We start from the raw sequence: 72,089 nt of genomic DNA, 5'->3' as shown, positions 1-72,089 counted from the left end.
ATTTAAAAAGATAAATGTGTGGGAATTCTGAGTAAAGATGATGGATTTAACACCCACATTTGCTTTTACTTCTTCCTGAAACTCCACTAAAACAACAATAAAAAGATTTTTAAAAGGTACAAACTGACAAGGAGAAAAATAATGGGAGAAGAGAAAACAGCAACACAACTCTGAAAGCTAGAAAGCATTTGAGTGGTGACAGGGAACCAAGAAAGCCAAATCCTGAACTAATAGTAAGGAATGCTGAGAAATAACCCAGTTTACAATGCAGAGCCCCTGCCCCTGATGATGACTTACTTAGTGGAAGCCGGTACCCCTGGAAGGATGAAGGAAAAGGTCACTTGAAAGTTTCCTTAGGATGTAGTTGGAACTCCAGATCCCTTCCCTAAGACAGCTGGATCTGAAGGTTTATTTTCTGGAGAGGGTGAAACAGACGGTCTCTAGACAAGAGGGCATCAGACACAGTGGTGGGCTGAGGGTACTATAACTGAAAGAAGACAGATTGAGTTAATGCTGAAATCTCTGGATCTCTTCCCCTACTCAGTTCTCAGAACTGTGGTGGCCAGGTTTATACCTTCCATGCACAAGTTTGGAAGAAATCTGATTATCACAAGAAGAGAGACCTAAAGGTACTTGTTATGGGCTGAATTGTGTCCTCCCAAAATTCGTATGTTCACGTCTTACATACGAATGCGGGTGTAGCTCACGACAGGGTCTTAAAGAGGTAAATAAGTTAAAATGAGGTCATTAGGGTGGGCCCTAAACCAATATGATTGACATTCTTATAAGAAGAGTAAATTTGGAAACAGACACATACAGAGGGAAGATTATGTGAAGACACAGGGAGAAAATGGCAATCTATAAGCCAAGGAGAGAAGCCTCAGAAGAAACCCACCCTGCTGACAGTTTGTCTTGAACTTCTAGTCTTTGGAATTTGAGGACAATAAATTTCTGGTGTTTAAGGCACCCAGTCTGTGGTACCTTGTTACAGCAGTCCTAGCAAACAAGTACAGTACTATACCAGAATTCCCCCTAAAATGGCCCCGCTATATCACCCCGCAGTGAAACTACACTGACAAGGTCTACTCGCACCCTCCAAATGACTGCTTCCAAATGACTTTTGGTCCCCCACTCTTAAGCATTTTAGCATACATCCAAGGATTATCAGACATCCGTGGAACGCTTCCAACATGAAAGGTAGAATCGAAAGCAAACAAATAGGAAATTTAAAAAAAAAAGATTCAGAGAAAGCAGGGACTATTCATGAAGGAAAAAGAAAATGCTTCTGAAGTACTGATCCATGCTACAACATGGATGAACTTTGAAAATATTATGCCAAGTGAAAGGAGCCAGACACAAAGGCCACATGGTACAGGGATACAGTTATATGAAATGTCCAGAATGGGCAAATTCATAGAGACAGAAAGTAGATTAGTGGTTGCCAGGGGACAGAAGGGGGAGGGAACAGGGAGAAGCTGCTAATGGGTACAGGGTTTTAGCAGGGAGGGATGAAGATGCTCTGAAATTAGATGATAACAATAATGGCTACACAACTCTGTGAATATACTAAAAAACACGGAATTTTAGACTTTGAAAGGGTAAATTGTATGTGAATTATGTCTCAGTAATCTGCTATCAAAACTATGTAATAACATCCTCAGAGATATATGAAAAGATAGTATATATATACATATATATTAAATACAAATAGAATGCTATAAATAAGGAAATTTTTTTTAAAAAAGAGCTCCTAGAAATTAAATTATATTATGGTAAAAAGGATTTAATTCAATAGAAGGATTGGAATATAAAATTGAGAAAATCTTCCAGAAAGTAGAACAAAAAGATGACGAAACAAAATAATAAGAAAAAAAAAGGTAAGAAAATCAGAGGACCAGTCTAAGAGATACAGCCTGCAAATAATGGCGGTGCAATAGAGAGAACAGAGAAGAAACAGGGAAGTGTATCAGTTATCTATTTCTGCATAACAGGTTCCTCAAACATTTAGTGGCTTAAACAACAATAATCACTTACTATCTCCTGTGGTTTCTGTGGGACAGGAATTCAGACAGGGCACAGTGGGGACTGTTTATCTGTGTTCCACAATGTCTGGGCCTCCGCCGGAAGGCTCCAAGGCTAGAGACTGGAACCATCTGAAGGCTCATTCATATGTCTAGTGGTTGGTGCTGTCTGTCAACTGGTATACCCATGTGGCCTAGGCTTTCTCACAATGTAGTAGCTGGATCCCAATAATAAGTGTTGAGAGAAATAGAGGGAAAGAGAGATCCAGGCACAAATCATATTTCCTTTTATAACCTATCCTTGGAAGATGAACAGTGTTACTTCTCCCATATTCTATTGGTTGAGGCAGTTACAAAGGTCCACCCATGTTCAAAAGTAGAGAATACAGACCTACCACTCCTTGGAGGAATGTCAAGGTCACATTGTAAGAAGAGTATATGGGATGGGAGATATATTGGCATAGTCATCTTTGGATAATGCAATCTTCCATAGAAGAAAAACTTAAAAGAAATATCAAAATATAAGAAAATTTTCCAGAACTGAAGGATATGAGTTTCCAACTTAAAAGGGACCATTACATGCCCAATCTAATGAATGAAAATAGAACCATGCTAAGTCATCTCACAGAGAAATTTCAAAACATTGAGGTCAAAGAGAAGATCCTACAAGCTTCTGTTAGTTTTCTGACTGTATCTTTTCTTTTTGGAACCTTCCACTGCCACTCTGGGGAGACAATCCATCATCACTCAACACTGCTTCCCCTACCTCAGGAGAGTGTGCTTGCCCCACGTCAATCAATGCACCTGGCTGTTTCAGGGATGGACACATTTAACAAATAAAGCCAAGCCTAGCTCTTTTTCAGGGACTGATATAGAAGTTGGTTATGAAAGGGCCTCTTCTGAGATTGTAAGCACCAGGGACAGTGTAAGCCTGGAGTTGCCAAGAGCTGTCTTTGCAGCCAAGTGTGAGAGGCCCACTCAAGAATGAAGCCAACAGTAAGGGAAGTAAAGCCAAGAGATGGAAAGAGAAGGAGAGAATTGAAATGATATTGTCTGAATGCCTGGAACTAGCTCTACCCTTGACTATCCAAGGTTATGTAAGGCAACCAATCCCCTTTTTTGCTTAAGCTCATTTGAGATAAGTTTCTGTCACTTAAAACCAAAAGAGTATTGACCCATTCAACAATTCTTTGCATTGGTATTTCAGAGAAGAATAACCATATGAGACAGTAATCACCAGAATATGCTAACTTTGTCAGTTTCCCAAGGGTAGATTGCAACAGTAGCAAGCATTCCTAGGACACTCAAAAAATTCAAGTAACAACTATAAAAGTTTTTGCAGGATTTACTTACATTTCAATGAGATATTTTAAGGAAATAGAGAGAGAGATCCTATTTGTCTATCAAGTAATTTTGTACCTGTAATTCATCATTAGTGATGTATGTGTAAAAACTTAATTTTAAAAAGGCAGTGTTATTTTCAGAAATGACATATATCTCAAATGTGAGCTCTAAGATATATGGTACAGCTGAAGACATGACAAACGTTTATAATTCTGTTCTGCTAAGTTTCACAAATCCTTTGGAATCTCTTAAATTTTCCAAACATTATTTTATAATTGTTATAATTTCCTATTCATAGTCTGTATATATGTATGCTCCTCAAGGTATATTTTCAGAATTTAGAGAGAAAAATGTATTTAAACACTGTTGTAAACAATGAGCTTATGTGGGACTCAGATTAGTGTGAGGTTCTAATTTGGTGTTTTTCTTTTGGAAATTGAATGTATGCATTTTCCTTTCCAGAAAGGGGGAAGGAAAAAGGAAGGGAGGGAGGGAGAGAGAGAAAGGAAAAGCAAAGAAAAAGGAAAGAATAGGTAGGAATTGAATTATTTGTTAATTATAAGTGTAATTTCTAATTTTCAGGTACAAAAATACAAGATAGAAGATTTTTGCATAATTATCAGTCTATCATGCCAGGTTCCCAAACTGATGTGTTCTAAGCTTGGTATAAACAAATAGTAACTCAGGAGTATGTATTTCCCCACCACAGTACTTCAGAAGGAAAGAAAGTTTTCAAAATCAGTTAACTTTAACTTTGCAGTTTAATATCATACTGTTTCCAGAATGAAGAATCAAATAAACCATCTATTACTAGACATTATCTCTGGTTAGTTTAAATGGATTTGGAGCCATCAAAACACTTGATCCAGATTTTTGACTTTGTTTATCTATGTTACTCACCATGGAGGATACAGAGTCAACTAGGATTTTTAGGGGAGTTGAAAACTAAACAATATTCTAATCACTTTGAAATTGATTCTTTGGAATTGACTTTCAAAAAAGTTAAAATACACGAAATTATTGGCTTCTGCACCATTTCTTAGATAAAAAGAAAGGTATTTTAAAGCACACTTTTCCTATGGCTCTTATAGGAACTGGACAGTTGTTTTGTCTCAAACACTGCTTAAGTACTTTACATATTTTATCACACTTAATTGTCACAAAATCCTGTGTGGTGAGTACTATTATTGTTTGCATTTTAGAAAGGAGGAAACAGAGGCATAGAGTTATTAAGTAACTTTCCAGAGGCGTGACAGCTAGTAAGTAGAAGAATCAGGATCTGAACCTCCAGCACTACAGTCCCACAATCTTAACCACCTCTCTCTAGTACCTACAACTAGAACTAGTTTTAAAATGCCCCCTGGAAGTAGCTAATCAGTCTGAAAAAAAAATCTTAGTTCGTCCTGTCTGACAGAAAACCACACAATATAAAAGTTGGAAATGCCAGCCGCCTAATAAAATCTCTTTCTATTCGGTAAACATCTATTCAGATTAAAACATTATTAAGAGTATAAAACACAAAGAAATTTCATTGTTATAAATATCCAATTCATGAGAATAAGAAAACATCTGAGTCTAATTAATCATTATAAACGTTGTATTTTCATATTCAAAAAGCAATCAAATTTACTCTGTCCAAAATCAGCTAAGAGTGAATTATGGTAATTCATGCATATTAGCTTATCACAACACATAACAAAAAGCATCTTTCCCTGTCTTTATTTTTATTTTATAAAAGCAATGAATGCAAATGGTAACAAGCCAACAAAAATTCCGCAGACAAAAGGCTGCAGACTCTCTCCCATCTCACCCTTCCCCAACAGTAAACCCACTTCTCAAAAGCAATCAGTTTTTGCTGTTTCTCTCTTTAGCTCTCTGGAAGTATGAATGCTATGCTTAGACACCTATTTCTTGATTTGTACCTGTTGACGCCCTGATAGCCCTGATATGAAAGAAGCACTTAATTTACAACATCCTTCTGGCCCTCTCTCATCTTCCTGACTGTTGATCTTTGTTATTTTTAGTTCTCTCTGGTTACCTTGGTAACTTTAAATATTGTACTTAAAGCTCTATTTGTAGTTCCATCAACTTTTGATAGTATCTCTTGGACAGAACGCAAATATAAGCAATATTGACAATATGGGAGGTGGAATGTGGACAGGGCCAGCCTCCTTGGCATGCGACCTATGCAATCACACAGAGCCTCACACCAAGAAGCGCTAAGTACATGGTTTACTACTCTGCTGTCATTGTCTTGAAATTCTTAAGTTATTAACGAAAATCTTAAAAATGGAAAAAGATGCCTTGTTCATGGTCAAGTGATACATAATTCCATGTAATTCCAACTAAAATCCCAACAGATCTTTTCTCTTCTTAATTTTATTTATTTTTGGCTGTGTTGGGTCTTCGTTTCTGTGCGTGGGCCTTCTCTAGTTGCGGCGAGCGGGGGCCACCCCTCATCGCGGTGCGCGGGCCTCTCACTGTCGCAGCCTCTCTTGTCGCAGAGCACAAGCTCCAGACACGCAGGCTCAGTAGTTGTGGCTCACGGGCCCAGTTGCTCCGCGGCATGTGGGACCTTCCCAAACCAGGGCTCGAACCCATGTCCCCTGCATTGGCAGGCAGACCCTCAACAACTGTGCCACCAGGGAAGCCCCCAACAGATCTTTTTAGAGGAGCTCAATGGGTGCATTCTAAAATGTATATGCTTAAGAATATCCAAGGTTTGCCTTTGCTATATCAGATATCAAACGTTATTATAAAGCAACATTAATGTGATATTTGTATAGGGCTAAAGAACTGAAAATGAAACAGAATAGGGTGTGGAGAAATAGGCCCATGAATATATAAAAATGATATATGCCAGGAATGGTATTACAGAGATAAGATATATTATTCAACAAATGGTGCTGCAACAGTTGGATATCCTACCATATGCCACACTCGAAAATCAGTTGCTGGTGGATTAAAAATTTAATATGAAAAAACAAAACTTTAAAAAATTTAATACACTATAGGAGGATGTTTTTATAAACTCAAAGTAAGGAAGCATTTCTTAAATAAGACACATAAAACAATGACAATTAAAGAAAATACTGATGAATTTGACTCCATGAAAATTATTAATTTTTGTTCATCAAAAAAGAAAGTGAAAAAGTGATAAACTGGGAGAATATATTTGCAACAAATATGCCTAACAAAATGTTAATATCTAGAATACATAAAGAATTCTTACAAATCAATAAGAAAGGACAGGGACTTCCCTGCTGGCACAGTGGTTAAGAATCCTCCTGCCAATGCAGGGGACATGGGTTCGAGCCCTGGTCCAGGAAGATCCCACGTGCGGCGGAGCAACTAAGCCCGTGCACCACAACTACTGGACCCACATGCCACAACTACTGAAGCCCGTGTGCCTAGAGCCCGTGCTCCACAACAAGAGAAGCCACTGCAATGAGAAGCCCGCGCACCGCGACGAAGAGTAGCTCCCGCTTGCCACAACTAGAGAAAGCCCACACACAGCAATGAAGACCCAACACAGCCATAAATTAATTAATTAATTAATTAAAAAAAGAAAGGACAAATGACCAAATAGAAAACTGGGCAGGGACTTCCCTGGTGGTGCAGTGGTTGAGAATCCGCCTGCCAGTGCAGGGGACATGGGTTCAATCCCTGGTCCGGGAAGATCCCACATGCCGCAGAGCAACTAAGCCCATGCACCACAACTACTGACCCTGTGCTCTAGAGCCCATGGGCCACAACTACCAAAGCTTGCACGCCTAGAGCCCATGCTCCGCAACAAGAGAAGCCACTGCAATGAGAAGCCCGTGCACTGCAATGAAGAGTAGCCCCCACCCTCCACAACTAGAGAAAGCCCGTGAGCAGCAACAAAGACCCAACACAGCCATAAATTAATTAATTACTTTGAAAAAAAGAAGAAAGAAAACTGGGCAAAGGACTTGAACTGACATTTTATAGAAAAGAAAAATGAATGGCACATAGCCATGTAAAAAGATGTTCAACCTCATTAATAATCTGAGAAGTACAAATTATGCCATAATTAGATATTTAATATCCACTAGGTTGCCAAAAATTAAGAAGTCTGGTAACACCAAATATTTGTCAGGATGCAGATCACTAGGAACATCTGGTGGAAGTACAGACAGGTATAAACATTTTGAAAAACAATTTGCATTATGTTATAAAGTTTAACATTCACATATTCTTTAAAGCAACAATTCTACTCCTAGGAATATAGCCTACATATATATATGCATGTAGCTTCTTGCATATGTGCACCCTGACTATATCTACACAGTTCATAACAGCAAAAAATAAAAATGGAAAAACAAAAAACATCCAGCAACAGGTGAATAAAGACAAATGGTAGTAAATCTAGACAATGAAATATTATGTAGCAGAGAAAATAAATTCACTATAACTACATGCAACATGAATAAATCTTATAAATACAATGTTGCATTTTAAAAAGTCACAAGACTACTTCAGTATTTCATTTTCATAAAGCTCAAAAACAAGCAGGTATTTGTGTAAACACAAAATTCAGAATAATAGCTACGGAAAGCTTGAGGATGGGAGAGGGAAGGAGCACACAGGTGGAAGGACCACGCAGAGCCCTGGCTAAAGCAGACAACTTTCCTTGTTCTCCCCATTTACTGGAAGATGAAATGTTTCCGGTTCATTTTCCAGTTAGAGTGCCTCAGCTTTATTTGAGGATCTCAGTTCTACTCTCCATGTTATGCAGTCCCATGGGCTTATCTCCTGTCCTGCCACAGTCAATCTTTCTAAACCCTTTGTTACTGAGATGACAATATAGGTTCAACTTCAGCTCCAGCTTACCCCTCTGGTTTTCAGCTCCACTTGGTTTATTCGCTGGGAATTGCCCTTACTTTCTTTTGAGCTCAGATATGCTTTGGATAGGATGTTTGTGAGAGGTTATCCAACATTCTCTGGTGGATTTTGCCATGGTACATGTTAAGTCACTTTTCCAATCTCTTCTCTGAAATTGATCTTCTGCAGTTTTCCATTTCTACTTTGCTCAATTTTGGTCATCATATACTAAAAAGAAATCAGCGATCCCTCTTTGTTTTCAGATCTGCTGCCAAACACATGTATGTATTGACTTATAATTTTTTCACTATATGTTACACACAAGTTTGTCTCATTTCTGCTTATGAATTTTACCAATTTTTGTTGTTTTCTACTTTTTTTCCTTTAGTCTAGTAAAGGGTTTATCTAATTTATAATTATTTTCAAAGAATAAGCTTTTGGATTTTTACCCTATCTACCACCGTTTTTGTTTCCCAATTTATTAATGTTAGCTTTTATTTTTCTTAATTGCTTTTTCCTAGTTCTTCTGCTTTCTTCCATTGTCTTTTTATAATATTTTTAGATAAGTACTTAGTTTCTTTATTTTTCATGGTCCTTTTTAAAATGAAGACATTTAAGGCCATGAATTTTCCTCTGAGAATATATATTTTTGTATGAACTACACCTTGCTTTCTAAGTTTTCAATTTTCTTTTTTTCTTTGATCCAAAGATTACTTAGAAATGTGGGGTTTATTTGATATCAAAGTAGATGAGTCACCTTTATATTATTTATTTCAAATTTTATTTAAGTTTTATCAATGAGTATAATCAATAAAGGAACTACTTATAAAATTCTGCTTCGAATTTCTTTGTGGACCAACTCATGACTGACAGTGTAAATGTTTCCTTACTCCCCTGTCTTTACCCTCACGAAATAGTATACTTACCAATACACATATAGCTATTAACTTGTTTATTTATTATGTTATTCAAGTCCTCTATGTATCAGACAGAAATAATGTTCAGCTGCTAGAAAGAGAATCAATACAACAGTAGCTTCAACAAGATAATGGTTTATCTTCTCTCTCTCTCCCTCTCTGTCTCTCTGTCTGTCTCTGTCTCCCTCTCTCTCTCTCTCTCTCTCTCTCTCTGTCTCTGTCTCCCTCTCTCTCTCTCTCACACACTCACACACACACCACACACACACACACACACACACACACACACACACACACACACACACACACACACACAGAGCAAATTTGACAAGAGATAGCCCAGGACTGATATGGCATCTCTATGAATTTATTAATGCTCTGGGTTCCTTTTATCTTTCTGCTTTGCAATTTTTAGTGCCACCATCCATCCTCAAAGTTGCTTCATGGCCAAAACGTGGCTGTTACAGTTTCAACCATAACGTCCAATATTCCAGGCAGAAGAAGGAGGGAGGGAAGGGGCAAAAAAGATCTTAGAGTTAAGTCAGCCTTCTTTAAAGAGCTTTCCTAGAACCCCCACCCAATGATTTCTGTTTATAGGTCAGTGACCACCCCTACTTTATGTATTTAGCTGCTATACTGTTTACTGCATATAGGTTTGTGTTTACATTTATTATAGCCTTGCCCCCTATAATTACATAATGTCCTTCTTTGTCCTCTTTGGTTCTTTTAATTTTAAATTCCTCTTGTATTCTTTGTATTTGCATGATATTTTTGCTCATATCCTTAATTTCAATCTTTATCATTTTAAGTGTATTTTTAATCTACTGGACAGTCTCTCTATTTTAATGGGATAAGTCAGTCCTTTCAAATATAACATTAAGTCTGATGTGCTTGATTCTGTGTTTTGCATGTAGCTTTATATTTACTATTTATTTTGTATTGCTGCTTGGTATTTTTCCTTTCTTCTAATACACATATTTCCTTACTATCTATTTAAAATAAGACATCAAATGTTGTCTCCATCAAAATGCTCCATTTCCTCCCCCATTTTTCCCCATCCCAGTAAGATGAAACAGTGAGAATACTTTCACTCTACTCTACCCTCTTCTGCCTATCCTCTGAAAGGCCTTCATTTCGTCTCACCTCATATCTTTCAACCTAACCCCTACATTTTATGCTGGAACAATTCAATATACATTTTTTAAAAATTGAAGCTCAACCCATATCTCCCACCTTATACAACAGTTAAATTGAAGTGGATGCTAGAGGTAAACCTAAAAGCTAAAAATATAAAAATTCTAGAAGATAACACAGGAAAAAAGGTTTCGCCACCTTGGTGTAAGTAAAGATTTTTTAGGGAGGAAACACAAAGCACAATCTATAAAGTATAAATAAATAAATAAATTGGACTTCATCAAAATTAAAAACCACTGCTCTTCAAAAGACATATTAAAATAGTGAAAAGATAAGCTACAGACTGGGAGAAAATATTTCCAAAACACATATCTAGCAAAGAACATGTATCCAGAATAATAAGAGAAATAAGCAACATATTTTTAAGATGGGGAAAAGATTTTGGAGCATTTTACCAAAAAGATACACAAGTGGATAATAAACACGTGAACTCAATGTAACTGCTTATCAGAGAAATACAAATTAAAACCCAAATGTGATATCACTACACACCTATTAGAATGGCTATTTTTTAAAATAACAATACCAAGTGCTGGCAAAAATGCTGAGCAACAGGCATTGCTGATAGAAATGCAAAATAGTACAACAGCCATTTTTGAAAATAGGTTGGCAATTTCTTATAAAGTTAAGTACATACTTACCATATGACCCAGCAATCCCACTCCTGAGTATTTACTGGAGAGAAATAAAAAACTATATTCATATTAATATCTCCATGCAAATGTTTATACCATGTTTACTCATAATCTCCCCAAACAGGAAACAATGTAAATGGAAATCTAAATGGCCTCCAAATAGCGAATGGGTAAACAAACTGTGGTACACGTGCTTATGCACATAATGTAATACTTCATCAATACAAAGTAAGGAACTGGTACTAATACATGCAATATCAAATGCATTTTGCTAAGTGCAAACATTCAGACTCAAAAGGCTGCATACATATTGTATGATTCCATTAATATGACATTCTGGAAAGGGTAAAACTATAGGGGAAGAAAACATGTCAGAGTGCTTGCCAGAGGCTGGGTGTGAGAGGCAGAGATTATAGTTACAGGACTGTAACCGTTTGTCAAAACTCATAGAAAGAACCATACATTAAAAAGAGTAAATTGGGGCTTCCCTGGTGGCGCAGTGGTTGAGGGTCCGCCTACCGATGCAGGAGACACGGGTTCGTGGCCCAGTCCGGGAGGATCCCACGTGCTGCGGAGCGGCTGGGCCCGTGAGCCATGGCCGCTGAGCCTGCGCGTCCGGAGCCTGTGCTCCGCAATGGGAGAGACCACAACAGTGAGAGGCCCGCGTACCGCAAAAAAAAAAAAAAGGGGGGAAATTGTATTTTATGTAAAGTAAATTCAGTAATAAAAACCCAAAGAAACAAAATAACCCAATTTTGCACTCTGTGGTTAATTCATAATCAACACAGTGATAAAGCACAAAGTTCATTCCATCCAAGTAATCTAACGAATACAACCCATAAGAGACTCAAGTGTGGGATGTGGTTCTGCCAGAACCATAACAAGCCAACTAGGGATTGAAATTCCTACTCAAACTTGGGTGGGACCAGGGCCAGTAATGCATTCTTCAGGAATTTAACTGCTTGGGATTAACCCTTTTCTAGTGGCCGGTAATACCAGCAGTTCTCATTTTGCATGTCCAATCAGCACCTGCTGTCAGCAGCAATCTAACTTGGGGGCAGGGCTCAGTCAAGCTTGTCTCCCCAGAGTTCAGTTTTCAGAACAGTTTTGTTTTTCCTAATTCTACATCTTCCCTGGGCCCATGCTCAGACTCTTCTCCCAGCTCTGGAGCTCAGGAGCAGCTTCCCTTCCATCGGGTCTTATCTGACTTCCTTTGCCCTTCTGACTCATGACACCTTTCACCTCATGGCAGGATGGGAAGGTGGGGGGTCTCAGATGTCTTGCTGGATTTCCTCCCCCTCCTCTCCTCTCCCGTGTGCCCAGTGCTAGAACTACTATTGCACCACGAACACAACAGATTCCCATCCCACCCAATACTGTCCACTTAATACCCCTCCGATCTTTTCCAAGCTTCACTTCCCCACCTTCTATTAAAGGGATAGTCCAAATTCTCTACTCACCAGCTCAGATACCTCAGCCTCAAGCCAAGATTTTAAAACATTTCTAAGAGGAAGAAAGCGAAAGAAAAGCAAACAAACTACTCCTTTCCCAAGACACCCCAGTCTCGGTTGCATCCCACTAAAGCAGGATCATCTTCTCCCTTAAATAAAGTCATGTCTGAAGTAAAATAAAGTGCTTCATTTAAAAAAGTTATACTTATTTTAATCCTTTAGGTAAATTGTCTCAAGGCCATTTCTGTTCAGTACACTTGGACAGCACAATCATGGAAATGCTGAAACAGAGATCAATTGCTTACACCTATTAAAAGCCCAAACATTGTCTGATCTTCCTGCCCAAGACTAAGACATACACTCATTTGTTTTTGAAGGAAAATGTCACAAATTGTCTTTTGTACTATTAACCAATGAAAGTTTTATGTCTTATTTACATGTACGTTTTTTGGGGTGGAGGGTCACATTCCATGAAGAAAATCATTTCTGAATTCTTGTCCTCTGACCATCACTTAAAAACAAAAGAATTCACTTACATAAATCACAGAGCTCAAAGATTCCAACTGCCTTTAAAGCATTCTTTAAAAGAATTACTTCTAACAAAAAAATTTTTAACTTGAAGTCCATTTCCTCCTTAGCCACTTTTGCAGGGAAAGTTAATAAAAACAAAAATTTTAAAACTCTATTCAGTGTCCAACTAGAGGGGTGGGATAGGGAGGGTGGGAGGGAGACACAAGAGGGAGGAGATACGGGGATGTACGTATATGTATAGCTGATTCACTTTGTTATACAGCAGAAACTAACACACCATTGTAAAGCAATTATACTCCAATGTTAAAAAAAAAGATGTTAAACAAAAAACTCTATTGATATTACTATTATCCCCTCCTGCACTTAAAATTCAGATATTGATTGAAATCCCCTTGTTTTGTAATCTCTGTATTTCACAGCATTTCTACAAGGAGAGTTAGCTCCATGAAAGTTAAAGCTTTTTCTTTTCTGCTGTCACCACTTCCCACTTCTAAAAGCCCTGGTTGCTATCAAATCCCTGCCTGAAAAGTCAGCAACTGTTCATTTGTTAGGGTCTCAAGGTGGTCCTCAAGACATCCCTAGTTCCCTATCAGAACTTGGGGTATCCAGTTGAGACACCTATTCAGGCCTCTGCCTGAGTGTCAAGGCTTTCCTTTCCTTCAGGGTTCCAACTCTCTTTTGCTGTTAAAAAAGAGAAATAAGAAAGAAAATCGACTAAAACAAAAAAAAAGAGGGCAGAAGCGTTGTTTACTGCTATGTTCCCAGAACAGGAAAGAACTAGAAATATATGGTAAACAGCACTATGGCTACTGCAGCATGGGAGCAGATGCAGCCTAAATTGCCATGGCTCTTCCCTTGCTTCTAAGTTCCAGCTGCTGGCGGCACTTTCCCTGCAGGTAGGGTCCCCAGATCAGGGAAAGCAGCTGTATAGCTGCTACACCACTGCCCTTCTATTCTCAAGCTCACATCGCCTTCTGGACAATTTGTATAATCTGGTGCTTTCCTTTAAGGCAATGTTTACAAACGATGAGCTCTCGTGGTTCTTGACTGGAACTTGGCACCTTTCAGGAGCACAGTCAGTGCCCCGGTGTCCCTGGGCAATACTTCATCCCCCAGCTTTCTGGTGTCCTGGAAAGACAATCTCCCCTTGGTGACTCTTCCAATCACCCAGCTGGAAGCTTGGTGACCTCCTTCAATCTATGGATCCTGGTCACTCTCTCATTTCTTTACTGTGGACTCTCCTCCACCTGTTCCTTTTTCTCCTCCTAGAACTTCTAATAATTTGTACATTATATCTCCTGTTTCGGGCTTCCCTGGTGGCACAGTGGTTAAGAATCCACCTGCCAACGCAGGGGACATGGGTTCGAGCCCTGGTCCGGGAAGATCCCACATGCCACGGAGCAACTAAGCCCGTGCGCCACAACTACTGAGCCTGCGCTCTAGAGGCCGTGCTCTGCAACAAGAGAAGCCACCGCAATGAGAAGCCCCCACTCACCGCAACTAGAGAAAGTCCTTGCGCAGCAACGAAGACCCAACACAGCCAAAAATTAATTAATTAATTAATTTAATTAAACTCCTATATCTGTCCTCCAAATGTGTCTTTCTTTTCTCTCATGATTTCCATCTCTCTCTATTTTTGTGTGTTTTGAGTTGATGTTCCAGGCCACAAATTTGGATCTCAACAGGGACTGTTCTCTCCTTTAATTCATTGACTGTACTGTTTAGTTGGGAAATCAACTTGTATAGCTTCAGACTTCTCCTATGTTCTGCTCTTGAATCTCCTCAAATGCTCTTGCTATTTTCTATTCAAGTTGTCCTGTTTCCTCCAGCAGGTCTTTTACTGGGATGTGTCCTGATGGATCTTCCTCTCTGGCTGCTACGCCCCTGGGCTGGTAGTTATTTTATTGTTGTTGTTCCCTCTCCGGGGCTCAGTTCTAGATTCTAGAGAGCCTTAAATTGAAGCAGTCCTCTGGGTGGAGGCAGGTGAGAAAGACGCAGCCTCCCAGGTCAAGAATTCGGAAGCAGATAGATTGCCAGTGCCCTGCAAGCAGCCACTGGAGATTTCTGCCTTTGGCTCTGACCACCAAGCTTCTCCCAGGATGCACAGTGTCCTCCCCCTCAGCCCATGGCTCCTGGACACTGGTCTCTAGGCATTTCTGCAGCCCATGGAGGAGAAAGTCCTATACCAGTTCTGTCCTCTGCAGCTCCCACAGAGCCCAAATCTTCACTTGCACCCAAGAGCTGGTGGTCTCAGCATATGTTTACCTCAAGAGAAGTAGAGAGACATATGATCCAGCAATCTCACTCCTGGGCATATATCTGGAGAAAACCATAATTCAAAAAGATGCATGCACCCCAATGTTCACTGCAGCACTATTTACAATAGCCAAGACATGGAAGCAACCTAAATGTCCATGGAAGAGGAATGGATAAAGAAGATGGGGTACATATATACAATGGAATATTACTCAGCCATTAAGAAGAATGAAATAATGCCATTTGCAGCAACATGAGTGGACCTAGGGATTATCATTTTAAGTGAAGTAAGTCAGACAAAGACAAATATCGTATGATATCACTTATATGTGGAGTCTAAAAAAATGATACAAATAAACTTATTTACAAAACAGAAACAGACTCACAGACTTAGAAGACAAACTTATGATTACCAAAGGGGAAAGGTAGGGGGAGGGATAAATTAGGAGTTTGGGATTAGCAGATACACACTACTATATATAAAATAGATAATCAACAAGGACCTACTACATAGCACAGGGAACTCTAAAAACACTCTGTAATAACCTACATGGGGAAAGAAACTGAAAAAGAATGGATATATGTATATGTATAACTGATTCACTTTGCTGTACACCTGAAACTAACACAACATTGTAAATCAACTATACTCCAATATAAAATAAAAATTAAATTAAAAGAAAAAAGAGAGAAGTAAAGAGATTGGAATTCGGACCTATATTCCAAAGTCTCCCTCTCCACTCCCAGGACTTTGTAACTCCACTAATATTAGGGAATTGTTATTTCAAGCTATAAATTGACTTTCAATTTGAAAACTCTGCCCCATTTTCTGCTAGGTTTAGTGCAAGCATTTTCAGAAATTCATTATGGTAAAGAAGCCTCTGATTTTAAAAACTACAAGATTTGTAACATTTTTGGTGCTCTTCACATAGTCTTATCACAAGTCCTGTCAGTGATCAGATTTACACCAGCCCCAAACCCTAGTGCTGAAGAATTAATTTCTCCTGAATAATTAATTGGTCAGTTTCCACAAATAATAACAGTGTGCTTAAAATGTAGCTTGTTATTTTCTTTCTTACAAGACAAGATCACCATTTACTTGGAGAAAGTAGCATTTTCAAATACACACCTTTCAAGCCAAACTGATTTTCATTTCCTTTTTTATCATATTGTATTTTGGTCAGCATCCATAAATCAGATTTCACGTACTAAAAGAACCCAGCAAATAGCAATCGGTTCTGCAGGAAGGCCTTACAAAATGCATTCTCATATAAACTGTGATTCTCAGGTCACACCAACCTAGGTGTAAAAAGAGAATCACAATGGCAGTTGCATATTAGCGTTTCTCTTACCACGCTCCTGTACAATTATGAGAAAATGGTGGCCTCTTCAGCTTCTCAAAAATACTTCTGGTGAGTACCCTGGCTGTGCCTCCTGTGTTCTCTTAGAACTAGCCTTCTTGGATCCTGAGGCATTTTATATTTCCTTCTCCTGTACTTATATATCCTATCACTAAAACTATGCACTGCTAAAACAGCCAGTGTTATGTCCATTCCTTGAAAAGATCTTGGGCTCAATGCAGTTGACAGCTTTCATCCTCAGTAGTCCAGCTTTATGAGCTCTTTTACTGCTTCTCTTATATCTAGAATTCTGGCATGATGCCCAGGGTGCTAGAGCCAGGAAACAATCTGAATTACTAATACCGCACTAAGAATCAGTCCTGTCCCATGGTGGCCTCAGTCCTCGGACCACATTTGCTTGATCTCTCTACTCCATCTCTTAAGTTTTTCCTAATAGGCTTCGCATCTCTCATGAAAAACAGATTAACGGTGGGCCTTCCTCCCATCAGTTTTCTGGACGTGACTCAATTCCAGCTGTGAAAATACCTTAGACTCATACCAGTGCATCTGGATCCCACTCATTGAATAATTACTGCTGCAACTAATGAAATGTAAATACTTTGTTTGTCATGTAACAATTTTTTCCTCCAACATTCCCTTAATTTTTCAATGAGTTTTTAACGTTGGCGTAATTTTCAAATCACAGAAAAGTTACCAAGCTAATACAGAGTTCTCATATACCCTAGGGTGCCAAGTTCCCCTAGGGTGTCACAGTACCTTGTTACATTTGCCACAAGTAACAAACAAACTTCTGCACGTTACTATTAACTAAACTACAAACTTTATTCAGATTCCACTAGTTTTCCCACTCTACCTCTCTTTTTCTCTCCCAGGAGCCAATCCAGAATACCACATGGCATTTTGTCATCATGTCTGTTAACATCCCTCAGTCTTTCCTTGTCCCTTTAATTTTTAAATGGTTGAAATATTTTCATGTCAGTTCTACAAAGAGTCTGAGCCCCGCCCTGCCTAGATACTAAAGGTTATGGAAAATATTTCTTCCCATTAATTCTGAAAAGGCAGGTTTGTCAAAAAGAAAGGAACAAGAAAGCTCTAGAGTGTTGCTTTATAATATAACAATCACAGATTATATTTCTGAGGTTGGGCTTTCCTCTACTCCTTCAAAACAGGCAACCTTTTCATGGAGGCCAGGAACAAAAATCTCTACACTTTACACACACCCTCTGCTTGGTTGACTAGTTTGCAACTGTGAGCCAGGGTTTCCCCAGCTATTACTGTTCCACCGTCAACACTGTGGACGCCAAGTGCGGCACTCACTGCTAGCTACATACCCAACACCACTCACATCTTCCTCTTCCAAAAGAAACCCAGTTTTGTTTACCGCAGCAATGTGTCTGGCTAAAAAATGGCAAGCTTCAGGCTTCCTTGCAGCTCTGTGTGGCCAAGCAACATCATGCTGGCCAATGAGATGTAAGCAGAAGTGTACTAGATGGGGCTTCTGAGAAAGCTATTCTTTTTCTTATTTAAAAAAAAAGGAAAAAAACGAGCAGCTGGCATATGCCTCGTGCCCTCTATTTTTCTCTCTTTTCCCTGCATAAAATGTGATCTCAAGGCCTGGAGGAGGCGCAGTCAACTTGCAAGCATGGGGACATCAAGGACGGTAAGGGGGAAGCATAAAGAGCTCCTGTATCAGTTCCACACAGCCTGTCTCCAGACTTTTTATTACATGTGATAATAAATAAAATAAAAATAAAACCCTTTAATTAGGTCAATATTTGTCAGGTTTAAGTGATATGTAATCTAATGTAATCATACTGATAAAAAAAAGCCACGCTTGCAACACGCACTGACCCAGTACTGCAGTAGACAGTGACCCTCAGTCACCACTTTAAATCATCTCTGAGAAATCAAGAGAATGAGAAAAATGCCAGGAGATTTGAGATAGACAATATTCCACATTTCAGAAAGGACATATGAACCTCCAAACTTAGTTCCCGGCAGGACTCTAAACACGACTCTTACTAAACAAATTCACACTTCTGAAGGACTTTGCTTACTGCCTTTCAGGTGAAAGTTCACTTGACTTTGGCAGCTCGTTGAGCCCAAATGAATGATCAAACCAAGGTCCACTGTAGCTTAGAAACATTTCTCTGCCCTGGTATTAAAAGCCCTTCTCGGAGTGCTCTGTTGATGTCAGGAGGATAAGCCAGTCGCGTATGCTGCCCTGCAGAGCGAGGCGGAGTTTGTGAGTCTGTGGCTGGCGATGGCAAAAGCAAGCAGAGACCAACAATCCAGTCTTAACATCGTTGATACAACACATTGTCTGGTTAAGCTCTTTACACAGATTATCTCGTTTGATGCTCACAATGCCCCAATGAGCTGCATTCTATTTATTATCCCCATTTTACAAAAGGAAACTGAACAGAGATCAAGTAACTTGCCCAAGAAGACTGGCTAACAAAGAGCCTCTTCTTTGGAATTCAGAAAACTTGAGCAATCTGTCCTTTGATTGTTTCCCTGTGTGCAGCACTGGGACACTGCTACAACCCCCCCCCCCAACTCCGCCATGAAGATTGCCTTCTTCTGCTACTGGTCACTGGCACTGAACTCACACAGAATCAACCTTCCCCCCACATCTCGTGTAACCTATGTATATGACAAATGGCAATCAGCAAAGCTCTAGTCCTCAGTATTTCAACATTAAGACTAATCCTTCCTTTCATTCTTTGAACAGTGTAGGTGTCAGCATCACTCTTTCACTGGAGCCAAACTTATTCCTGCTTTTCCTAGCGGTTACCTATTAGACTGATTTCCTGGTTTTGTACCTCGGATTCCATATAGGTTAGGTGGTCCATCAGTTAGAAGTGCATATGGTTGCACGTTATAGAAAACCCACCTTAGGAAAGCTTAATCAAATAGAGGTTTCTTTTTCCCACACAAGAAGTCTGGTGGTAGGTGGCTGCCGGCAGTGGTTCACTGATACCACTGTGATTCTCTTGGCTAGCCCCTCATGGTTTCCCTAGGTTTCCCTAGGCATCACATCCACAATCAAGGCAGGCATCACAGAGGAGGAGGCAGCATCAGCCAACTTTGTCCCCCTTTCTCAAAAAAGCAAAAGCTTCCCCAGGAACTTCCCAAAGAACTTACGTTTACATCTTATTTGCAAAGAAATATGTCACGTGGCCACTCTAGCTGCAGGGGGGCTGCAAACGTGCATATTTCGGTTTTCCAGCCTCTAGGGTAAAGGCAGGCAGGGGAGAATGAGGCTGGGAATGGAAGTAGAGTTAACCAACCCAGAGTCTGCCACAGATCGCATGCTTATTGTTCTTAAAGGATAAAGAGAAAATAATGTGATTATCTCCTAATGAAGTAGATACTTGAACTGACCTTGAGCATTAGTACTTCCACTTGTGCAGGCTTATTGGTGATGTTTCAGCTATGAACACGAGTCCTGACACTGAACCCCAAGCTACAAGAGAAATTCCAACCCAAACGTTTAACATCAAGCTCTGAAGTGTAGAGAGCTTAGAAGTTATCACTCCCAACCTTACAACCAGAAAAACATTGAGCCAACAGAAAAGCAATGACTTTTCTTAGACCCAGAGAATGGAGGTCACAGGGCAAACTGTCAGCCCCAAATGTGGAGAGAGGTGAACATAGATAATCACAACAGAGATCTAATTACCTGAGGCAGAAGCCACTGGAGCCAATTATTGGTAGGAATACTTAAATGCTGGTTTTGATGAATTGCTTGAGGCTGAGTGTGGACTAGCTGAAGAGTTGAAAACTCCTGGGGGACGAATCTTGGGGGAAGGCCTACATTTTCAAGGGTTTTGCCTCCAGGTACCACCCCCCCTCCAGGTTCTCAGAGTGAAGTTCAGAGAAAAATTCCCTGTTGTGTGCAGGAGGATGGAAAGCACAACCATTTTGAAATACACCCAGTGTTCTCCATAACAAAGGCCTGCCCTCCAAGGGAAATTACCTTACCAGAGCCCTTCCTAACATGGGGGAGAAGCTGAGCCAGTGTAGTCCCCTCTAACCTTTCTGTGTCACCTAAAGGGAGAAAAAAAAAGCTAAGAAGTGCTTCTGAAGATCATAGCCCAGGGACTCATGAGAAACCACGCAAGCAAGAAGAATGAAGCAGAATATTTAAAGTGTTGAAAGAGAGGGGAAAAAACTAGTATCCTGTATCCAGTGAAATTATCCTTCAAAGGTGATGAAGAAATAAAGACCTTTTCAGCCAAAGATTGAGAGAAATGTTTTAAAAAATAGTTAAAAGTTCTTCAGAGAGAAGGAAAATGACACAGGTCAGAAACTCAAATCTCCATTAAAAAAAGGAAGGGTTTTGGGAAGGGATAAATGAAGATAAAATAAACTTTTATTTTCTCTTAATCTTAATTGATCTAATAGACCTATCTTTTCAAATCACTAATAGCAACAATGCATTGGTGATTATGGTATATGGATAAGTGAAATTAAATGGCAGGAGAGACAAGTGAATGGGAATACTCTTTAATAAAGTACCTGCACTACACATAAAGCAGTATAGTGTTATTTGAAAATAAACTTACAATGAGATATCATCTCACACCAGTCAGAATGGCCATCATCAAAAAATCTAGAAACAGTAAATGCTGGAGAGGGTGTGGAGAAAAGAGAACACTCTTGCACTGCTGGTGGGAATGTAAATTGATACAGCCACTGTGGAGAACAGTATGGAGGTTCCCTAAAAAACTACAAATAGAACTACCATATAACCCAGCAATCCCACTACTGGGCATATACCCTGAGAAAACCATAATTCAAAAAGAGTCATGTACCAAAATGTTCATTGCAGCTCTATTTACAATAGCCCGGAGATGGAAACAACCTAAGTGTCCATCATCGGATGAATGGATAGAGAAGATGTGGCACATATATACAATGGAATATTACTCAGCCATAAAAAGAAACGAAATTGAGCTATTTGTAATGAGGTGGATAGACCTAGAGTCTGTCATACAGAGTGAAGTAAGTCAGAAAGAGAAAGACAAATACCGTATGCTAACACATATATATGGAATTTAAGAAAAAAAATGTCATGAAGAACCTAGGGTAAGACAGGAATAAAGACACAGACCTACTAGAGAATGGACTTGAGGATATGGGGAGGGGGAAGGGTAAGCTGTGACAAAGCAAGAGAGAGGCATGGACATATATACACTACCAAACGTAAGGTAGATAGCTAGTGGGAAGCAGCCGCATAGCACAGGGAGATCAGCTCAGTGCTTTGTGACTGCCTGGAGGGGTGGGATAGGGAGGGTGTGAGGGTGGGAGATGCAAGAGGGAAGAGATATGGGAACATATGTATATGTATAACTGATTCACTTTGTTATAAAGCAGAAACTAACACACCATTGTAAAGCAATTATACCCCAATAAAGATGTAAAAGAAAATAAAAATTAAAAAATAAATACATAAATAAATAAAGTTAAATTAGCTGTAGATATATATTGCAAATTCTAGGGAAACCACGAAAATTTTTTAAAAGAAGTAAACTGATATCCTCAGAGAGAAGAAAACATACACATCATATAAATTGCTCAATTAAAGCCAGAGAAGACAGAAAAAGAGAGGAAGATTAAAAAAGAACAAGTGCAGGGCTTCCCTGGTGGCGCAGTGGTTGAGAATCCGCCTGCCAATGCAGGGCACACAGGTTTGTGCCCCGATCCGGGAAGATCCCACGTGCCGCGGAGTGGCTGGGTCCGTGAGCCATGGCTGCTGGGCCTGCGCGTCCAGAGTCTGTGCTCTGCAACAGGAGACGCCACAACGGTGAGAGGCCCACATACCGCAAAAAAAAAAAGAACAAGTGCAATGAATAGAAGAGTTACAAAATGGTATATTAATGCAACTATATGAATAATCACTTTAAATGTGAATGGTCTAAATACATGAATTAAAAGATGGAGACTAACAAAGTGGATTTAAAAAGAAGATACAACTATACATTAAACCTCACTTTAAATATAATGACACAGCTAGGGGGACTTCTCTGGTGGTCCAGTGGTTAAGAATCCATCTTCCAATGCAGGGGACACGGGTTCGAGCCCTGGTTGGGGAACTAGGATCCCACATGCCATGGGGCAATTAAGCCCATGCGCCGCAACTACTGAGCCTGCATGCCACAACTAGAGAGCCCATGAGCCACAACTACTGAGCCCATGTGCTCTGGAGCCCACGCGCCACAACTAGAGAGAAGCCCGTGCATCGCAACAGAGAGCCCATGCGCCACAACGAAAAGATCCCGCATGCTGCAACTAACACCCAACACAGCCAAAAATAAATAAATAAATAAATAAATAAAAGACACAACTAGATTAAAAGTAAAGGGGTGAAGAGATATATACCATGCTAACACGAATCAAAGGAAAGCTGGATTATCTATGTTAATTTCAGATAAAGCAGGCTTCAGAGCAAGGAACATTATCAGAGATAAAGAAGAGCATTACATAATGATAAAGAAGTCAATTCTCCAAGAAGACATAAAATTTCTTAATGTATACGCAGCCAACAAGAGTGTCAACATATGTGAGGCAAAAGCTGACAGCTCTACAAGGAGAAATAGATCCATTGTTATATTTGGAGATTTCAACACCCTTCTGTCAGTAACTGATAGATTGAGCAGGCAGAAAATCAGTAAGGATATAGTTGAACTGAACAGATCCATCAATCTATTTGATCTAATTGACAGCTATAGACTATTTCAGCCAACAGTAGGATACACATTCTTCTCAAGTTCACATGGAACATTCACCAAGAATGGTCCATAAAACATACCATAACAAATTTGAAATAGTAGAAATCATACAGTGTCTTCTCTCAGACCACAATGGAATTAAACTAGAAATCAACAACTGAAAGATGATTGTGAAATCCCCAAATATTTGGAGATTAAACAACACACCTCTAAATAACACATGGGTAAAAGGAGAAGTTTCAAGAGAAATTTTGAACTAAATTAAAAAAATACAATTTATCAAAATTTATGGGATACAGCAAAAGCAGTGGTTAGAGGGAGATTTATATACCAGCAATGAACAATTGGAATTTGAAATTAAAAATACAACACCACTTACAGGAGCACCAAAAAAAATGAGATACTTAGGCATAAATCTTATAAAATATGTACAGTATCTATATGAGGAACACTACAAAACCTTGAAGACAGAAATCAAAGAAGACCTAAGAATGATTAGACATCCATATGCATTTTATTTTATGCATATAAAAAATAAAATAAATAAGTCTAGACACAGACCTTATACATTTCACAAAAATTAACTCAAAATGGATCACAGACGTAAATGTAAAACACAAAACTATAAACTTCTAGAAGATGACAAGGGAGAAGATCTAGGTGAACTTAGGTTTGGTGATGACTTTTGGGGTACAATACCAAAAGCATGATCCATGAAAGAAAAAAACTGATTAAGTTGGACTTTTTAATTAAAAACCTCTACTCTGTGAAAGACTGTTAGGTGAATGAAAAGACAAGCCACAGACTGGGAGAAAATATTTGCAAAACACAATCTGATAAAGAGCTGGTATCCAAAATATACAAAGGACTATCAATACTCACCAATAAGAAAACAACCCAATTTCAAAATGGGCAAAAGATCTGAACAGAGACCTTCTCAAAGAATATATACAGATGGCAATAAGCATATGAAAAGATGTTCAGCATCATAAGTCATTAGGGAATTGCGAACTAAAACAACGAGATGCCACTGCACACCTGTTAGAATGGCCAACATCCAGAACACTGACAGCACCAAAAGTTGGGTTGGGCTGGTGAGGCTGTGGAGCAACAGGAGCTCTCATTCATCGCTGGTGGGAGTGCAAAATGGTCCAGCCACTGTGGAAGACAGTTTGGCGGTTTCTTAGAAAACTAAACATACTCTTACCATGGGATCCAGAGATCACACTCCTAGGTATTTACCCATATGAGGTGAACACTTACGTCCATACAAAAACCTGCACATGGATGCTTATAGCAGCTCCATTCGTAATTGCCCAAACTTGGAAGCAATCAAGATGTCTTTCTGTAGGCGAATGGATAAATAAGCTGTGATACATCCAGACAATAGAATATCATTCTTCCCTGACAAGAAGTGAGCTATCAAACCATGAAAAGACATGGAGGAACCTTAAATGCTATTGCTAAGTGAAAGAAACCAATGTGAAAAGGCCCCATACTGGATGATTCCAATTCTATGACATTCTGGAAAAGGCAAATCTATGGAGATAGTAAAAAGATCAGTGGTTGCCTAGGGTTAGGGGGTCGAGCTGATGAATAAATAGGTGGAGCCCAGGGAATTTTTAGGGTGGTGGAACTATTCTATACGATACTATAATGGGGGGGTGCATGACATTATGCATTTGTCAAGACCCATACACTATACAACACAACGAGTGAACCTTAATGTAAACTAATGTATGGACTTTGGCTAATAAAATATATCAATTTGGCTCATCAATGATAGCAAATAAACCACAGTAATGCAAGATGTGAACAATAGAGGAAACTGGGAGGGAGATACCAGGGAACTGATGTGCGAACTGTCTACTATCTGCTTGATATTCCTGTGAGTCTAAAACTGTTCTAAAACATAAAGACTATTATTTAATTTTTTTTCTAATATCTAGTTCAAAGGAGACGTCAAAGTGAAGTGAGATTGTCAGAGAACGTGTCATGAAAGAAGTGAGGTTTTAGCTGGCTCCAAGCGGGCCCATAGGATTTCTAGAGTTGGAAAGGGCAAAGGGCACTTTAGCTGGGATTGAGGCATGAAAAAGATTCAAAGGGCTCAAATTTCGAAGGAGCAGGAAATAACACAGAATAAATCAATGCAAAGACAACAGGCAACAATTTAATGGAAGCTAGGGGCCAAGGCAAGTCTAGAGGTGCTGAAGCATCATTCCAATATCGGATAAATATAAGCACGGGAACAGATTTGACCCAAGCTGCATCCTCAACACATATTCATTCATTTATTCATTCATTTCATAAATCAGTAGGCACCTGCTATGTTCCAAACACTGTGGTAGGCACTGGGGACAAGCAGTGGATAAAAGAAACAAAAATCTCTGTTCTCACTGAGCTTATATTCTAGTGATAGGAGACAGAACTTACCTGACGTTTTCAAGAAACAGCAAAGAAGCCAGTATGGCTGGAATGGAGTGAAGGGAGGAGGTAGAAGGTGAGATCAAGGAGATAACAGAGGCCAGTGGGTGAAGGGCACTGAGGCCAGAATTAATAAGGACTTTGGCCTTTACCCTGAGGCATTTAGGGTACAGTTGGAAGGTTTTGAATAGCAGAGTGACTTGATTGACACCTGAATAGGGTCTGTCTCTGTGTTGAGAATAGACAGAGGATAAGAGTGGCTGCAGGGAAACCAGTGAAATTGTTACAATAATCCAGGTAAAAGAGGATCGGGACGTGGACATGGTTTTAGCAGCACAAGTGGTGAGAAATAGATTGTGGACTCTGAAAGGATTTGTTGATGGATTCAACGTGTGAGAGAAAGAGAAGGTCAAAATGGCCGAGTTTTAGGCCTAAGCAACCACCCTGAAGAAGGGGTTGCCAGTGAGAGAGAGAGAGAGAGAAGAATGTGGGAGGAACAAGCTGATGAGCGGGGCTGAGCCTGTGTCTGAATTCAGCTGAGCTGAGACTCAGAGTTAAGTGGGCAAAGACGAAATCATAGCACATACAGGTAGTGAGGATAGGCATGCATTCATTCATCCAACATTTCCTAAGATCAACCACTTTGAATGTGCCAGGGACACAAAGATAAATAAGACGTCTTTCCTGCCTGTAAGGAACTAACAGTCCAACGAGGAAAACAGAAATATAAATAAGTGATGCTAGTATATTAAGCATCATGGGTGACGTATTCAACATTTACCAAGTCCCTGCTATATGCCAAGCAGTATGGTGAGGAAGCAGGAGGTGTGTACAAAGTTCTTTAAGAGCACAAAAGAAATTCTTGCAAAGGTTTGTAAAGACATTCACAAGGATTTTCACCACAGTGTGACATCAGGGAGTTGGCAGTAACCTAGACGCCCATCACTAGGGAAATCACAGCAATGTGGATATAGCTCAAGAACACAGTGTTGAGTGAAAACAGTGGGAAATAGAGATTCACAGCCCAGCACCATCTTTGTAAATGTAAAAGGCGTACACAAAACACCGCATGTCTTAAATGATCAAGGATCTATATCAAACATATTGCAGCTTGTGTCTAGAAGAAGAATGAGAGTGGGTATTGAGAAAGACGAGGACAAATAATTTAAACAATGTAAAATAATATAAATAAGAGAGGGGCCTTGCAGGGACTGATGATGACAATGTGCTGAGAATTGAGGAGCAAAGTTAACTCTCTGCACCTGAGATACAAATAACAAGCTAATGGGAATCCAGCCAATAACCCTAATGAGAAGAATATTTCAGGGGGCCAAGAAGCATGGGGAGACATGAAGGCATGAAAGTGCATCAGCGGTTCAGGGAACACCACCAGGTTTAGTGCAGCTTGTAGTGGTTATGAAGAGCTGGTACTATTTGAATATTTGAACAACACCCTACACATGGAAGGTATAACCATTCTAATCAATCTGTCCCCCTTTACTACACTGGGGTTAAAGCTCATGCTCTGCTCTGCTTCCATGCAGCCAACTGGTGAGATTCTCTTTCAGCCTCCTTGGAATCTTTGCATCTTGTGACTACTCCAGAAACCCTAGTTCAATAGATCATCCCTGTTTACCATGGCCTCAAGGAATGTGGCCCTTGATCTGAGGCTTTCATGCTGGAGTTCCACCAGCAGCAATGCTGCTGCTCTGGCTAGGAGTGGGGTGGGAAGGGAACTGGAGGCCCAAGGATGCCTCGCATTCTGGGGCACCTGCCTGGGGCGGTTCAACCCGCCTCCACCAACTCTGTGCTGCCAGTTAACTCTCACTGGTCACATTCCAGCTGGAGTCATTTCCCAGCTCTGACCTATGTCTCACTAGCACTCAGCACGGTGTCTGGCATATAGTAGGGGCTCAATAAACTTCTCAGTTGAATACAAGCCTTCCAAAGGAAACCTAGGTCAAGGTGGATACAAGCAGGATGCAGAAGCAGGAATGAGAAAGAACTGGGGTTTGCTGTACTATGGAGGGTAAAGGGAAAGAGCTGAAAGAAAACAGGTGCACAGGCCCTTGTAGACAGGTCGCCTCTGGGGCACGGTGGGCATACAGTAGGCGTGAAATAGTAGGGAAATAAACTGTAAAGAAATTAACAAGTGTTTAACACATTTTCTTTTTTACGTATGTCAAGTAAAAGTATGAAACTGAATCGAGAAAAGGGAAGTATGTGGGTCAGTGCTGGGTCTGTGGAAGGACTAACACTTCCAGAGGTCCTGACACACTCCACTGCCCCTCTGAGGACACAGAATGCATCCACAGGACGGCCCAAAATCTCTTGGGGAAGGGAGGGCGTTACTCTCACCTTCAGCCTCTAAGGGTCACACAAGCCTGAGTCACCGCGGTTGCCACTGTCACTAGTTCAAAGTCTTCTTCAATCTAATTCTTCAACTTCATTCTTGTCCCCCACTCCACCTCCAGCTCAATTAGGCTCTGCCCCACTTTAAAAAAACAAAAACAAAAACACCTCCAACCTAAGCCAGCCCGGACTTGGATAAGTGAACACTCTAGTTTGCTACGGGAGGCCCTTTCCCACGCCTCGGCTTGCCCCCGCTAAAGGAACGGGCGCTCTGGTCCTCGCCAGGCGACGCGAAGCGGTGCAACCCGTCTCCGCCCTTCCCGCCTTCCCGCCCGCCGCCGAGCCCGCGCACGCCGAGCCCGCGCGCCTTACGTTAGGCCCGGCCCCCGGTGCTTGCCCAGCAGCGCGCAGGCGCGCGCTTCTGGGCCCGCGAGGGGAAGGAGGGCGGGGCCGAGGGGCCGAACCCTGGGGGAAGAGGCGGCGTCGGTCATGTGATGCGGTTTCACTGTTTACACGCGGAGCGGCCGGAGCTTTCGGCCTCAGTCAGGCGCTCGGCTCCGTTTCGGTTTCACTTCCGGTGAGGGGCCGCCTCAGAGCGGGTGGTTAGCCGACGGCGAGCGCAGGCGGCGGCGGTGACTGCGGCGCCGCTGCCGGGGGGCGTGCAGCAGCGCGGCGGCAGCGGCGGCTGGGCCTCGAGCGCCCGCAGCCCACCTCTCAGGGGCGGGCTCCCGGAGCGAGCAGGGCGGACGAGAAGATGGAGGAGCTGGTGGTGGAAGTGCGGGGCTCCAATGGCGCTTTCTACAAGGTACTTGACTCCAGGGCAGGCCCCATCTTCGCCCTTCTTTCCCTCCCTTTTCTTCTTAGCCTCGGCCGGAGGCAGGCCTGGGGCCCTCTTCCCAAACGCCGCGCCCGGGGCCAGGGCGCGCTCGGCGGGATGTTGTTTGGGAGGGAAGGAAGGACCGGACTTCGGGCCTGTAGGAAGCCCCTTGAGCCCCGCTGCCTCTCCTGTATGAGGCCCCGGCGCCTGTCGGAATGAGAAGCGGGCAAGGAAAAGAGGGTGCCCTTTCGGGGACCGAGCCCCGGCAGGGAGAGCTGGGGATGGGCGAGGGCCGACGGCAGGTAGGAGATCCGGGCGGGAAGGGCCGGTATCCGCGCGAAGTGACGGTGACGGCTTATTTCTGTTTTCTTAAATATCCTCTCCCAGTGGGATCCGGGCCTGACGTGTGGGTAGTTGCCGAGGAGCAGGGGGTGCTTCCGTCAAGCCGCCTCCTGCCTTGCAAAGAGGGTTTGCCATCTCCTTTGGCTTCTCTTTTCCTGTCCAGCATTGGGACTTCGGAGAGCTCCACTGTTCTGGGCGAGCGGTGTGAAGAAAGAGTAGTAAGAAACTGTAGTCGGTACCAAATCACAATGGCAACTGATTATTAGTGACCTTTCTTTGTGGATTTCAGAAAAGATTTTAGATTCAAAAGTTTCAGGAAGACCCAGACATATCCGAGTAATGGTTTAAAGAAGTTGGTAATCTTGAATATTCGTGGCCCCTCCTCCCTTGTTATAAATGTGGGCAAATTCAGGAATACAGATGCTTCAGCGTCTAAAAACATTGGCAGCTCTGCTACTTAAGAAAAAAAATTAACCCTCCAAAGGCCTGGATATATGCCATGAAACTTCAGGAAATTATCATTATTGGGGAATTTTTTTAAGTGAGTGGAAATAATTGTTCTGTGCTCCAAGGGCTTGACTATCTCCTCTGTGTAATGTTGCAGTGAACTGTATTGTTGAGGTTTTAAATAGGCATGCATGGTTTTGCTGCAGGCTTTTCTTTTTTTAAGTTACACCATTGCAGACCTTACTAATATCTTACATTTTCAAAAGGAGGCTTAAAAATATTTTCCTATGTCGGTAGTGCGTCTCTTGGTCCATACTTGCTGTAGATCTAGCAGTCTATAAGTTCTCATTTCCTCTTGAATGTCTCTCTATAACTTCTGTAAGTAATGTCCCACCTTACTACAGTATCTTGGCGACAGAAGGTGCATATAGAAGGAAGCATGGGAATTAAATATTGCCATTGTCCAAATGCAATTCTTAAATCTATATAGGATTACATAAACGTTTCAAACGAGGTATATAGGAAAATAAACATTGACTTAACTATGTATGTGTTTACCAATTTTATGGAGATTTTGGAGATCAATATATTTAATGAATGAGTAAAGTATGTAAACTGTTCCATACTTTTAGCAAAATGATGCAGTCAAAATTCTGGTTGCATTGTTTTCAGTGATCCATAATTCTGCTGGTTAGTTTGTGTAGAATCGTTCTGCTTCCTAGATTGGTAGTTTTACTCACTAGATTTGGGGCACTAGCTGTAATAAATATGAGCAGGGGCTAATGGTTGAGTGGTATTCTAATAGATCTGGGATATTAGCTTAGATGAGATGCCACTCTTACTGTCTTTTAGTGGAGTTTGCTTGCTACAGAGGGCAAGTAGTACATCGTGGTCTTGAAGGATATATTGTTCTGTTCGAGCAACCTGTGATTTGCTTCTGTGATTTTGCTTGCAAACTGATTGGAATATAAGAAAGACCCTCTATCTCTGCTCTTAATCTCCCCCTATTTTTGTTTTTAACGAAGTTGCTTAATTTGAAGGTGAATAAAAGGAATGGGTTGTCCCTTAGTTCCTTGAGGGGAAATATTAAACATGAACAAACGTGTGCAGAGAAATTGCTGTTATGTTTATTTAGTTAAGGTTTTGTTTTTCAGAATACCTCAAATGGTCTGTATTGGTAGAAAAATAGTTTCTATAATGACAAAGGTTTAAATTCTTATAAGGCTCAATATTGATGTGAGTTATAAAAGTAAAGCAAAAGTAAACTGAGTTACTTGTCCAGTGGGATGGGCAGAAAAGATGGGAAATAAAGATGAATAAAAAATGAACTATTATGGAGAAATGTTACATTTATGAAAAAATTGGGAACCTGGGTTCATCGGATTGATTGAAAAGGCTTAAAGAACTAAACAACTCAAACAGCTTCAGTATAATTGAATTCAGACTTTGATTTGCCTAACAGAACCACCAATAATATTGTAAGGTAGAGTTCTCCATCTTCTGAGCACATGGTCCAAATTTGCAGTATAAACTGGGTAGAGTATATGCTGGGAACAGTTGGGTTTTTTCCTCTAAAAAATTAACTCAAACTTAGGATTCAGAATTACCAGAACCATGAAACCTAAGCCCTAAGATTGTAACAGCTCATTTCTATTTTTCCCTCTGGTGTTTTTTCTTAAAAACTCGAAAGTTGGATTTAGTAACTGTCAGAGCCACTACTTTTGTGCTTAGGTATTTCTTTGACTTAGAAAAAGTCATGTAATGAAAATTTTCTTCACATTTTCTCTGAAGTCTTCTGTACTTCAAGGAAGTAAATTGTTCAGGTCAACCACATGTTTTTTTCTTCCCAGTCTAAATAACCTTTTTAGTGTTTAGTATCTTTATGGAAGCATCAGTACTCCCCTTTTGAGTTGAGCATTTTCCAACTTCATACTCACACACTCTGAAAACCTCCAAATTATTCATTAAATGTAAAATTCAGTGGTATAAGAACTGGCTTTCTGATTCCTGCCCACTATGGGAATGTGCTTCCTGAGATGACTACAATCGTGCTTTTAACTGTTAACAGGTGCTGAGAGCTCTTGAGGTGCCAGGCAGGGTTCTAGGTGCTTTACCTCTCTTAATTTGTTTAATCACCTCCCACAACCCTGAGTTACCATTGTTATTTCCAGTTTATAGATGCGGACGTAGATGTACAGAGAGATGAGGTAAGTGAGTTACTACTAAGTGTCAGAGCTAGTAAGGGTCAGATCTGGGCTTTGAGATCAGGTAATCTGCCTTCCTGAAATGATGAAATTTAGCTTAAAGAAATGAATTGGATTGGATTTCCCACCCATTTTTGTAAATTTCATTGTAACTTTGTATTTTTTACTGTAATAATGCCTTAGCATTATTTTGTAAGTACAGTTGCAAGGATATTACCATTGACACAAAGACATCACAAAATATTGAGCTTATGTATTAGCTTCCTTTTTATTAACTCTTGCACCTTGACACATTACACTGTAATTCTTCATATGAATGCCTATTAATGAAAGATAAAGTTAGGAATCTTTAATGCTCCTATGAAGTTTGCTTTTGTTACATTGGGAACACATAAGAACTGAAGCATTCAAAAGTTAGAATACCTACACACAGGAAAATTAATAACTCATTTAATACTATTCTCTCTATACCTGTGTGTTGTCTTTGCGTCAAGGTGAACCAGAAAGGATGCATTTTTCTCAGAATTTGTGGTAAATGCCCAAGTGAAGGCGAGTATTCCTAGTCATGCACTGTGGTTGGAAGAATTGTTGATGAGGTTTATTGTACTTTTCCCTTCCCATTGTTCATTCTCATACATTGTTAGTTCCCACATTCAAAGGGCGGCGAAGCAATAACTTGCTTTATATGTGAAGCCTTGGGTTTGAATCGTATTTTATCACATTTCATATGTCCTTATTGTCTATCTCCTACAGATTTTCTTTAGGAGGGATATTTTGCAATGCTTTTAAGTTTTCTCTAATGAGAATTATCAATGCACTACATGTGCTGTCTTCAGTGATAATGTAGTAGTTGTGTTCATTGGCGGTCAGGGGCTTACATTGAAATTTCTCTGTACAATCTAAGGTGTGAGGTATAGTGGGAGAGTAAGACTTCACCCAAATAGGGACAGACTTTCTTTTAGTTTCAGCAATCCCGGTGATGTAATGTTTGACTTAGATATCTCTAGTCATTACACACTTTGGTTAGTATGATTTTATGATTGCCTCTTTGGCCCAGTTGCCAGGTGGGGGATCCCATAATGATTTTTTGATTTTCTGTTTATTCCCCCTGATAAGGAGCCTGTGTCTGTCTTTTTTTTTCCTTTCTTTTTTTCATTTATTTATTTATTTTTGGTGTGTTGGGTCTTTATTGTTGCACACGGGCCTTCTCTACTCTTCATTGCTGTGTGTGGGCTTCTCATTGCGGTGGCTTCTCTTGTTGGGGAGCACGGGCTCTAGGCATGTGGGCTTCAGTAGTTGTGGCGCATAGGCTCAGCAGTTGTGGTTCGTGGGCTCTAGAGTGCAGGCTCAGTAGTTGGGGTGCACAGGCTAGTTGCTCCGCGGCATGTGGGATCTTCCCGGACCAGGGATTGAACCTGTGTCCCCTGCATTGGCAGGCAGATTCTTAACCACTGCCCCACCAGGGAAGCCCCACTGTGTCTTTAACTGCACTTTTAGCACCTTTCTCAAACCCCAAAGATTTTCATCACTTTTTCTTCTGAAAGTCTAAATAACCTATTAGTATTTAGTATCTTTGAGAAAACAGCCTTTTCTCTTTCTATCCTAATTTTTAAATCTTTTTTTAAGTGTGCTTTTGTTGAGATGTAACTTTCTCAGATGCAGGAGTGTTTATGGTTCTGCATCTTTTATAAAATATGCCCCTCTCTGCTTTACCTCTCATTTATTTAGTGCCAACTATGTGCCAGCCATCATGCTAGGCACTAGACATGTGTGATTTCATTATTCACAACAGCTTTAGGAGGCAAGTCCAGTTCCCCTGTATCCATTCCTTACTTACACAGACAAGGCATCTGAGGACCAGAGACCATTTCGTGGAGAGTCCCACAGCTGTTATGTCTTAGATCCAAGGTTTTGAACCTATCTCTCATTCACAGCAAAACTCTTAACCACTAAATTTACTGACCCTTGTAAGAGCCCTAGCTCTCATCCAGTCCCATGCAGCTCCCTTCTTGTATTCATTCAAACCTATTCAGTTGCCTTCTTTGGTAACCAACCCCTCAGGAATCCGCTGAACCTATCTTCTCATCAACTTTGCTAGATGTAGATAGGTAGAGAGCACAACAAAACATAGTTTTCCATAGTTGTTGGTGGGTGAGGTGATAATGCTCTGGGGTGGCCAGGGAAGGGAAGGGTATGAGTGTTGGGGTAAGTCAGGGGCAGGGCCGAAAAGGAGGGTTATTGGAGAAAGTATGATGAGAAGCAGAAAGACGGGACCTTTGTTGGAATTTTAGCAAAAGGCCTCAGGAGTCAGAGGAGACCTTTGCAACCTCTGAGTTTCTTTTATTCCCCTTATTACAGCAGCAACAAGAAGGTATTCCATGCCTTCTGTATTCACGTAATATGCAAACAGTGGCTAAAAATGACTGGTTTGGGAACAGTCACGCCAACATCCATATACAGGTAAGCCTCATTAACTCGAGGCGGTGGTCGCCGTAAGCTGTGATGATTACTCAAACCATTTTTGACACTCTACATCCAGAATTGCTTTTAGTGTCTTTGAAAACTTGGAAGCTTTTTTTTTGTTTTTTGTTTTTTGTTTTTTTGGTTTTTAGTAGTCACACAGTTGCAGATCTTCCTCCTTTGAAGGGACGTTCAATTTTAGGAAATAGGCAAATGTGGTGAATGAGTGTGATTAAACTATACAATAACTCTTTGGCAAATAGAAATAAATTAAAATAGAGCAATGAAGTAATGAGACTAACTTTTAGAGTGCTTTCAAGATGGATTTGAAAAGTCCCCAACATTTGTAAATGTTTTAAATCAGTGCTATCCAGTGGAACTTTCTGTGATGATGGAAGTGGTCTCTACCTGCGCTGTCCTCTACAGTAGGTACTGAGCCCTGTGTGGCTTTTGAGCACTTGAAGTGTGGCAAGTGTGACTCAGACTGATTTTTAATTTTATTTAATTGTACCTAATTAAATCGAAATATGTACATATGACCAGCAGCTTCTATGGTGAGCAACAGCACGGTTTTAGACAAGGGCAGTAGTATTGGAAAGGTACCTGATTTAGTGAGAACAGTTCTTCACCCAGCTGTAACAAGGTTCTCTTAGCTGACTAAAGGACTTAACATTTTCAGCATATAATATACAGTAAAGAACTAATACTAGTTACTGCCAAGGCATGCAAACATAAAATTTTAGGCGAGGATGGAGACAGAGCAAAGACATTTTTGGGTAAATAAGGGATTAGCTCCTAATAGGAGTCCCACCCTCAAAAAGCAGATTGTTAATTTGGTATTCGCCATCATGTAAACACAAGGGAGAAGTTGCGGTGGGGTGGGGGTCTGTTTTTCCTTTCTCCGTAATTTGTGGGACTTACTTTATAAAACTAAACGTCGAATTCCTCCAACTTTAACTCAAAATCAAGCCTTTCTGTTGCTGAAGTAATAGGCAAACCCCTGAGAGCACTGGGGGCATGCGCCCTTATAAAATCTAGTATATTCTAAAATATCATGGTCAGTATTAAACTAGAGTTCTTGAAATACTCTGAAGAGAATGGGTGTGATTTAAATATGGCTAAGGAAAAGTAAGCAAGATCAAAATGATAGGAAGAAAATGTGGATTTCCCCCCCCACTTTAAACCAGCAACTATAAAGATACACATACATGCTTAATTTAGAAATAATAATTTAGCCATTTTGAGTATCGCAGAACACCTAGATTCCATTATAGTCCACCTTGATCATACAAGGAAACTGTCTTCTAGCATAGCTTTGCATTTATTCTTTTGCATGTGGATATCCAGTTGTCCCAGCTCCATTTGTTGAAAACAGTGTTCTTTTTTCCCCATTGAATTGTCTTGGCTTCCTTGTCCACAAAGGATTTACTTCTACCGCACCCCAAGCTGTTGCTCCAGGTCTAAGCCTTTGCTCCTGCTGCCCGTTAGGCCTGCTGGGCCTCCCCATCCTCCACTCCCTAAGTTGGATAGGAACCTCGTCCTCTTCTGTTTGTCTTTCCTGACCAACATACTACCACCCCACCACCCGCATACCTTTCCTCCAAGGCTAGGATAGGAACCCCTTAGGCAATGATCCATGATAACAACTATTCATTGAACCCTTAATAGGTACTCTGAAGTTCAACAGTAAATAAAAGGCCTATATCACCCACCCTCAGGAAACTTACTGTTGGTAGGAAAATGGGCAAAAGACTATAGTGGGATAAGTTTATGGTGAGGATACTCAGAAGATGCTATAAGTATGTAGAGGATAGAATTTAACTTAGTCTTCTGGGTTTTCCCATAGCAGCTGACATCTGAACTGAATTGTAAAAGACCAGTAGGAGATAGCTAGGTGAAAAGAGGGGAAGGACAATAGGAAAGAAGGAACAGCAGCATGTACAGAGAGGCCCAAGTAGTTTAGCACTGCTGGATCACAGCCTACAAGGATGTGAAAGGTGAAGCTTGGAGTGGTGAGCAGTGGGGCCAGGTCACAAAGGGCCTTTTTCAGGCAGAGGAGTTTAACCATAATCCTGCAGACAGGGAGAAACCACGAAAGGACAGAAACATGTACAGAACACACTGGAGTAAGAAGCTTTAATCTCTAAAGCCATTTTAAAATGAATTAAGATATAAAGCCCCTTGGGTTTCTTTATGCTTTATCCTACTCCTCTAATTGTCAAAACAAAAACAAAACCTCCTTTCCTGCACCTATTAAAAACTTAATTTTATAGAATTACGGACAGCATGCTGATTAAAGAATTCTTGATAATTAGTTAGCTATTACTTTTGTTATGTCCTTCTGCAGATTATTAGCAATTGCGTCATCAGATTTAAAAGATTTAAACCTCTGTACTTTATATTACTATTTCTTTTTTGCCAAGTGCCTGCGAGATTGAGAATTTAATTAAACTCTGGTAATTGGACTTTTAGTGGTATTAGCAGCACATTGCTTTTAAAGAGAACTTAGTGTACTTGTGCATATATAGATTTGAGATTATATTTAGTTATTTACTATTGTATTCTCCTAAAATTGTATTAAGGAGAAAAAGATAGGTTACAACAGATCTACACTGACTGGTATATAGCTCTGGAACAAGTTTCTTAGTTTCCAGTACTTCTAGCCTGAAGTATACCTTCAGCTTTGCATTGTAATTTTCAATTTACTTGTCTGTCTTTGTCCTATGAGATGCTGAACTCTGGAGCAATTCTTTGTGTTTTATTTTAACTAATGAGTATTCCTAGGGCCTAGCACATAGTAGGTATCTAAATATAGATGTGACTCATGAATGAGTGATCCTCACAAACTGACAAACTTTCACTTGAAGCTTCATTCTGTTAAACATAAAATGTTTGGTATCTGTAAAGTGTAACTGAAAACAAAAATGATGTTTAAGCTTAGAAGTTAATTTAACTGGTGTTTTTTTTCTTATAGGCATTTGTAAAAGATGTTCATGAAGATTCAATAACAGTGGCATTTGAAAACAAGTAAGTGTCTTGATATAATTTTAATATTTAGGTTCTTTAATATTTTATGCTAATTTTTCCTTTTACTCCTCATTTTAAAAAATTCAGGTGTAGTTTGAGTGTTTTTCAGGAATGGATCTTCATGTTACTGACCAGGAAGTTCGTGAACAACTCAATATTAAACCAATGGAATGACTGTTCCTGCTAATGACCTCAGAGATCCCTTTTGTATAATCTTGATCCTTACATCTCAGTCCCCTTGAATGTGAAGAAAGAAACCAGATTCTTCTGTATTAGTAACTGAGGGTTTGAATAGGAATATTTGTAAATGTTAAAAGATGAAAATGAATGGATTCATGGGTACTGGGAAAGTTGATGTGAGTTTTGTAATGTTAAATCTAAAATTGATGGTTTTAGTCATCTGGTATATTTTATTGGAAATAATTGTTTGCCCATTAACATTTTTATCTGTTTCATATGTTTATAATCATTAATAGCAGTAACTGATCGTTTCTGCTTTCTTCTGCTAGGTGAGTAAATAAAAATACCTAGAGGCCTAGGAACATTAGCTATACAAAGGCATCAATAGTATAGATGTTAGCATTTTATTGGGGGAGACAGGTCTCTTGACTAAATTTTTTTAATGCTAATAACGGCTATTTTCAGAGTAGCCATTCAAGAATATAAAGTACATATAACCTCCTTAACCGGAGTATAGATGTGGTCATGATCTTAGGATTTTACTGAACTCTGAAGTCTGGCCAACAATTATAATGTTTGGCTTTTATTTACCAAGAGAAATTAATAGTGTATCAAAAGCAGATTGCAAGTCTACAGAGAGAAGAAATAAATTAGTGGTTGCTTAGTGGCTGGTGGGGGATGGAGAACCGTAGCTAAAGAGTATGGGATTTCTTTTTGAAGTGATGAAAATTTTCTAAAATTGACTGGTAATGGTTGCACATATCTGGGAATATACTTAAACCCATTGACTTGTACATACACTTCAGTGGATGCTTATATGGTTATGTGAATTATATCTCAATAAATCTGTTAAAATACAGTATCTGACCCAGGCGTGCTATAATTAGAATGTTAGCAGAATCTTGTAGCTGCCAACAGGGCAAAGTACAGTTGACCCTTGAACAACATGAGTTTGAACTGTGTAGGACCACTTATATGTGGATTTTTTTCAGTAGTAAATACTACAGTAGTGCACGATCCAGGGTTGGTTAAATCCGTGATGCAAACCACAGATATGGAGGAACTGTGGCTACGGAGAGCTGACTATAAGTTATCCGTGCATTTTTGACTGCACAGAGGGTCAGCATCCCTAACCTCCGAGTTATTCAAGGGTCAACTGTAGTTTTCTCGGATGCCTAAAACGCATTTAGGGAGACAGATAAAAGGATTTAGAGTATCCAGCCCAATTCTCAGCTCCAGACAAATAGTCTTGGTCCCAAATACAAGTTTGGATAATAGAATACCTTTCTCTGAATACATAGAGCCAAAAGTTCCAGAATGTGCCTCTGCGTGATTATCCATGCATTATACACTAGATAACAGCATCACACCTCTAACAGAGGTATCTTTGATAACTTGGAGAGTAATTTTTTTTCTTGTACTTATACTCTTATCTGCTTGTTTCCATCACTAGGTAAACACTGTTTCCCATAAAGGGAGAGTTATCTTTATTTGCTACTCTTTTAGTTTCTCCTATAGTCCTTAATCTAAGGTATTAAGCAAACACTTATTTTCTCTGTGCATTCAAGAATGTATCTGTATTTGTTTATACAGTGATAGATCAGTTCTCATTTGTTTTCAACCAGATTTCTACTGTAAACTTAAAATTATTCTTTCTATGGACCTCCTAATTGTCTGCCGTACCGTAGCTGTGTACAAGTTTCTCTTCTAGCTGTCATCCTGGGAATTTGAAATAGATCAACTTTTTCCTTGTGTTTGTGTAGTATGTATGAGGTTCAACACTGGGTTTGAGCATGTCACCAGGATTTGATAGGTCCCTACCAAAGTAGTACTTTCCTTGCGTTTCCTTTTTGTTTTTCTGGGTTTTTTAAAACAAACAAAAAACAAACCTGATGTTTTGTAAAACTTCAGACTATATTTACCCTTTCTTTCCTTTCAATCATAAAGAAACTCCTATAATACCACATTATTTTAGATGCTTTCTTTTTGCCTTCCATATTTCATATTTTTTGAATAAAAAATTTGATTTTTATCTCTATACTTAAGACAAAATAATTCTTTGGAATGAAGAAACTTTATTATTATATGCTTTACAAATCAAATTTAGCAGTGAATCTTTAACATGTTAAGTCATTGAATTCAGTAAGTATATTAAAAAGTTTTTCTGAAGTAAAGACTTTTTTTTGTTTGTTTGGCCACGTTGCACAGCTTGTGGGATCTTAGTTCCCTGACCAGGGATTGAACTCGGGGCCCTGGCAGTGAGAGCACCGAGTCCTAACCACTGGACCACCAGGGAATTCCCTAAAGACAATTTTTTTTAAGTTTCAGAGTTTTCAAGGGTGTATAATAATACAGAAAAGGGGTTCAGTGTAATATAGGCCCTAATCATATTTCCACAAATTCTGACTTACCTACTGTGCTATCTTATATAATAGCTCTTCTTAAAAAAAAAAAAAAAAAGCACTTTTCTCAATAGGATTTTACTTAGAGAGCCCTTTAGCAGAAAACCCAGAAATGACTGCTCTAGCAGTTGAATCCTCCAGTGTTTCTGCAAAGTTTATCTTTTAATACTCTATATCATTGTAGATATAAAAGAATAATTTGGTGTTTTTCAAAATTGTTCCACATAACTTTAAATTAAAAAACATAGGCAACTTACTGAACTCCTGTAGGCTGTCTCCATCGGGTTTCTGTGGTTTAGGAGACCCCACCAGGCCAGTGCATTGCTGGTACGCCATACTGATCAGCAGCCAGCTATCCATGGCAAGAACTGACCACCTCGCGGGATCTAAAATTTAAAGGGGGAAAAGTGAGTTGTGAATTGCTAATGTGCTGACTGCCCCATTTTGCTTGGGAATTAGAGGGCACTTAGGACCAGTTTCTGTGGTCATCGGAATGTGGTTACAATTCCTTTGCAAGTGGAAGTATGGTGATGACGTTACTAACACTTACTGATACTAACGTATTTAAGCATCAAAGGAAATTGCTGTTGTGGCCCTAAGTTTAGAACTCTTAGAGGTTGAAATTATTGGAAGAAAGACTTGTTTGGAAAATTGTAATGTTGATCTATTGTGTTTAGAGAAATATTCCAACTAGAACTACAAGGCTGCTGTGCTGCATGCAGAGTTTGTTGAAATGTGTCTATATTGCCCTTATGCCCCACTCAGCAGAACACTGACAGTTTTAAAGCATTTGCTTCTTTAAACTAGAAAACCAAAGGGTCACACTTAACCAAAAGTTGATGGCAGCATGGTCATTGTTTCCATTAAACCAAAAAACATGTTAAATAATTGCATTTGCTTATTTGCAGCTGGCAGCCAGAGAGGCAGATTCCATTCCATGATGTGAGATTCCCACCACCTGTAGGTTATAATAAAGATATAAATGAAAGCGATGAAGTTGAGGTAAGTTTCCCCTGCCATCAAGTTATTAAGCACTGAAGAAGGGGGAGCATTTAATTTGCCTGTGCCTTTTGTATCCCTTATCTTTAACACTTTTCAATCTGCATTGAGAATTATAGCTCTGATGTATGTGTGCTTTTGACTGCTCCATCTTAATAATGATTGGAAATAATACATTATGGATGCTTAAGTGTGGCTGCCCGAGCAGCACTCAGGGTGCAGCTTTGAAAGTCACCACTGATTTCCTTTGCCCACTAGTATTTCTTTTCCCCCTTCCCTCATTCTCTGAATCTTTTGTTTGAATAATATATTGTTAGTTTACAACTGTGTCCCCGTTCTAAGTAAAATGGGTTAGGAAAAAATCATTCCTTAACGATAGAGCAGCATCCTAGGCTTGCTTTAAGTAGCAGAAAATCCTCCTGGGATATTTGTAAGAACTCATCTGCGAGTTTTAGTATATACACATACAGGTAAAACATCTTTTCACAGGAGATGCTATGAACCAACTGCTTATGTGCCATTGATGTCTGACCAAAAAGTGCTATGGAGATGTAGCACATTGACAAAAACATTATATTTGTGATTTCTCTAGCCGCTGAAGATTGTTGTGACACTTAAGGCACTTGGAGTCTGCTTTATGTTGTAGTTGGTCTGTATAGTATCCTTTTCTTCCTCCCTGTTCATGTACTCCATTTTAAGCTTCTTCTCTTCTCCACAATGCCTTGTTAACAGTTGAATTTCATGAGCATTTGTGGTATGATGGAAGCAGCTAAGAATCCATTTGTACAGGTCAGGTAAGGTGTACTAGGTCCTTGAATTCTTATTTCCTGTGCTAGGTACAGATGGTCAGTGAAACAGAAGAGGCCCCAGCCTTGACAAGGTCACATTCTAGTGAGGATAGCTAATATTATGGCAGTTGTAAGTCCTAGGAAGAGAAAAAGAGGATGAAAGGTGATGTAGGGGCAGGAGTGCTATTTTAGAGAGTGCTCAGAGAAGGTCTCTGGATGTCCAGGCCTGTGTTCTTTTCTCTACAGCTTTATAGTGGAAATAGAATAAAGTGCTATTTATTTACCAAAAATGTACTCAGTACTTACTAGGTGAAAGGAACTGGGCTTGGTTTTGTGACGGATCCCAGTAGGGAGCACAAACAGTGTCTGTACTTGAGGACCTTTAGCTGTTCACTTTCCCCAGGAGACTACGAGCTTCCTGAAGTCAAGGACCAGGACTTTTGGTTTGTCTATATCAGAAGGCCTCATAATAGTGTTTGGATGGATAAAGGGGACTGTTTTTTCTTTTTTTCCCTCTCAACTGAGTCACATGACAGGTGGTAACCAGTGAGATGCTGTTGCTACAGTGACCTCACTAACTGAGGTTGTTGCTCTAGCTAGCGCAGAGCTGAAAGGAATTGATGGGTCACAAGAGAGAAATGTAGGTTAAATCAAGTTGTACTGAGTCACTGTATTGTATAACCATTAACTTAGGTCTTTTGGTCTGTCTGTACCACGAATGCTCATAATAGTGATGAATAGAGGGGACTTTTTTCCCAACCTAGTCACTCAACAGATGGGAACCAATGAACCACAGTTGCCAGGATGACCTCATTGTGTTACATAACAATTAACAAATAACTGAGGTTATTTCTCTGGCTAGAGCAGAGGTGAGAGGAAGTGTTGGGGGCAAGAGGGAAAGGAGGTTGAGTTCAGTTGTATTTCATCTCTGTGTTGTGTAACTATTAACTTCAGTAGTAAAAGGGAGACGAGAGTCAGAGCCTTGAGTTGCCGGTCTTCTCTCCTGTCCTCTCCTCCCCATCCTCCTCGTCCTCCCTGTGTTGTCTTTCTGCTTCTGAGTATTTCTTTCTCTCTCTCCATGTGTCTCTTTTCCTATTAACCTTGATTTGCTAGTGTCTTCACAAAAGGTTCCGTGCTGCACATCATAAGTGAACTGTGAAGTGGTCGCCAGAGAGATCAGTTTAGAAGAACTGATCCACAGTGTGTGAGAGCAGGAACGTGGTATCCAGAGGATTGCCAGCGTGGAGTTGTCCATTTTAGTGGAGAGGGGACAGGAGACCAGAGAGTGACCAAGGATCTGTCCGTTTAGTTCCCAGGATACGTGAATGCCAGGTGGTATCCTTAGTGAGCTGAGTAGTCAGCGGCCTTACCCATTCAGTGACCATGCAGCCAGGAAGTAGGCCAGGGTCAGTAACTTCCAATTTGTTATTTGCTTATTAGAGTAAAACAAAAACAAATCTATCTTTACATTTTTTAGATACATTTTCTTAGCTCTCAAAGTACCCAAGGAAAGTATGCCCAGGTTTATGAATGGTCATCTTTTCTTGAGCATTCATATTCAGATTACTGATTATTACTGAGGCAGCATAGAGAAATAGGAAAGCACTTTTTACAGGACTCTCCCAGGTAATCAGGTAGTTTCTGAGTGTGTGTCTATGTCTAGAAGTAGGGGTGCAGTCTGGCTTAAAGTCTACAGCTTATGGGCTTGAAAGACACCTAAGGTCATTTTAAGAAATTTTCCTTGATGTCTGATAATTTATAGATTTCTGAATGATGTTAATCATGAAATATTCTATGTTGTAATTTTTGTGTAGGTTTATTCCAGAGCAAATGAAAAAGAGCCTTGCTGTTGGTGGTTAGCTAAAGTGAGGATGATAAAGGGTGAGGTAGGAAAATGCCTATTTAAATTTTTTTTCTTACGCGATTTCCCTTTTCTAAAGCCAGGTATACTACATTTCAGTCTGGATTTCTATTTGAAAGTAATATCTAACTTGAGCATTTTATTTAAATGTTTACATGTTCAGTATATTTCGTGTGTTTGTTAGTTGATCAAATAGTTTTTTTTCCTCTAGAGAATTGAAAAACAACTGAATAGGTATAGCTTCTTGTTCTTACTTTAAACGCTGTGACCAGGAATGACTTTCATTTATTTCTCACAGTTTTATGTGATAGAATATGCAGCATGTGATGCTACATACAATGAAATTGTCACAATTGAACGTTTACGATCAGTTAATCCCAACAAACCTGCCACAAAAGATACTTTCCATAAAATCAAACTGGACGTGCCAGAAGACTTACGACAAATGTAAGTTGGTATGCAAGAAAAGGCTGAGAACTTAGAGGTGCTATGCAATTAATTTAAAAGAATATAAGTTTTCAAATAATAGAAATCAATTTTTAAATTCAGTGAACTTTGGCAAAAAATGGTTTGCAAAAGTAGTGAAAAAAACATATTTAGCTTTTTCCAGTTATATAATCAAGCCAACATTCCACTTGTTTAAACTTACTTGGTTACATACATGGCTAATGTACATTTGTTTTCTAAAATACACATTGTTCATAGAATTTTAAGATTTTGAAACTGGTTAATACAGATATTCTGTCCTAAGTCACAGATCAATTTCTAGGCAATGGAGATTTGTCCAGGTTTTTTCCCTTTTAGCTAGTATTTTCAGATAAATATGTAACAAGTAGAGCTTAAAGAAGCTTCGAAAGGTCATCTCTCTTATAATCCTTGATCTGAAGTAATGCTTAAAGACCTTTTAGAGAAGAAATTCCTTTTTAAAGATTTCATCAAGGGCGTATATTAAGTTTGATTTGGACATGTCACACCTTAGATAAACAGTAACCTGTATTTCACAATACACAGAAATCCTGCTTCTTGATTATAGAGATTGCATATGTATGTTTGTGCCTTCTGATTCTTACACATTTCCTTCTCTCCCTTAAGTTGGTCAGTACTTTTTCTTTAGAAAAGAAACAGCAAAACAAAATTGAGTATCCTGTAGCTATCCCCAAAAGTGTTCAACAGTTGACTCAAGAAAATTAGTGGCCTACCATATGTAACTGAAATCAGGAAGCCTGCAGGGGAGAGTAGTTCCCCTAAAGATGTCACCTCTGGTCATCTAAGACCACCAGTAATCCCCTAAGAACATAACTGGTTTTTTCCTTTCTCTGTAATCTCATATGCTTGATTGGCCTGAGTATATCAGAAATGTACAGCAAAGGAACTAAACTGTTAAATGGATACAGCATATTTTGCATAAATCAAGTTTAAGATGAATCTACAGTTCTACTAAGTGCAAATGTCTCTGTATATATTTGTACCAGTAGTTGGTAATCAGTCATCTGAACTTCACAGTGGATATTGTTTTTATTTCTAGGTGTGCCAAAGAATCGGCACATAAGGACTTTAAAAAGGCAGTTGGTGCCTTTTCTGTAACTTATGATGCAGAAAACTATCAGCTTGTCATTTTGGTGAGTGTGTTTGAGTTGTCTATTTTTGGTGTATTTCATTTAGGGCATTTGCTTTGATAATAATGATGTCGATTTATATCCTTTAGTCTATCAATGAAGTCACCTCAAAGCGTGCACACATGCTGATTGACATGCACTTTCGGAGTCTGCGCACTAAGCTGTCTCTGATACTGAGAAATGAGGAAGCCAGTAAGCAGCTAGAGGTATGTGGCTTTCCCTAGGGATGGTTGTAAGATTATCTAGAAATAACTGTGTGTTTACAAAACTTGAATATGGGCAGCTTGTCCTTTATTTATTGTTTCTTAGCAATTCCTTATATTCTATATTTTGAAAAATTAAATTGTACAGTGCATAATCGTACTAAAATTTTTATGCCTGAGGTTTCAGAATTCAGCAGCAGTTTATGTATGCTAAGGAACTTCTGGCCAACTCACTTTTTACTAGAAGTTCATCAAAGCTGCTAATAAAATGAAGCAATGCTTCTTCCATATAACATGTTATCATTAAAGTACTAGAGAGTATTTAAATATCTAATCATATTCCTTTCATTATGTATGTTTATCTCTGTTTAAAAGGGTATAGAACTTCTTCATTCTAATTGGTTGTCACTCTTTAAAACTCCTGTCTTCAGATTCCTGCCAGAGGCTATTTCCCTAACTTACTATTTCGTCTCTTAAGGTGCATTTTATCTACTTTTATTAATCCTCCAATAATTTCCATCACCATACATTTATTTTCATTGATAACTATTTAGTACTTCCATCCATTACCATAGAAACTAAATGGATCTTAGTTTAATGTGCCAACTGAAGTATATTATTGTCAGATTCCAGAGTTCCTCATCATTATTCATTTCGTTAGAGGGAAAACACCATGCAGTTGAAATAGTAAAGAAAAAAAGGAGTTCCAAACTGCATTTTAAGAGAGAAGGTGACTACTACTAAAGGCTGTATTCTTGTAAAACTCTGTGAAACGTGCCACCTTCCAACTTACTATGTGATCGCTGAACTCTCAGCAGGAGAGGAGACATTCATATCTCCTTTTGCTACTTTGTTTTCCTTACGGCCATATGGAGGTCTATTTAATTGGTTTTTTACTCTCATTCTTTCTTGATGTCCCTGTGTTCACAAGTTTGTGGTTTCTTTAGTGATTCTCTCATAGCTTTTAGGCCAGAACAGCCTCCTTACTTTCATTGTGAGTATTGTGGAAATATACTCATTTACCTCTTCTTAAACATCTAATTCTTCTTAAATGGTCTGTTATCATACCTTTGGCTTATCATTTATCAGTGAATTATCAATTGAAAAGAATGAACCAGGTGAATGAACCAGGACTCAAAAAACATGACCTCTTGAAAAGTCCTAGGAATATTTGATACATTTTGTTGCTCTAATCTACAAAAAAGGATTTTATACTTTTTAAATTGTTTATAGTAGTTACACTCATTCATTCAAATTATCAGGTATGTTGAATAATGAGAAACTAGCGTGCATGCCTATCTTTTCTCACTACTAATATTAAAGAGATCCACATATTCAGATACGAAATTTCCATTTTTCAACATGAGCCACTAATATGTTTGGTTTTCATTAATGGCATGCTAGAACTAAACATTAAATTTTGATAATACTATCTAAAGAGAGTGATTATCCACAAGTTTGAGGTGTCAGTATAACCTAGTTCAGTCATCACTGAATATTTGGAAGAATTCATCTTACTTGTGGATCCAGATCACAAGGTCTTACAGACTCTGATCTCATTTTAGGTTGCAGGCACATATGTAAGATAAGCTGTAAATCTTTGATACTCTGTGATCATTCAATTTAATTACTATACCAAAATTTTTATGATTCCTTTACTCAGGTTGGGGATGGGGGTGGGAGGGTGTCTTTCTAATGTCATCACTTCATCAGAGGACTATCTAGGCCCACAGTATCTAGTGATAAGTTATGTAAATGGCACTGTTTCTAGAAAAAAAAATATATGCACACACACACACCAATATCCTTTAATAAAATGAAATGAAACACAACATTGTAAAGCAACCATACTCCAATGAAAATGAATTAAAAAAATGAAATGAGTACAATTTTCTGTAAAGATGGTATTTAAATTTTTTTTTTACTTAATTAATATTGAGTCTGTCAGACCCAGTGAGCTGGTTTTTATTTGGGAACATTTGATCTGCTTCTTAAGTATTACATTGATGTCATTGGTTAACTAAGGCAGCCTTGCAAATAGGTTTGCAAAAGTTACCTTGGAAAATTGTCAACAAGCCCTTTCCTGTTAACAAAAATATATCAAATGGCATAGACCTTTAGTGACCTAAAAAGTACTTACGCTGTGCGAAATATTTTCTTAAACCTGTTAGTTTCCAAGTGAAACTGATTTATAGGTCCCTGATATACAGGGTCAAGATAATTTACATGGCTGACCTAAATACAGTTGTCTTAATAGTTGATAAAGCATACTAATCAGATGTGTGTTTCTCTTCAGAGTTCAAGGCAACTTGCCTCAAGGTTTCACGAACAGTTTATCGTACGAGAAGATCTGATGGGTCTAGCTATTGGTACTCATGGTGCTAATATTCAGCAAGCTAGAAAGGTACCTGGGGTCACAGCTATCGATCTAGATGAAGATACCTGCACATTTCATATTTATGGGGAGGTAAATATTTTACTAAATAGTGTTTTTCTAAAATAAAAAATAGTATTTTAGCTGGCTCATCTTTTGTTGATTTAAATCTTTTCCCCATTTGTATTAGGATCAGGATGCAGTGAAAAAGGCTCGAAGCTTTCTGGAATTTGCTGAAGATGTCATACAAGTTCCAAGGAACTTAGTAGGTGAGTCGTCAATTGCTTTTGACACACACTACAAAAGCAAAAGTTAGGTAAACAGTTTATTTATACCGATAGAATTCCATTTTCACTCACTTGGGGAGTCACTTAGCTGAAGCTTAGTCTTTGAAATAGTCTGTTGCTACAGTGTACAAAAAATATTTGGTAAATACAGTCAAAGATTACATTTTCAGAAGGTGTGCAAAAGATACTGCTTTGCTAGTTCAAACCTACCGGTTCCTGGAAGGATAAATTTTGCACAGCCTCTTCACTATATGTATTTATATCTTAAATATGTTTTTTTCAAAATTAATGACATTTGGGGGCTTTTTATAATTTGGAATAGACTGGTATTTGATCTCTCTAATGGGGCTATAAAATGATAGCACTCTTCATTATCTCAGAGTTGAAGATCTGAATATAGGTTACTTAAATCTAATAAGTTCCAAAGCTAGAAGTAATTCCGAATGTCTCTAGGGCTTTCTGCAACGTCAACTGTAATTCTTCATTTTGACTTGTTTCATGATCATCACCAATCACGAGTACCAGCAAACACATGGGAACTCTTTATCTTTAGTAGAACATATCAACAAAGTGCAGTTTTATCAAGAATACTACATATGTTTTAAATTTATAAATAAAATTGGGACACACTGCCTATACATTTAAAAAAATTTTTAACTTGATATCATGACTGATTATAAAAAGTAATGCATGCCCTTTGGAATGTTTAAAGGAGAAGATAAGGACTTTCTATGCATTTTTTTCACCTACTTTCAGTTCTACTTAGCCTGCTCTTTTTATCAGCATAGAATTATAAACATCTTCCTATGCCATTAAAAAACACTTGGAATAGTATTTTTCTCCCAAAGACAATTAGTTTGAAGATGAAGTATAAAATACTAGTGAAATAATGCAGAATTATTTTCTCAACTATATACTACAGACAACCGAAGAGCATGACTATGTAATGTTACTGAGGTAACTTGCACACCAGTTGTGTGTGTGGGAAATGTGTGATTAGCACCATCCTGGTTACCTCAGGATAAGTGGGGTTGTGAATGATATTTATTTTCCTCTTATTTGCAGTTTGTCAAGCAATTGCCTACATTTTATAGTTAGAAAAGTTATTTTAAATTTAGAAATTCTTAGAAAATATAACCATTAGACAGTTTTTTCAAAAATTACTGAATAAAAACTTATGTGTCAGATTCACGAAAGTTCATTTTGGAGATGGCTTGATGATAGGGAAAGGTCTTGGGTGTAGGCGCTGGATCCAGATTTCAGCTCTACTTCACTTTTTGGTCGCTATTTGGCCTTGGGCAACTGACTTAGCCTCCTTGAGTCTACTTTCCTCACCTCTAAAACAAATGTGATCATAGTGTCTACCGTATAGGATTGTGATAATTAAATAGGAAGATATAGATAGATAGTTAAAGATATAATTACATAAGCTCTGGATATAGTAGGGGACTCTGTAAATGTAGTTCTCTTTCCTTCCCCTATTCAAAACAATTCCAGTTCGGTAGAGCAGAATTATAGTAAGCTGTCAGTTGGGAATTGGAAATAACTATGTAACGTAGAATTGGATTATTTGCTATTAAAAGTAGATTCTACCTGTGGTCTTACCTAAACAGAAGAGGATCCCAGCAGTGACCTTTCACCAGAAAGCCTGATTTTCATTTTGTTCCTACCTAGAAAAATAAGACAGTTCTGTTTTAGAGGCTGTCTCTTCCAGCACTGGGAATGTTGGGAGTTTTCAGAAAGCGTTTTTGTATAAAATTTGGCAAGGCAGATCTATAGGGAGATGTCTAATAAGTATTGTATGAGTTTTCAAGTCCCACAATATGACTTATGATCTCTCTTATTTCCCACAAACTCTCTTTGGTACGTACACTGATTTATCTTTCTTTTCTAAAAATTTGCTTGTTTTTCACCCACTTTGACAGTGAATTGGTCTAATAAGTGTTATAGACATAAAGAAAAAAACCATGGGAAGACTCTCTCCTTCCTCCACCCCTTTTCATTTGAAGGGAAGAAGAGCTGAAATAATTGACAGAAAGACCTAAATCAGGAGTCCTGATTTAGTGGTGTCAGTTCTTTTCCCTGACCACTGACCAGTCATGCAGGTTATGACCAGTCAGAAGAGGTTATGGGGGTGAGTGAGGCTGGCACGCAAAGCAAGAGTGCCAAGGCTATGCTGATTAGAAGAACCACAAGGTTGTGCTTTGACAGGGCTTTCCCTGCATTCTTATTTAGGATCGGCTCAGCAAATTTTCGATTCCAGTTTTTTCCCCATCCCTACCTCAGGTGAAATGGTGGGGCAAGCACATGATGGGCGTGGCCAGTGCTGGGTGCTTTAAGAACCTTGGGAGAGCCCTTGGAATCAGATGTAATTCACATGTAGATTTCTAGAATCCCTTGTTCTTAATATTTGTAATGTCTTGCTTTACACTAATGCATGATGATGGCTGTGAAAGCAGTCATTTCCCAGTTAAGTATATGATTAAATTTTATAAAATGAGAGAGAATCGAGTGCCCATTCATTACTGGTATTTGAAGTCTTTGGAGTTTTAACAGATGATACTGATAAAACTTAATCTTGAATTGGTTTTAAGCTTTTCCATTGTGGTTTTAAGTTAAAAGTGTGATTTCTTAATCTTTTACTCTGACTAATCCCTTTACCTTCTAACATACTAATATAATTTGTGAGTAATGCACAAGAGTAGTAGTCCACTAACACATTGGCCTGAAGAATGTGTACTTTTAGATGTACTTATAGCTGCTTAAGCCACTTTTAAACTTAGAGTACCTTTTATAAATATGCCATATAAAATTCTAAAAATCTTTGCCATGGGCAAAGAAGCAGATTTCAATCAGGTACAGATAGAATTGAAATTGTCAAAGAACGAAGCCAATGTATTTTCTACTATCTGTCCTTTTCCTTAATTCCTTTTATAGAACTTTGCAGAAAGAATGATACACGCCACTATACCTGAACATTTAAAATATGCCCTTTTATGCCAAATAAGAGCCTATCTTTGAACTGCCTTAAAAATTCAAAATTGCCCGTATCAGTTCACAAGTATTATCAGTTCACAAGTATTAATCAACTCTAATACCTGACCAGAGGAGTTTGAACAATGATGACCTCATAAAATGGAAAGCCAGTTTGACTCTGTCTTTTTGAAAAGAGTCTCTGTTTTGGTTTTGAGATAGATAGACAGACAGACAGATACGGAGGAAGAAAGAAAGAAAGAACTGAAATTATATGAAATTTTATACGTATATATAAAATGTGATCGTTTATGGTGGGGTGTGCTTACTGGTTTGAGGTATGTGTTTTTAAAACCAAACATGAATTATTCATTTCTTACCTTAGGCAAAGTAATAGGAAAAAATGGAAAACTGATTCAGGAGATTGTGGACAAGTCAGGAGTTGTGAGGGTGAGAATTGAAGCTGAAAATGAGAAAAATGTTCCACAAGAAGAGGTATGTTTCTAGTGCGTATGTTTCTGGTTTCTCTAATAAAAGTAAAAGTCTTTTATTGTCTTATTTGAGATAGTAACTTAGAGGCCTCCAATATGCACATAATGTGAATGTAAAAAGTCTATCAGGCATTCCAGTTAATTGCAGTTGTAGATAACGGCCTCTGTTTATTCTCTAATGCTGTGATTGTGGATTAGTAATTTTAACCCCTTTAAGCCTTATTTCTTGATCTTCAACATGAGTAATCACAAATGTAAAAAAAAAGTCTGAAGCACTCTTCATATATTACTTAATGTTCCTGACAGAGACAAAATTGGGACACTAGTTAGGTCTTCTGGCTTTCATCCTTTGGCTTTTTTACTTTGTGTGTCTGCTTATTTTCTGTGCTTTACATTTTTTAAAGTATTTGGGGTGGGGGGGTAAGGGCGTGCTCTTCTGTACAATGGTACTGTTTAAAATAAAATCCTTTCAAATTGCCATAATTTTCATATATTTCATAGTCTTTTGTCAAGGTTCTTTTAGCTGAAGTTGAATCTTTGTGCGCTTTTACTGCATAATGTTTGCATTCTGTAAGTTTGTTTACCAAGACTGTTTATAATAGCTTCTGTTCTTAAAAATATGATCATTGGTACAATAATGGAGCTAAATAAAGTCTTAGAAATTGGTCCTTTTTTTTTCTCTTTTGTGTTTTGTGTTTTTCACCAAGGAAATTATGCCACCAAATTCCCTACCTTCCAGTAACTCAAGGGTTGGACCTACTCCTTCAGAAGAAAAAAAGCATATAGATGTAAAGGAAAACAGCACTCATTTTTCTCAGCCTAACAGCACAAAAGTCCAGAGGGTAAGAAATAATGGTCACTTTGAATTATACTAAAAGTCATTTCTTCAGCCCAAATGTTACAGTTGGTGTTTTGGGTATTTTCTGTGGTTAGGCTCATAAGGCTACTCATGCTATATTTGTTTCAAATCTGATTGCCAGCTTATGAGATATTACAAACCAAAGTGATAACTACTCTTCAGTTTATTCACAGTGACAAATCTTATGCTGTAAACATAAAATACAGGGTTGCATTCAGTGGTCACATTTTTCTTTTGAGGGTGGACTTTTATTTTTTCATGCTGTAGCTCTTGAAATTTTACAGGTTGTAGTAGCTCAAAATGTACCCTCTGTTAGATGCATAAGTTACTACTTAAAACCATATTTTTAAAACTGACTTTCAATATTTGAACTAACCTAATTGTTTAGAAATGGATTTAGAAGTCCTGCAGTGAAAGTCCTGCGTTCAGGCTTCTGTGTATCGTTTGTTATAGTTAATGACATCACTTGCATTCCTTATACTGCTTTAGGTGTTAGTGGTTTCATCAATTGTAGCAGGGGAATCCCAGAAACCTGAACTCAAGGCTTGGCAGGTAGGAAAACATTCCTTGAAAAATACATTTTAATTTTATATTTTAATGTTTATTCCCCTGGTTAAGAAAGACTACAAATGATCGTCAGAGTTGGGGGATGTGGAGGAGTGTCTGTGGGTTCGTGGACCCATTGCCCTGGGAAGAAGCTCATATTCCTTCCTGTTGCTTATAATAAGGGCCTTTCTTTCACAGTCCCCTGACCAATATCATCTCTTACCACTCCTCTCCCTTGTACTTGAGAGAGGCTTGAGCCATACCTGAAGTACCTAGAGTTCTTGAAACACTACTCTGCTCTCTGTTGCTTCTAGACGTATGCACATGTTTCCTCTGCCTGGCGCACTCTTTTTCCTCCAACCTGCCACCTTGCTTTGACCGTACTCCTTGTGCAGCTTTCCTTGTATACTTTCCATAGGTCCCCTCCCCCTGACGGGCTCAAGAGCCTTTCCCCCTTTCATGCTCCGATGTGTTCGCCCCTATCGTAGCGCTTACTACATAGATATTTACTAGTTATCTCGTCACATTGTTAGTTCCTTGAGGGCAGACACCCGCCCTCAACCTGGCCTGTGAGAACTGTTTATGGGGAGAATATTATGACTCACAAGAGATTAAAAGCAAAAATGCCATTTTGTAAAAAGAAATATAACCGCAAGTAGATTGGATATTCCTCTCTGCTGGGCAGGCCAGTTCTCATCCCAGAACAGGAAATCACTTTTTCCTGGTGTCTGCTCTTGCCTTTCTTTGTCGTAATTTAACCATTCTGGTCCACTAGTAATGTGCTTAAATTAGAGTGGCACTTGGGCACATCAACAGTTTGGAAATGTTGAAAGAGAATTTTTTTTCATTATTTGCTCCACAGTTGATCAACTAAATCTGTGACATAGGATTTTCAAGCTTATTTTGGTCATATGTGATCCAGGGGGAAGGGCGTAGCATTTCATCATAGGGCATTTTGGAAAATAATATGGTTAACTGCTTTGTAACAAAGCTGGGGAAAAAACTCAACCGTCAGAAATGTTTTTGAGAAAAAAAGATCTGAGTCATAGGCCTGATTGTTTCCATAGTTCATATATTATTCAATCAAAAAAAAAATCCATGTGAAGCTCATGGGTTTTCAATGGCACCTGATTCATTAGGTGGTGGTTGTTACTAGGAAGCAGTGCCTTGCTTACCAGATGGATGTCAGTCTGCAAGCAGTATTTCCTAATTGTTTAGTTTTGTACCCTATCAACAGCCATGTTCATGTGGAAGGAAAAAGAAAAAACCTATTTCAACCCCACATGCATGTAAGACTCTGTGTACTGAGTGCAAGCAAACAAAAGCAGCCCAGCGGTACCCACACCTATCAAATGAATGCTCTTTTTTTTTTTTTTTTTTTTAAATGCGGTACGTGGGCCTCTCACCGCCGCGACCTCTCCCGTCGCGGAACACAGGCTCTGGAAGCTCAGGCGCAGCAGCCACGGCTCACGGGCCCAGCCGCTCCGTGGCATGCGGGACCCTCCCGGACCGGGGCACGAACCCGCGTCCCCTGCATCGGCAGGCGGACTCTCAACCACCGGGCCACCAGGGAAGCCCTGAATGCTCTTTTTAAAAGGGTGATACTTGTAAGCTTCTTGGCTTCTCACACCTAGAAACTTCACCTAGAGAATTCTAATGTATCTACATCAAAGCTCCTGTGTGCTTTTCTTTAGTCACTTGTGAATATCAGTAACCATGTGAATTTCATCAGTAGCTGAATATTGAATTATTCTTAACTTTGAATGTCATAATTGCCAGCTATTAGTTTGCACAACTGGCCTAGGCTTCCCTATAACTGTGACAAGAAACAGTTTTTTTCTCATTTGTACTGATGGGCTAGAAGTATACATTTTTAGTCTACTCCTTTTTTAAAATCTATCCTTATATTAAAGTAGTACCATAGAGAGATCAAACTTTCCTGATGATTCAGTCCTTTACTATGTTCAGAGCGCATTATGGAAGTATATTGAAATGCTAAATTTTATGCTCATGGATGTGCCTAGTTTTTTTTCCCCCCACAGAATAATTACTAAGTGCATTTTAATTTCTTATTCTTCTTGTTTGTGTTTTGTTTGTACTCTGTTGACTCGGCTAGCAAAGTTGATTTAGTTTCTACTTTTGTACCCTGGTATCTAATTTTGAATTATTTTTTAAAGAATTTGATCTAGATAAAATCTGTAGTAAATGATTTAGAGTATTTTAAAGTATTCGTTTTGTTTATGCTTCTCATGTTAAAGCTTATATAATTTTGAGTTACATAATTTATGAGTTTACCAACATTTATTAGTAGTGTTTATATCATAGTAACCTGATGGATTTAAGGGTTGCTATACTGATCTGTCCTTATACACAGTAGGTGGGTAAAATATACCAACTACTTTTGTTTTTAGGTATTGGTTTATATTTTCAACAAACTTTCATGTACTTACTGTTTGTCAGACCCTGTGCTAGGGATTTAGTCATTATTTGCATTTTTCAGATTAATTCACCATTAATTTTATAGGATTATTGTTGCCATCTCTTTTTCAGGGTATGGTACCATTTGTTTTTGTGGGAACAAAAGACAGCATCGCTAATGCCACTGTTCTTCTGGATTATCACCTGAACTATTTAAAGGTGAGGACAGGAAGAACTTTAACGTTGAAACCTTTTGCACTAAAATATAAAAACTCCATAGTAAGTCTTAAAGCAATTAAGTTTCATACTAGCCTGGACATGATAATCAAAGACCTGTAAAAGATAATAGAAAAAAATGTTCATTTCGTTTAGCTTATTATATTCCTTCTGAAAACACGTCAGTTTTCCATCATTATAAATTTAAGGACCAGTATCCCAGTTCTCAAGAAACTCCCCTATTTCCCATTATTCTTCTGTTAAACCCTTATACTCACTTTAGACAATCCTGTCAAAAATACATTTCATCCCATTGATCCTTTCTAGCCCTTGTGAGTTTTTTCCAGGACAAATTTCGTGTCTGTAACACTTGCCTTTGTTGTCCCTTTTATGTCATTTATCAAGGAAATCCCAGGGTTTCATGAAGTCCTCTGTTTAAATGTTTATCCTTCGTAATTTTCTCTATACTCTGTTATTACAAAATAGAAACAATTTGTGTTGTTTTATAAATGCACATTTTAGTTAGTATTTGTACAGTTATGCCTCCTCTAGCTTACAAACTGGAAAGCAGGAACGAGGAGGCTGCAAGGCATAGCAGAAAGAGCACTGGATTGGCAATCCAGTGATTTGCTTGGGGTCTCTCTTCTTCCATGAACTAGCTCTGTGTCTATAGGCAAATCACCTCCCTAGACTAGGTGCTTTTTAAAATTTCTTTTGGCCAAATGTTCTGTAATTCGATAGAATAGAATTTCACCCATGTCACTTTTATAATTTCTTCTTTGTATCCATATGTATCAAAAATACATTGTAACTGGTACTAAATAGTATTTCTAAAGCAATCCAAGTTTCTATTTTATTTATGATGCTATCTTAATAAGAATTTTTTTGCTGATTTCTTAAAGAAATAAAATTAAATAATTTATAGTTATATGTAAACAAGGAAGGAAAATACAATAGCTAGGCACTTCTTATCATTCTTATGGTGGTCAGTTAATAATTGCAAGTGGGGAGGTTTCATCCAGCAAGGTTTGCATGGATAGGATACCCCATTGATTTGCTTATTCACTTTTGTTTTAAAGTGTGTTTTATGTGTAATCTGTTGTATGTGTTTTTCTTCATATTCTTAGCTTAAATAATTTTGAAGACCTGGAGAGTTAGGGTTGCATTGTATCAGTCCCTTGTTCTTTTGACTAATGTTCTTCCTTAGATCTTTTGATTTATTCTTCACAATTGAGTATCTTTTTTGGTTATCAGCAGCTGTCCTGTTGTTGCCATTCTTTCCATCACCAGATCTTCCCTCGAGTGGGCTTGGCATCTCTCACCAAAAGGTGACTGCTTTGCCCCAGTGGGATAACCTGGACTACCATTCTGTTTTGCAAGATACACCCATTCCATGAGCTCTAACTGTACTTTTGGAGTAAGCCACTCACTCCGCTGCAGTCTCTTCTTTGTTCAAGTCCTCTGTAAAACAAATTCTGGTTCAGAGCACAGATGAAGCTCATCTAGATTCTTACCTGCCCTTTTCCTGAGGCTGCCATAACCAAGATTTTAGGAACCTAGCTTTACAGAGGCTTCCCCAGTGACTGTTCATGTGGACGGTCCCTATGACGGCGTCTGCTTGACTGAGACACCCAGTGCTACTCTAGTTGTGGATCCAGTTCCCTATGGCTAGTAAATAGATGCTTATGGGTAGATTGGAAGAAGGGTTAGAATTGAGACTTCATCTGGATTTGACAGAACCCAACATATTGGAAGCATTGTGTGTGAGGGTCTGTTAATGGACCCCAGGTGTATATTTTGATCAACTGACTATACTGTTCGTCATACTTGTTCTAGCAGAGTTGTAGTCTTTAAGAGGTTTTCAAGGCATGATATAAGATATCCAACTTGTTTTTGTCAACTATTAAATAGTTCCCCTATATAAGGAATATAAACATTTTCAGTTCATCGAAGATAATTGTTTCTTAATTGTATAGTCACGTCCAAAGACCTGCCATAGTATATGTTCTTTGAAAGCAGAAGATGGCCCAGACTCAATGTTTTGTTAATTAAGATATTAAGTGGCAAATCTATTTCAATTAAGATTATTTACAATGTGTGATTTTTAAGGTTAGCTGGTTAAACCTTAAATGTCATTTATCTGTATTCATACGTTTTAGAGTTGTTTTATTCAATATCCTATTATCAAGAGGTCCAAAAACTAGCATATTTGTGCCTTAGCAGATCTATCGGATAATAGTGCCAAATTAAATAACTTTAAATTCTATCAGTATAATTTTAATGCTTAGTATTTTTGTTATATCTCTAATTCTGGACATCAATAATATGTTATCTATAGTAAATTTATTTTTAAGGAGACCATTCAATTTCCTGATAATTCTGTGTAACAGTGTTTACTATAAATTTAGAACTGAAATTGAAATATTTCCAGTATACTTTTTATCTGATGAAAAGGAGAAAGGTATTTTTAAGTAAAATGTCAAACTATTTTTACTGTTATCTTGTATATTTTAAATAGGAAGTAGACCAGTTGCGTTTGGAGAGATTACAAATTGATGAGCAGTTGCGACAGATTGGAGCTAGTTCTAGACCACCACCAAATCGTACAGATAAGGAAAAAGGCTATGTGACTGATGATGGTCAAGGAATGGGTCGAGGTAGTAGACCTTACAGAAATAGGGGGCACGGCAGACGCGGTCCTGGATATACTTCAGGTACAAACTAAGCATTTTACTCAGTAACTTTATCTGTTCCTAGACTTAATAGCTGCTAATCTCTAATACTCATTAGAACCCCATTATAACAGTTTCTCACTACATGGTTTCCAATTCACAGTGCGTCAAATTGTGTTGCAAGAGACATAGAGTAAAAACCTGATAATAACACATAGAGTTCACAGGGCAGGTGTGAGTCTGTCCACATTCTGACTGGGGATAAATCTGCTTAAGCCCTTGTACGTTGATGACTTTCCTAAGGCCTTTCCTGATTTTATTACTGTATAGCCAAAACTTTTTTCATTTGTGTACTGTGGCTCATTTTTTGTCAGGCATGTGCTGGTCATACTTGCTGGATGGACTGTGTAAATCAGGGGTCTGCATCCTGTGGCTCGTCAGGTGATTTTGAGTGGCATGGCCAAAGTCAGCCCTAGGCACAGTCAAGAAGTAGGCGAAGCTTCTCTTTGCCTTCTCAGCTCTTCTTTCAGTGCTTCTTTCTTCTCTCCCAGTACCTTTCATTGAACGCTGTCCCACTGCCAGTGCCTACTGTCTTTCTTGCTCAACTGTGTATCTACTATGTAACTTGCTTATGATGGTATAAGGTATAATCCATCTCACAAATATTTGCATTTCAAAAAGGAACTCTTTAAGATGGAAAAGCCTTCAAGATCCACAGGAATGAAGCTATAATGGTGAAGCTATAATTGGTCATTAGCTCCAACAGAGGAAGAGAGAGAGGTAGTAGAGCTGATATTCTGGAGTCGGGGAGAGAGACACCTACTCCTAAGGCCAACCTTGAACCTAACCCCTAATCCCTCTCCCAGCAGTCTGTTCTTTATGCTGTTGAAGTCCCCCGTCACCGTGGAGCTCTTTTCCCCACTCCCATCCCTTATGTCATTAACCCAGACCCTCAGGCATAACAAGTTTATTACAATAAATCCTTTATAATGATCAATTATCCCAGTGGGAGTGGGAGGGAAGGTTGTGGACCAAGCATCAGGCAAGCATATCCCCATTCAGCTAGGTCCAATCCCTTATCGCACAAGAGACCCTTCCCTGAGATAGTAGCCATGGTGGCCACCTTTGCCACCCTCTCTGAGGTGACCAAAATGTATGCATTCCCCTCTGTGCCTGGGCCAAACCTTGTTAAAAGGAACCCTCTTTATAGAGGTTTTGTTGATCAAGGTATTGCATTTAACTGTTGTAGACAACTTTTCCTCCAGAGAGCACAGATGTTTAAAGGAGCACAGCTGTTTAATGATGTGGCATACTCAGGTTTGAACTTAGATGGCTAATAAAATCTTTTATTTTTTTTAATGAGAACCAAAAATGTTTAAAACAAAAATTACCTCAAATATTGTGGAGACCTTCATTTTGAATTTAAGATAATTTGTTTTACAAAATGGAAGGTGATAATACTCTTTGGTGGGCTTATAAATTGGGAAGAGTAATGGATTACCCCTGAAACGTCTCTGGAAGCTTCTGTTAACCTAACTTTTTTTTTAAGTCGGACAACGGTATATAACTTTTAACTCTCGATAGGAACTAATTCTGAAGCATCAAATGCTTCTGAAACAGAATCTGACCACAGAGATGAACTCAGTGATTGGTCATTAGCTCCAACAGAGGAAGAGAGGGAGAACTTCCTGCGCAGAGGAGACGGGCGACGGCGTGGAGGTGGAGGAAGAGGACAGGGAGGAAGAGGACGCGGAGGTGGCTTCAAAGGTACAGAGGTTTTCATTAGTCGAGAAATGAAGGTCAGTTGTAACAGCTGTCTGAAGTTCTATGAAGAACCTTGCTGATTCAGTGATGTATTACCAAGACCCCCATTTCTCTGGTTTTGTACTGGTCACCATGGGAAAGGCTCATGCAATTGGCAATATTAGACAGCCTTCCTTTCCCTCTGGTTCACATAGAATAAATACATGAATTAACACTGATAACTAGTTTCACCTCTTCTGGTATTCTAAACATCACAGTCTGATCATTAGCTCAGGTTGACCTGTAACAGCTGATGCAGAATTGTGATGCCTTAGAAATATTTTCTGTTCCTTGGTAGCATGCTAGGTTATTAGCCAGTGTGTAACTGGAATCACTAGGTTGTTGATCCTATGTTAGATTCTGTGGTGGATCTAAATAAATTGAGGATGGGGGAACAAAGAACTTCCAATAAGCATGTCAGAATCAGTGACCATCGAACCTTTTAAAAACGTCCCTATAGGAAACGATGATCACTCCCGAACAGATAATCGTCCACGTAATCCAAGAGAGGCTAAAGGAAGAGCCGCAGATGGATCCCTCCAGGTAAACCTGTGTGCCTCTTTCCATCTCAATTGTTTGAGTTACAGTACTTTGAGATGTATGAGTTTATTTTACTTGATTTTTGAGCATGTTCAAAGGTTGTAAATTTGGTACATTGAAATATTTTCCTTTCAACACTACATTTGTGGGCAGTCTTAGTCCTTTGCGACAAGTATACAAAGAAGATTTCTCGAGAGAATATGCAGTCTCAGTATTTCTGAAGACTTTGCAGCCTCAGTGTGACTTCAATACCACATTGGTGGTCCAACCGCCCCCCCACCCCCCCCACCAACTGCCCAAGAAAAGAAACATCCAGGAATGAACCAAGAGAGACTTGCGTCAGCCCTGTGGGTCCCTCCTCCCCTGAGTTACATGGATAGAGTGTCCTCTTTGAGTGGAAAGTAAGGGAAAAAAGGTGTCTGGCTCAAGGGTAATAATCATGATACACAGGGCTGTTGACACTCAGCTGGTACTTGCTGAATCAGTCAGCTGCTTATATACAGCCAGCCTCTATTCTGAGAACCCCATCTCAAGTGGTAATCACCTGTGCCGAACCCATTGTTAAGTAATTTGAAAATTACCCCTGAGCGTGTCCAGACAGACACCTTTGCTGAGTGCTCTGTGTGTGTTTTATCTTACTTAATCTTTCAGCAGCCCCCTGAAGTGTAAAAAGTTTTATTATTCTGTTTTATAGGTGAGTAAACTGATGTTTAGAAAGATTGAATCACATAGATGGCATACGGTAGAGTGATATTTGAATACTGGTATCTGATTCCCAGAACCCATGTTCTCTTCTGCTGCTTCTTTAATTCTGAAGACTTAATCCAAGTACTTAGGGTTCCTTCATGCCTATGGATTGGTTTGGGACCAATACCCAAGATTAGTGAGAGATGATTTTTAAGGGCAGAAACTCCATGATGGAGTATTTCTTAGAATTCATAGCGGTTGTAAGTAGGTGTTAACCATTGGCTGGTTCTTAAGGACCAGCATAGAAAAGACCTTAGACGTAGATAGAGATCGATGAAATAATGCACACACATGTGCCTTACAGAGATGTAAGGCATTTATGTACCAGTTTTATAATTCCGCTCTTCACAACCCAACAGTTAAAACAGTCACCCAGGACCAACACTTAAACACACTTTGAAATTACAGCAAACCATTTTGGGATTATATGTCACATTTGCACTTGAAGCAGATCAATATTTGTAATTGTTTTAGGCCCATTTGTCAATATTATCTTCCTTTTGTACAGCATTTAGAAGTCTATTTAGCAGTGTTTAAGTGTTCAGTGTTGGCACTTAAAATATTGCATAAATCTCAGAATATTATTTTTTAAATTGTATTCATCTCTACACTCTTCCTGGGATTCCAGTTCTTCCACACATTAGTGTCTTCAAATTTCCCTGTACCATTCTTATTCTTCAGAGTTCAAGTTGTATGATCATCTGACTTGCCTTACTGAAGGCAAGTAAGTAGCCTTACTGAAGCTACTAGAAACCAACGCTCGTATTTTTTTTTATTGTAAGACAGTGAGAGCCCTCAGTGTAAGGAAACTTAATTATACTCATGATAGACAGAAAGATGTTAACTAAAGCTTAGAAGAAGACATGGCAGGATTGTGAGTTTTTATCTAACTTTGGACACAGTGAGATGACCAGTGTGTTCCAGTTAAAGAAGAGTGTTTTAAAATCAGAAACCAAATAAAGATCCTACCTGACCATAATTTCTTGCACTTCTTCTATTCTCACCCCCATATCCCCCTTTTAAGATGTGGAATTTACCCTTCGGGCTTAAATTTCTCATCAGGCCAATTACAGATTACAGTAGGATATGGTCTGTGTATATAACAACTGTAACTTGTTTTAGATCAGAGTTGACTGCAATAATGAAAGGAGTGTCCACACTAAAACATTACAGAATACCTCCGGTGAAGGTAACCGGCTGCGTACGGGTAAAGATCGTAACCAGAAGAAGGAAAAGCCAGACAGCGCGGATGGTCAGCAACCACTTGTGAATGGAGTACCCTAAACGGCATAATTCTGGAGTTATATTCCCTATACCATTTCCGTAATTCTTATTCCATATTAGAAACTTTGTTAGGCCAAAGACAAATAGTAGGCAAGGTGGCACAGGGCATGAAATGAACACCAGTTCTGTTAAGAATTTTATTTTTTGTCATATTGGCCATAAGCAACAGTTTTCAGATTTGCACAAAGAAACAGATCTTAAAATTTTGAAACATTACTTTTTTTTTTTTTTTTGGCGGTACGCGGGCCTCTCACTGTTGTGGCCTCTCCGGTTGCGGAGCACAGGCTCCGGATGCGCAGGCTCAGCGGCCATGGCTCACGGGCCCAGCCGCTCCCTGGCATAGTGAGATCTTCCCGGACCGGGGCACGAACCCACGTCCCCTGCATCGGCAGGCGGACTCTCAACCACTGCGCCACCAGAGAAGCCCCTGAAACATTACTTTTAAGTAATTAAGTATACTTAGCACTTCAGGACAGGATTTTCGTTTGGTTTATTTTTTAAATACCAAGCAGTGGTATTCTTTCTTAATTTGGACCGTTACCCTGCGTTGGGTGATAACTCACTGGTACATTTCAGTTTTTCTGAATAAATAGCATTTATGGTAATCATATTACACTTCTGTTTTCAGTCTCATACGGAAGGCCAATGACATTTCATGTCCTGTGTCAGTTTATGTTTTGGTCCACTTTTCCAGTATTTTAGTGGACCCTGAGATGTGTGTGATGTGACGTTTGTCATTTTCATTAGCAAAAAAAAAGTTGTATGATCTGTGCCTTTTTTATATCTTGGCAGGTAGGAATATTATATTTGGATGCAGAGTTCAGGGAAGATAAGTTGGAAACACTAAATGTTAAAAGATGTAGCAAACCCTGTCAAACATTAGTACTTTATAGAAGAATGCATGCTTTCCATATTTTTTTTTCTTACATAAACATCAGGTTAGGCAGTATAAAGAATAAGACTTGTTTTTGTTTTTGTTTTGTTGCACTGAAGTTTGACAAATAGTGTTATTGAGAGGGATGTGTAATTTTTCTATATAGACAGGAGAAGAAATAACTGTCTTTTCATTTGAGAGAGGCTAAAACATTTTCAGCTAGGAGCAAATCTTCCTGGTCAAAAGTTAGTAGGATATGCCTTCTCTTTGGCCTGATGACCAGTTTTAAATTAGAGCTGTTTTTATTTTGTCCTCCCCATGTTTTGTGAAGTTTTTCATACTTTAATTTCAAGCTTATTTGGGGGAGATAGGAAGGTCATTTCCATGTGTGCATAATAATCCTGTGAAGTACAGGTACTTTGTCTAAGAAACAATGGAAGCAGGTTAAATGTTTTGTAAACTTTGAAATATTAGGTCCAAATGTATAAGCAGAATTGGAAAGCAGACTAGGATTGGTTAACAAATGATACTTTTTTTCTTTAGTTTTTTGATGTGTTGGATTTTGGGTTTGAGTCTCTCTTTTTTTTTTTTTTTTCTTATGAACAAGATTTACAGAGGAAAAATATGTGAAGGACCTTCACTCTAAGATGTTATATTTTTCTTAAAAAATAACTCCAAGTAGGGGTACCACTGAATCTGTACAGAGCCGTACAAACCGAAGTTCTGCCTCTGATGTATTTTGTGGGTTTGTTTCTTTGAATTTTCATTTTACGGTTACTTTTCCTTGCATACAAATAAGCATATAAAAATGGCAACAAACTGCACATGATTTCAAGAATATTAAAAAGTCTTTTAAAAGTATTGCCAAACATTAATGTTGATTTCTAGTTATTTATTCTGGGAATGTATAGTATTTGAAAACAGAAATTGGTACCTTGCACACATCATCTGTAAGCTGTTTGGTTTAAAATACTGTAGATAATTAACCAAGGTAGAATGACCTTGTAATGTAACTGCTCTTGGGCAATATTCTCTGTACATATTAGCAACAACAGATTGGATTTTATGTTGACATTTGTTTGGTTATAGTGCAATATATTTTGTATGCAAGCAGTTTCAATAAAGTTTGATCTTCCTCTGCTAAATTGACGTTGATGCAATCCTTACAAATGATTGCTTTTAAAATTTTAAGATAGGAAAAGAAATCTATAAAACGTTCTGTTACAAAATGTAACTGTATTACCATTGGAAATTTCACATGTCATAGGAAGTTAGCCGTTATCTACCAACTTTCAAGAACTTGATCTTGTTTAATAAGGTGAAAAAAGTCAACAAAATGGTACAAAAGCACATTGTGCCATTACAATATGCACTAAGTCTCTTTTTTACAAAGGCTGAATTCAGCAAGGCGCTAACTTGCTTAAATGTGAATTACTAACTTCTAAAACTGTAATTTGAGTCACATGTTTTCAAACGGAGTTGGAGTTTATTCATATTACAATATTTGTGTGCTAAACGTGTATGTTTTTCAGTTCAAAGTCATGTTTTTAAAATCTTATTAAAGTTTCAAAAATCTGAAGATTGTTTATCTAGATGTAAATTTTTATTAAAAAGTTGCACTTATGAAAAAGCAAAAAATTAGTCTGACAGATGTTTGCTCCTGGTCTTAAATTTCTAAATATAACAAAAATTAACGATGGGGGGAGGTATTAATCATGCAAAGCATACATTATGCCTTGCAAATAATCTTTTATGTGCCCTTAAAAAGCAGAAAAGTAGATATTTGAAACTAATTCTGCATATCCCCAGTTAGAGAATTTGAACACATTAATTACATAGGATGCTACTAAACCGTGTTAAACACATACTCTTGTCTGAGCACACATAAACTTACCTTGCCATTTGGAAAATATTAAATATGTCTATGTTGAAAAATAGCAGCCATCCTCAAGTAACTTTGTTGGGTTTTCCTGGTCTCGCATTTCAGTGCTCGCTACACGTGAACAACCTATTGGTGGCGGCAGGCTTGAGACTCAATTTGGCTCACTCGGAGGCATTTCTCCCATCTGACCATGATCTTCCCGTTCCTGGTGGTTAGGAATATAGTGCCTTTTAGAGTCAATATACCGATTTGATCACTTTTGAGCCAGTTTGGTTCATGGCCATAAATAGCATCTTTCCCTCATGACCCTCTGATGCCTCTGATAAGCAGTTATTCTGAAATAGCCATTACCAGATGCTAGTCTTGATTGCTCAGAAGGCTTAATGTGTACCAGTATTTAAATTTTGATCGTCTTTCCCTCTGTGTGTTTATCTAGGGCTGTTTAAAAATTTTATTGGGGGCTATTTAGAGATCTACTTTCCATTTCTCTCAGAACTTTCCATGAAGAAACGGGGAAATCTGTATTTTATGCTGATGAGTTCTATGTTAATGGGAGAGGCATTAAAAGTCTTTGCAAGTTGCACTTGCTAAATGATTAAAGATAGGCTTCAAAACTAAGTGCCTAAAGGTCTTCCCACCAATTTCTATATACCATACACTTGATTACAGGTCCAAAACTAGAAGGAAGATGTAAGTGTCAACAGAAGATGGTTACATGCAATCCTGAGAACTTGGGGTATATCATCATTGTTCGGTATCATACAGAACATAGATGGTTTATGGTAAGAGGAGGAAAAAAATTCCAGTGTTATTTTTGGTAAATACTAAGGCATCTTTGTCAGATTTCCTTGGAGATCAAAACCTGTAAGGTATTACATCAAAGAACAGAGTACTAGTGCTCAAGGAATATATATCATTAAAAGTTGCAAGCTCAGCATGGATACTACGTGATAAAAAGGAACCTAAGGAATTATACTGTGAAGAGGGAGGAATCAGGAGGTAGATCCCACACTTGACCAGGCCGTAGACTAGCTCGGTGGTTGCTAGAAGAGTCATGTCACCTCTCCAGGTTCCAGTTTCTTCATGGGCTAAGTAAGTGGTTGCTAAGGTATCCTAACTCCAAAGTCGTATATGCATTAAGAAGGTATTCATGTTTTATATGGAGAAAACTACAGAGTAATTGTTAACGAAGCACCCGCCTGATTTCATCTGGTTCTCATTAAATATTTAGTGCACATTCGCTATATAGCAAGCACTTCACAGGCTTCTTGGGAATACAGAGATAATATTTCAGGCCTTCAAGAAGCTTAGTGTCGAGTGGGAGAGCTCAGTGAGTCAGTGGGCAGTTCCAGCACATGGTACAGTAAGTACTAAGATGCACAGGGTGAGGTGGGAGCACATAGAAACAACCCAAATCAGGGTGGCGAGGAGTCAGTAAAGGGCTTCTCGGATAAAGTGAAATCTTACCTAAGACGGAGGACAGGTTGGAGAGGTTAGCCAGGATAAAAAGGGCTGGGGCCATTGATCTAAGCATGAAAAAGTCAGTTTGGGAAGCTTCCCGAAGCTTCAGTGTGGCTAGGCCACGGAATTTGAGGTAGAGAGTGAGAGAGGTGAGACGAGAGATAAGGCCAAGGAAGGCCTACGTGCCATGTTAGAGGTTTGGCTTTTGGGCGCCTTTGAAGGGTTTTAAACGAGATCAGATTTACACTTGAAGAGTGTGGAGGGACAGGCGGGATTGCCCACCACTCCAGGAGCCTCTGTCAGGTCGCCTGGAACCACCTAGCAGGAGGGACTGGGCCCACATCCAACTTCCTGGACGTTCCTCTGCCCCACAGTCCAAATCCAGCTTCCCAAAGGTCACAGGTGCTAGCAGGCTGTGTTCCCAGACAGCTCCCCTGACAGCTGGCATTTGAGCCCTGGTTTGATCCTTTGCCTGCAAGGCCACCACCATCAGCGTTGCCCTGTGGAAAGGTAGACTCCCAGGGAAGATACACCTTCCCCTGGAGCCCAGCCCCAGGGATGCAGCACGCGGGGTGGGGGGGGGGGGGGGCGGCCTTTGCATGTGTCTCTGCGGGAGAGAATGGGCGTCCACATGCCTCTCCTTCCTGACCCTTACTGGTAATTTTCCCTCATTAAAACCTTCCCCTCTTGCATGCTGGTGTGCTGTTTGCCTTCACCCACCGAGTCACACAGATCGTGACCCACGTGAGTGCCCCACATGAGGCAAACTCCACTTATTCCAGCTCTGGCCTTTGGGAAACTGCAAAAGGGATCAACTAAGCCATACGAGGGCTGCACAACACCCCTCCTAGGGCTAGCGGTGGGAGGCCTAGCTGAGCTGAAATCACTGGTGAACATGTTTCGGCCTTGGTCTAGGGCCATACCATGTGCCACAGAGGCTCTGGAAAGTCCTCCATGTGAGGCAGATAGAGACTCTTCCATCCCTTGGCCCTCCCTACAAGTTAGTCAGCCCTGTGAGCCCTAAGGGAAAAGAAGTTGACAGAAAAGAGCCCTTGGTCTCAAGTGCCACTGGAACAGTAGATGCAACCTAACCTCAGACATGAAACCTGGCACTGTGCAGTGTACCGCCCAGGGGCTTATTAGGCAGAGGGTGAGGGATTGAGGTCCAGACCGAGGGGCTTCAAAACACAGGGAACTGGACTCCCAACAATAGTCACAGCAGTCCCATGAGGCTTGAACAGCTTGCGTGATGAAGAAGCTACACCCATGAGGTAAGTGGCACTGAATGGCCAGCATTTGAGGTTTACCACCAGATTTCCGTTTGCTGAATGAATTGGCTAGTCCAGCCAATGGGGAGAGAGCACATGTGCCTGCCCTGGGCTTGCACCGGATGCTCGGGGAAATCAGATTCACGTAGCCACAAAGAGGAGACTTCCCTACTGAGGTCGCAGCTGCTTTGAGGCACGTTGGCACTATAGACTGACGGTATGAAAATCCTGGGCGTCAGGGATAACTTGCGAGCAAGTGACCTTAATTCAGAGAATGCTGGAGAAGCCAGTGGGATCTCACATGAGCAGGACGTCCCTAACTTTGCTGCTTCTACCCGGGAGTGAGGGATGGGATAATCCTTCGGTGCTGATTTAGGCCCCAGCCAAAAGAGGAAGAGGAGATAAGGGGCCCTGTAAAAGTTGCCCCAGGACCCAGCAAAAATGAAAAGGCCGGAGGCGAACACTCCAGGCGTCCTTCTGAGGCTCCCTCAGGCAGCACTGTTATGGCTCTGGGCCTTGAACAAAGGGATTGCTAAGGAAGGAGAGATGGGAAAAACACTCTAAAGAGGTTGCAGAGAGGAGGTAGGGGTGCAGGAATCAAAAATGACTGATTTTTGAGCGGGCATCAAGGAGACCCCTGTGGAGAGCTGGCGCAAGGAGATCCTGGGTGATGAAGGCCGTTAGTTTTCCCACTACCTGGACGGCAAGTCTCCAAAGCCGCCTCCTGTGTCCTTGGAGAAGGGTGCAGGGGAGGAAGCGAAGCAGTTAAGCACACGTTAATGCAGCTGGAATGAGACTCCCCAGCCCCACAGGCCTCTGTGCTACCCAGGAGACTGATTTTCTAGCCCGACTGCTAGAGGGCCCTTCAATCCAGATTTGAGTGCCCTCAAGAGCAAACTCGGCCTGGGGGCCAGTCCTCTGCCCTCGTCATAGGGATTGCTGAGTTTGTGCCCTAGTCCATGTCTTCCGGAACTTAGGTGCGGGGAGGATTCTGCAGACCTGGCAGCCACTGGAGCCCAAGGAGCTGTCATTCTTGGACCCGATGGGTCCACAGTAAGTTTCTCTGGCAGGATTTGAGACTGGTTTTACTTACACCCAGAGACTTGGCACAGTTGCTTCAGATGCCATTGGCCCCTTTGATGGGACCGTGCTCATGGTCCCTTTGTCAGACTGCAGGATTGGTACAGACATGCTGGGTTCCCTCAATCCAGCATAGTACCCTCATCTGCCGGGTGGGTGTGGTCATCGCCATCCCTCCTGGTGACTACAGAGCCTCTTGTATTTTCAAAGCCTGCCAGGATTGTGCAGCTGAAACAGTATCAAGTACCAGTAGGTGAGAAAGACAACCCGCAAGGCTTATTCCGTTGCCAGGAGGGAGTGGTAGCGCATACTACCTTCCAACTCCCAGCCTGTGTAGCCAGTGAGTAAATACAGTGTCTGTGGCCCCTGATTGCAGATCATTGTGGCTTTAATAGTGGCCGCCATGTCACTCAAAGCACTTGATATACCAGTAGGTGACTGAACTGACTGCATCCATTACCGGCACTCAGTATGTGGCCGGCAGCTGCACTGTCCGGGCCTTCAGCCACTAGCCACATGTAGCTGCTGAGCGATCAAAGGCTAGTCTGAATTGAGATGTGCAATTCTCAGTGTATTTAGAATGCATGTATTTAGAACGGATTTTGAAGACTTAGTTTGAGAAAAAGAATGAAAAATACCTATTTTTTATATTTAAGTGCTGAAATATTAATATTTTGGATCTATTGGGTTAACTGAGCCATGTTAGTAAAATTAGTTATACCTGTCTCTTTTTACCTTTTTCTTAATATAGTGACTACTAGGAAATTTAAAATTACACGTGTGGCTCACATTATACTACTCTTGGACAGAATAGCCCTAGACATTGCTCATGTTCCTTGCTCTAGATTTCTCCAAGAAGAAAAAAGAAATTATTTTGTTTTCACTTGGCAGAGCAAGGAGCTCACTTTTACTGTCCTACCTCAGGCATGTTGAACTTCCCCAGCAATACTGCAATATATCAATAATACGTTGGGAAAGCCCATTCCATTCCATTGATGACAGTTTCCATAGTGGCGCCCAGAGGAAACTTTTCACCATAATGCATGCTCTCTAAGCGCAAGTGGCAGGGCCTTGAATGAAGATAGATATCGGAGCCAGGCCACTGGAGTGCATAAGTTGGGGGCTATCTGAGCAGCAACCCAAAGAGATATTCCACAACCTAATAAGGAAAAACTGCTGACCTTTCAAACACTAACTACACAGAAGGAGCCCTTATCGCCTGTTTGGCCTCTTCGGGTATTAGAGGCAGCACATCCTGCACATAGGAATGTTACTCAAGAATCTGTAAGTCACCAGAAGGGTAGCCAAATTCGACTGGGGACCCCAGCAGGAAGCAGCCACAGAAGCAATGAAACAATACCAGCTCCGCCCCGCCCCCAACTCATTCTGATCCCTTGGAGTTTTAATTATCTGTGACCAGTCTCACATCTGATGTCTCTTGACAAGAAGACTCTGCCAATATTGGGGGTGGGTCATCTCACCACTACTGGATGGTACATGCGTTGTGAATGACAATTATTGGCCCTGTTGGGGACAGATTATCTCACTGAAGGGAAAAGTGTGACTCTCAGATCCAACATTCCCAACCTGCTAGTGGGGTTGTTACTGAAATCAATTCCATCAGATGGGTGTCTCAGTGATGGTCCAGTTGGGAAAACAGAAATCACACCAGTGATTTTAACCGAGAATTTAATACAGGGATTGGTTAAACAGACCTTAAAGGACTGAAAATGCAAAACAGAAGCATTAAGTTTCCACAGAGGTGGGTTCTGCGGGAAGCATTTACCATCCTGAGGCCTGGGGGAACAAAGGGAGGAGGTTGGGATGGTGAGAACCCAAAGGCTCAAAAATGAGGGCCACAGAGTAAAAACCCAGATCTCAAGCAAAGGGGTACTATCGGTCGGTACAGGTACCTTGATAACATGCAGGCAGACCCCCATGTGGCTGGGCTTAGAGCACCAAGGAGACGTGATAATGCTGGTTCTGAGAGCGGGGCGGGGGGGATCGGAATCTGGAAATTGGATTCAGCAGCTGCTACTGGAGCAAACTCTTCCTGCCAGAGTGAAGAACCATGGTCTTCCAGTCTCCTTCTAGAGCCTCTTATTGGCAGACCCTAATAGGCAGCACCGGCAAAGGAGAAATGTGGTGTGCAGAATCCCAGCCCCAGCCTCATAGAGTAGAGTGTAGAAGGATGGTTTGGAACTGAGATACAGTAGCTTAATAATTGACAAAGTGCAACAAACCGAAAAAAATGCGAAATGGAAATGGTACATCCAACGGGGGGTCAAGCCAACTGCAAGAACACGTGGCTGCCCAGCCAGTAGGTACTGAGATGGCCCTATTGCCTGCTTTGCCTGAGCTACTGGCTCGAGTGGGCCTCAACTTTGAGACTTGGTACCAGACAAGGAAGCCTGTTTCACTGATGGGTGAGCAAGTTCAGTGGAATACTGCTAAGCCATTTGTTATGTGGTGATAAATGCTGACAACCCCTGGCACTGGCTGCTCTGCACATTGTGTGGAAGTGCAGTGCTTTTTTGGTCATAAAGCATTCCACTCTTTAATGAATGAAATATCCCTTTACATAGACTCAGGGGCTGCTGCTAATGGCCTCACTCTTTAGTCAGGTCACTAAGCCACGCAGGACTATTAAAGTCATACCCCATAGAAACAAACACAACTCAGCCACAAGCTCAGTTAATAAGTCACATATGCACTTGTCTCCTAGAAAAGAGCACATCCTGAGAAAAGCAAAGCATCTGCAATGAGAAACTCATCCGGGCCTGTGAGCCATCATAGCCATATTGACCTACGGGACCCACATCCAGACCCACCACAGTAACAAAACCACCATGAAGGGTTGTCATTTGACACACAAGAAACTACTGGCACCCCCAGAGCCT

The 72,089-nt window shown here is 39.7% G+C and overlaps 1 protein-coding gene across 10 annotated transcripts; it reads left to right on the top strand.

Annotated features, from left to right (window-relative positions):
- Positions 1-28,576: 28,576 nt before the first annotated feature.
- FMR1 (fragile X messenger ribonucleoprotein 1) lies at positions 28,577-65,077 on the top strand. Of its 10 annotated transcripts, none has more exons than XM_019939264.3 (17): positions 28,578-28,873; positions 37,313-37,365; positions 40,856-40,949; positions 43,549-43,620; positions 43,894-44,042; positions 45,121-45,214; positions 45,301-45,417; positions 47,711-47,881; positions 47,979-48,057; positions 51,434-51,543; positions 52,247-52,381; positions 52,888-52,950; positions 55,495-55,581; positions 58,097-58,292; positions 59,910-60,017; positions 60,514-60,596; positions 62,514-65,077. In XM_019939264.3, the coding sequence occupies exons 1-17, from the start codon at positions 28,823-28,825 to the stop codon at positions 62,622-62,624; spliced, it is 1,773 nt and encodes a 590-aa protein (XP_019794823.1). In that variant the 5' UTR covers positions 28,578-28,822; the 3' UTR covers positions 62,625-65,077. The 10 variants fall into 10 exon arrangements, with proteins under 10 accessions (XP_073655383.1, XP_019794823.1, XP_019794821.1 ...); XM_019939262.3 differs by having other exon boundaries at positions 59,871-60,017; XM_019939258.3 differs by having other exon boundaries at positions 28,579-28,873; positions 59,871-60,017; positions 62,463-65,077.
- The last annotated feature ends 7,012 nt before the right edge of the window (positions 65,078-72,089 follow it).

The sequence above is a fragment of the Tursiops truncatus genome, chromosome X, assembly GCF_011762595.2.
Source record: "Tursiops truncatus isolate mTurTru1 chromosome X, mTurTru1.mat.Y, whole genome shotgun sequence".
NCBI classification, from domain to species: domain Eukaryota; kingdom Metazoa; phylum Chordata; class Mammalia; order Artiodactyla; family Delphinidae; genus Tursiops; species Tursiops truncatus.
The sequence above is the reverse complement of the archived record's forward strand: the minus strand, read 5'-3'. Positions and strand labels throughout refer to the sequence as shown.

Bases quoted from the DNA above. Each gene is read 5' to 3' on its own strand.
- FMR1 (XM_019939257.3), top strand. From the start codon at position 28,823: ATGGAGGAGCTGGTGGTGGAAGTGCGGGGCTCCAATGGCGCTTTCTAC. The intron at 40,950-43,548 runs GTAAGTTTCCCC...ATTTTTGTGTAG, and splicing joins ATGAAAGCGATGAAGTTGAG to GTTTATTCCAGAGCAAATGA. The intron at 52,382-52,887 runs GTAAGAAATAAT...ATACTGCTTTAG, and splicing joins ACAGCACAAAAGTCCAGAGG to GTGTTAGTGGTTTCATCAAT.